Below are 58747 nucleotides of genomic sequence, written 5' to 3'. Positions count from 1 at the left end.
GATGTTTCTCTCTCACAATGATGTTTCTCTCACTCTCTTTATCCGTCTCCTCCCCTCTCTCTAAAAATAAATAAATAAAATCATTAAAAGGAAAAAACAATCTGGATTTCTAGATTCTCTTGAAAAATCTTATTTACCCACTGAAAGAACTCTCAATAGCAAAAGCAGGAATAATTTGAGCAGAAAAATAAAGTAGTATAGGATTATAATCCAAAGTGTAAATGGATTATACAAAGTGAATCCATGAGTTCTCACTGATATAAATAAATGAGATGAAGAAGAGACAATTTCCATTACAGAATAATTCCAAATAATTTATGTAGATACTGCATCATCAAGGAGGTGGAACATAGCGCCCCAATCTTTCCAAAAAGTGCAGTATATGAAGTGGGAGAGGGAGAGTCACTTTATACTGGAGAAACCTGACAAACATCATTTTAGCCAGGTGATCAAGGTTAACATCAACAGCAGTAAATCTTGTTGATGGTATATACCCTTGACATAATGTAATGAGAAAGGCATTTTATCTCTGGGACCTTCTCAAAAAGCCATGATCTTCTCAGCCTAGTCATGAGAAAAACATCAGATAAATCCCAATGGAGGGACAGTCTATACAGTCCCTGACCAGTATTCCTCAAGGTCATCAAAACAAGGGAAGTTGGAGAAATGGTCACAGCCCAGAGGAGCCTAAGGAGACATGATGATTAAATGTAATGTGGGTTCCTGGATGGGGTCTTAGAACAGGAAAAGGAGAGTAAGGAGCAGCTAAGGCAATCTGCACAGAGTGTGGCACCAGTTTCCAAGGATGTATCAATGTTGGTTCATCCATGGTGACAGAGGCATCGTGCTAATGCAGGATGATTACACAATGCCTTCAGGTGCCTTCAAAGACTGTCCTAGGTCAGGTGCTCCTCTGCCAGAAAGATCACCAGTTACATTGGGGAGCCAGAGCAGAAGGAGCCACACCCCAGGTCTCGGCCCCTCTAGACACAAGGCCCAGAGGACCGAGGTATGAAGATTGTCTCTGCCCAGATTTACTCTGTAGCTCTATCCCAATTCCCTTCCCTCCCAGTGCCAGGAACAGCAATAACCCCTGTCTCCCTGGGGCCCCAGTAAGCCCTCAAGGATTCTCTTAGGGTTCTGGAGCCTGCTCAGGCAGCCCAGCTGTTGCTTCTGGTGTGAACTGCTAGTCCTGAGGCCGCAGAGCCTGTTGTCTGCAGGACTGACTGAGTCACCCAGGATCATTTGCCTGCTGGGGATGAGGTCAGGGAATGACACAGGGGTGGTGAGAGAGGAGCATCCCTGTTTTCACAGACACCTGGTAGTGTCAGGGGAGGGCACTCAGTGCCCTGATAGGACTCCTCTGCTTGTCCCCAACTCCACACCCAAGGCCCTGGGTCCTTTGCTTTAGATTAAGCTAGTGTCTGGCCAGGGATCCTTCTTTCTGTGCTAAGGGAAGAGTTAATGATGCCCTCTCTGAAGAAGCAGCTGTAAGCACATTGGGGTTCTGCTGGAAGAAAGGACTAAGTGGTTTCAAGGTGTTGCCCACCACCCCCGGAACCTCTCCCCTGCATACCTAGAGGTGTGCAGCGGGTATTTCCCTTTCCTGGCACCTAGACATGGGGTTGATGGGAGAGGAGACAGAAAGAGTAGGCGATAAGAATTTAGCCAAAATAGGAGAGAAAGGGGGCAAGGAAGACTCAGTGAGGGAGGGCTCAGGGCGGCCTCAGAAGCCTCTGAGACAGCGGGTGCTTGTGGCCAGGAGCCGGGGCACCAGGCTGAGCTGCTGTTCGCAGCTTAGGAGCCCCCATGCCAGCTGGACACAAGCGGGTGGTCACGGGCAGGGCTGCCTGCCAGGCACACACAGAGCACCCTTTGAAGAGGTGGCAGCTGTCAGCCTAGAGCCGTCTCTGCTCCCTGTGGCCCTGTCTGCCCCCTCCAGCTACCCTTGGCCAAGCACTGGGCAGGGGAAACTGAGGTGCCACAATTGGGGGACCCCACTCAAGGAGTAAAGTGAGGGCAACCCTGACCAGTTGGAGCAGGAAAGGACCCTGGCTCATTGATCCAAGAATTGGGCCCTGGGCCTTGCGGCAGGCCTGTTTTCCCCCCTTTCTTGCACATCTAGTACCCCTCTCCTTGCTGGTGGCCACTGTCAGGACGCTCCCCAGGATTCCCAGGAGAAAGATCAAGGCAGTCCCTCCCCCCAAACCTTCTTGGAGAAGAAGGTGTCCAGAGCTCCCCATCCCAAAGGAGGGCCAGTGGGGGAAGCGCAGAGCAGGCACAAGAGCCCTGGGAGGCCCATGGAGGTTACCCGGGGTCTCTGGGCTTTCAGCTGAGGTGGTGGGAAGGGTTTCTGGGAGACCTGCTCTGCTGATGTGCAATTGCCTTCAGACACAGGGACCAGGCCACAGAACAGGCGCCCAGCACCCCGGGCTGGGCAACGTGAGGGGCGAGGGTTCTGATCCTCAGAGCCATGTGGGCGAACAGGGGATGGTGCGATTCAAAGTGGCCACTGATGGGTGAGAGAGGATTGGAGACCGAGCCTCCGAGCCTCATTGGGCCGACATAAAAATGCCGGGGTCCGGGGTCCTCGCCTTTAACGCGGCCCCGGCGGCGGCGGAGACTGGAGGGATTGCGCTGAAGGCGCATGCGCGGCAAGGGTCGTAGCTGCTGGACCGTCCAGCCCCCGGGAGCGCCCAGGAGCCCGCGGGGACCCCAGAGAGCGCCGGGAGCCGGCGCCAGGTGCTCTGAGCGGTGCGGCGGACAGCAGCTTGCAGCCTGCCGGCGCCGTTGCCCGCCTGGCCCCGGGAGCGGTGGCCAAGATGTCCGTGCCGGTGAGTACCGACCGCTGGCCAGGAGCCTGGGTTGGCCGCCGTCGGTCGCCCCTGGGCCGGGCCTGTGACCTCGCGCCGCCCGCTGTGGGCCTAATGCCTCGGGGTTCCCGGGCTGGGGGTTGTCCCCCACCCCCACCCCAGCCCGGCCTTCTTGGGTTGGGGTGTGGAGGCAGCTTGGGGGCGTCCTCCCCAGGCCGGCCTCTCTTTCCATCCTCTCCCTGGAGAGACGGGTCGGCGGAGTCCGCGCTATCCTTTGGGGAGAGCCCCCGGACGGCTGGGCTTGCAGAGGTCTTTGTTGGCCCCCTGAAATCCTGAGACAGCTGGGCCAGGTAGGAATCCCTGCTGTCTTCGAGGACCGCCCCCGCCCCCATTCTCCACCAGGACGGCGGGGCCCAGTGGGGAGAAGAGGGCTCTGCCGCGCTCCCGGAGCCCCACTCCAGGACCCCTGGGCCGGGTGACTGGGGGAAGGTCCGTGACATCTCCCAGAGATCGCCGCCCCCTGTTGTGCTCCAGGGACCTCACCGGGATGGCCAGGCCTGGCTCCGGGTCTGTACCTCTCCGGAGACACCCGGCCCCCAGGACCCCCCATTCCCCCTGCAGAACGGCTTATCTGGGTGTGAGGTTCTGTGCCCGGTCCTGGGAACGGCTGATGCACTCACTTTCCTGGGAAGTTTCCCTCTGCCGCTAAACCCCTGTGGGTGCAGGGCCAGTTCCTTTTTCTCTCCCAGCTTTGGGAGCTCCTCTTCTTTCCTGACACCCCCTCTTCCTGGCCCAGCAGGCAAGCTTGGGCAGCCTCCAGGCCATGGCCCCACACTTAGGCCAGTGGCACCTGGAGGCATCTGGGCTCCACCTCCTGCAGGTGGCAAGTGATCCTACCTACCCGCAGTCAGCAGACCTCAGGTGCAGGCCCCAGCCTGCTTTACAGATGGACAGACCGAGGTGGGGGCCAACACCCAGAGTCCTTCCTGGAAGGGGTGCTGTCTGCAGGCTGGAAATCTGTAGCCTCCAGCCATTGTTTCTCTGATGAGTTAGGGCTTTTCCCCCTGACAGGATGGGGCAGTGGGCCAGAACGCCTGTCTACCTGGCCTTGTTTCTGGGACTGCTCCTCATCTGGGGGTCTCCATCCTTAAAGGTGAAGCAGACAGTTGGGGCTCTCTGGCAGGGCAAGTGGCCTCCTAATTAACCACCATAGAGCTGACTGGAGGAGAGGTGCTGTGTAAGTGCAAAGCATTGTTATTATGGAATTAAAGATCCCAGCTCCTGTCCGCCTCCAGAGTGGTAATGCAGAGTTACAGAGGAAAAAATTAGGGCTTCCAGACAGTGCTGATGTGAACACCCCCTCCCCCAATTTATTCTGGTTCAGAGCATAATGGCCTCATCTTTAGAAAGAAAAAAAGAGAGAAGACAGAAAATGCGTGCCAAGCCCTTCTCTGTTGCTCTGCTTCCCTGCAAGGCTCGGGGTCTTTTCTGGGGCCCTGCCCTGACCCTTGGGCCACAGGCCGGAGGGCTGAGGTGAACCACTTGAGGGCCTGGGTCTCCAAGGCCGTGGTAAACAGGGAATTCGGCTCAGCCCACGTCAGAGCCTGGATGGGCCTCAGTTTGGGAGGTCTGCACTCGATTTGCTTTGGTTGTCCACAGTCAGTCACAGCAGAGGTCTGGACACAGAGTCTGGGATGGCAGCCAGACCCCTTGCCTTACAGGACTTTGGGCAGCCTTCCGGGGCTGTGTGCCTCAGTGGCCCCATCTGTAACAAGGAAGGGGTGGCAGGAGGGCCAGGGTCTGGGTGTTGGGCAGACAGGCATTGTGCACACCCGCTGTGGAGACCGGCAGCCAAGGTCTGCTTGGTCTGTCCACACCATTGCCAGCTCCAAATCACTTCCCACCCTCCTGCCTGCAGCCAGAGCCCTTGGGGGTTCTGCGTGGGTTGGCAGGGGTCTCACCATCTGTCCTCTACGTGGCTGGGCTGTCATATCACCCTGGCTCTCACCTCGGACCTTGGGCAGTGCGTTAGCCAGTGGGGCTAGGAGGACAAGTTCGATTTTAGAGCAGCCATGAAATGTTCAGAAAATTGCTTTCATGTGCTGGTAAGTGGTGAGGCCCCTTGAAGGCTTCCAGGCCAAGCTGCCTGCTCAAGTTCTGCTCTTGGAACCCAGAACAGTGACTTCCCATGTGGTCGTCATGGACACGTTTGGGTTTTAAGTACACCCGTTCATTTGGGCAGTTTTTTCCTGGATGGGGCTGACGCAGGCACTTTGGTCCCAGAAATTACAAGATGCTTCAGAATGGCATGGGAGGTAATGGTGGGGAGAGAAGAGATCGGGATGGGCCAGGAGTGACTTCCTGAGTGTTAGAGGGTGAGGCCCCTCCAGGGATCAGCTGATGTCTCTGTAGTGTATCGCCCACAGGGTCTGGGTCCCAGAAAGAGGCAGGCTCCCAGGATCCTGCTGCCTCCCGGCAGTGCTCCTTCCTATGCCCTGAATGAGGGCAGGGCTCACGCAGCACCTGGAGGCACTCTTGCCAGCTGGTCTCTGACCTCTGCCTTCCTCTCGGGCGTGGCTGTCTGGTGCTTCGGGCTTTGCCTCTGGGCTGGCAGAGAGCATTTGAAAGGCAAACAGCTGTGCCACCCACCTCAGACCCCTGGCAGGCGCTGGCATGATCTGTGTTTAGGCGTGACAAGGTGCTGGCTGCCCCTGGCACTGTCAGGTAACAATCCAGCTTCCAGCTGGAAGACAAGCTCCCTGCTGTCTGTTCAGCCTCTTGTTTCCTGCCTGTGAAATGGGCTCAGCCATTGCAGCTGCCTGGCCTGCTCCTTTACTGAGGGACGGGTCTGAAGGTGCTGATATGTGTGGAGAGTGTCCTGCATGCCAGGTGCTGGGCTCAGGCCTTCACAGGCTATGGGAGGACTTGTGTCTTGCCAGGGTTGCATGGCCACTGAGAGACAGAGCCAGGGTGGGGACAAAGTTTGGCAGGATCCAAAGCCCGAAAGGGAGCGTCATCCTGCGCAGCTTCTCTAATTGTGGGGGCTGTGGCTCGTTGCGCTGTCCACAGAGGCCAAGTCTGCTGAGAGACCGGCCCTCTTTTATGGCTTTCCAAGCCTGATGTCGTGTAACCCCTTCGGCACCCCTGGGAGACGAGGCAGCTTTCCCAGGGCTGTGCAGCAGGGCGGGTCTAGCTCTATGCAGCCCCAGCAGTGGTCTATGGAGATCAGAGGACCAGGCGTGGCACCTGGCTGAACCTCTGCCAGTGATCCTGGGGCCCCTTGTGCGTGGCTCTGTGCCAGCCAGGGCTGTGATGGGAGAGCTGGCTAGGGAGCGAGGAGGCGCCCGCCGGGGCAGCCAGACTGTGGACAGCTGGAGCCTAGTAGGATGGGCTCCGAAGGGAACAGTGCAAAGAGGCAGTGTCCAGGTCCAAAGTCCTCAGCAGTCCCCAAAGCACATGGCATGCCTCTTCTGCCACATCCCCTCCTCCCGCCTGGCCTTGGCTCTGCTTGGCCCTCCCTGTGCAGGAGGTGATCTGCCGCTGCTGCCTTGCTCCCCAGGTCACTCTTGCTCACTCTCCAGTGCTCCAGCGGAGGGCATAGTCCCTGAGAAGTCCGCTGGGGCCCCGTCTGTGATTGTGAGTTTATTGTTGGGGTTATTTGGTTTCTGTCAGGCTCACTCAAGAGACTGCAGGCTTCCTCAGGGTAGGACCCAGGACGCTTGGCTCCTCTCTCTGTGCCTCACTGCCCCCACTTGCCTTGACTGCCCGCCAAGGATGTGTCTCTGGGAGCACAGAGGGGCCCCCTCCAACAGGTGGCTGTGTCTTTGCTCAGAGAGCCTGGCGTTTTAGCTGCCATCCCAGAAGCCTTGTTGGGGAGGCTGAGTGGGGTTCTCAGAGCAGCTGCTTCTGGGTGGGGAGGATGTTTGATGGCTTGAGGGCAAGGGCTCTAGAATGAATGGTGCTGGATCATCTATACCTTGAGTGAGTTTCTGAGCTTGTTTCCTCATCAGTATTATGGGGATGTGAACAGCTCTGAGCTCTTGGGGCTTTGTGGAAACTTGGCAAGTGTTACAGAAGGCTCTTACTAAGAGACCAGTCATAGCAGCTACCGTTGTTGAGGTTATCATCTTTATCCTGCCACCGTTGGCTGGTACAGTGGCCAAGACCCACTCCTGGCTCTAGCGCAACGATTCTCCGTGGAGTCTGCAGTCTGCCTCCAGTGCTCCTTTCTTTATGGGCAGTGTGGTTCCCACCAATGCCTTAGTGATGGGATGACTCCCTCCTGTGCCCCAGCTTGCCTGCAGGACCTCTTCCTCTTGAGCATTGGATAAGCCTTGAATGGGCAGATCCTTGATCTCACCCCACCGACAGTGACCTTCTGTGGGGCTACCAGCTGGTCCACCCTGTCCTAGGCCAGGTGGCTGCCCTGCCCTGAGTTCTCCAGGAGCGGGTGCAGAGTTGCAGGCAGTGGGAAACACTAGGGCAGTGCAGGCCTGTCCTCCAGTGTGTTCTGCAGCAGCCTGGTCAGCAAGGGGTGGGCAGGGCCCTTGGCGGGAAGGAGAGCACCTCTGAGGTAGGTCCCAGTGCTTAAAGGAGGGGCTCAAGCCTGCAGGTAAGGCAGGTAGGCCACAAGGTTGTGACAGTGGCACCTACTGACCCCACTTCCTACCACCAGGCATGAGTTTGTGCTCCCTACGGTCCGCTGCACCTGCCCCTTCTCTCTCTGTGCTCATTGTCTTCTCCAGCCTTGACCTGGCTTCATCACAGCAGCTTGCTTTGACCGCATCCTCTTCACACCTATCGTTTCTTGCCTTACTCTTAGTCACTGTCTGCTGGTCAGTGTCTTCAAGAAAAGGAAAAAGAGCTGGGGACATGTTGGCGAACCCAGGAGAGGTGGTTATGGACACCCACTCTGGCGGGAGAGATGGTCACAAGCTTTGGCTCTAAGGTTAATTCCTTCCTTCTTTAAGGGAGTTTAGAGGCTAAGAGAGCTTTTCAGTCATTTTATATTATTTCAATCCCTCCAAGTTCCAAGAAGGATTTGAAGGAGCTTATAGTGAAAGACACAGTCTGAGATCATCAAGAGATCCAGAACGATGTGGTGTATGGAGAAGATAGGCATATAGACTTAATTCCAAGCTCCCTGGCAGCCAGGGTAAAAAGGGTAACATGGTGGGTGTAGGATTGTGATACCTATTTTTGGTATTCCTAATGCCATGTACTTTTCCCTCTGTGCTGTTTTATTTTTACTAGTTAAGACTCTATCAAGGCAGATTTTCCATGCGGTGAAATGGGCAGATGTTAGGTATACAGTTGGATGAGTTTTGACTAATGTAGACCCCATGTAATCATCAGTCAACTCAAGATAATGAATGTCTCCATCTCAGAAAGTTTGCAAGTACCCCTTGATAGTTAGGTGTCCCCCAACCCCTGAAAGGTGGCCAACATTCTGATTTCTCCTACCATGGCTTAGATTTACCAGCTGTGAACTTTGTATAAGTGAAAGCATCTAGTATATACTCTTTGGGGTCTGGCTTCTTTCATTCAGCATAATGCTTTTGAGATTTTCATCCACGTGGTGTGTATCAGTTCTTTTCTCATTGCTGGCTCCCTGACCCACCTATCCCAGTCCTGTTCCACTTATGCATATGAATTTATGTATTTATTCATTCTTTTGCTGATGGCTAGATCTGTCTCCAGTTTTTATATGCTGTGTATTTTTAAGTCCTGGAACACTGGTGTTGTCAGTATTTTATAAAACCTGATATCCAATTATGTGTGCCTTGAGACATGCCCAGGGCTTGGTCGGTGCCACCAAATCCCGGGTGCCCTGTTACATGCTTGTCCAGAAAGGGGTGTTACCCCGCACCTCTCTGTTCACAGCTCTCTCCAGGTACCTAGGGTTTGCACTACCTCTTCCCAGGTGACCAATGGGGAGAAGCACCTTAGGTTTCTGAGTCACCTGTGTTTCTCCAAGGCCCCTTCCCACTCCAGCGGTCCTGGTGGGGAAAGGCTTCTAGAAGAGCAGGGGGCAGGAGAGGGTGGAGGCTGTCCTGGGCACTGACCACATCCCTCCGGATTCCTGGGCTCCCTCTGCCAGAACACCCCGCTAGGTGGATACCCCTGGCTTCACCTGCTTCAACTCTGGGAGACTCCAGCCCCGTGGAGATCCCACCTCTCAAGAAGCCTAGGTTGGGGGAGGTGGGTTGCCTGGGAGCTGCTCCCTGAGTCTTCCCTGACACCTCCAGCTCTGCTCTTCACACTGAGGGAGTTGGCATGCCTGTGCTATCTTTACAGATCTCTGCTGTTACATTTTCTGCATAAGCCTTAGCAAAAGATTCACACATCTGCTCAAATGCCACCTCCTCAGAGAGCCCCCCACAGGCCCCTTGTATAAAATAGCCCTCGCTGCCATCCCTCTGCCCTGCTCACCCTCAGATCCTTGACCACTACAGGTATATTCACGTGTGTCTACCCCACCACCACACACCCTGGAGTGTCAGTTCCTAGAAACCTGGACGTGTTTCCAGGCAGCAGTATCTAGCAGTGAGCAGGCACTAGAGGAATGACCAGCACACTGTAATCATGTGATAGAGCCCACAGCTAGCCACTCCTCACCCCCCACATGCCCGCAGGGGAGGCCCTGCCCAGCGGCCCCTGCATTGGCTGGTGGGTCTGGAGGCAGCAGGGCTCCTTTACCCAGAGCCTCACTTGAGGTTTTGTTCCTCTTGTGATTCAGAGGCTGGGGAAGCTCAGGGCACCTGAGCAGCGCCCAGAGAGCAGGGAGGGCCCAGTGGAGCACACCGCTGCCCCCTGGTTCCTGGGAGGGTGGGGCTGGCGTGTGACGCTGGGGACCAGGGTGCTGCTGTGCACTGTGCAGCCTGCATGTGCCTTTAGTCTGGTGACCGGGTGACGGGCAGGGCTGCTGCTGGTGGTCACACTTAGCAGATGCACACAGCGAGGCTCTGAAAGCTGCAGGGAGGGGCTGAGGGTCCCACGCTTGCTGGAACCATGAATGATTTCTCCTGGGGCCAAAGGGAGCATTTCTCTGTAGATGGGAGCAGGCTCAGGTGGGATGCTCCACAGTGTGGCCTGAGGAGGGAGAAAAAACAGCGCCTCCCCAGTGGCTGCCTTAGCTCTCTATCCACTACTCCCTGTTTGCTCACCCCACTGCCCCCAGAGTCCCCTCCTGCAGCACCACTGGCCCACTGGCCCCCTGGCCCACCTGTCCCAGCTGAGTGGCCGGCAGCACTGTTCTGCCCCTCTGTACATGTCTGTGGGTCTCTGTGAGTCTCTGTGGGTCTCCGTGGGTATGGCACCTGTGCTCCTATGGAAGCAGGCTGGGGCGGGGAGGACACAGCAGATGGCATGGGAAGTCACCCCCTCTGACTGCCCTGATGTGCTGGGGCTGGTTGCTATGGGGAGAGGAAAGAGCAGATGGCTGGCTGGGGCCAGCTTCTTGACCACACCCTTGTCCCTGCCTGCCCCGGCTGTCAGCCTAAGCTGGGCAGCCACCAGCAGCTAAGCTTTCTCTCTGAGGACAGGGACTAGTGTCTGTGCCTCTCCTACTCCCACTGTCCTGTCCTCCAGCCAGGACTGAGCCCCTCTCTTCCCTACCCTCATTTCTTCTGCCAAGCCCAGTTCTCTCTCCAGTGTTGAGGGTGCAGGGTGGGGGTGCCAGGAATGGTGCCCAGTGCCAGAGGGGGCACTGCACCTAGGCCCCAGCTTTCTCATGGCACACTTGGGGCTCCTGCCTACTTGACAGCATGCAGGGCAGTACCCCACCTGGAGGGTGGAAGAAGGGGCTACAGAAGAGAAAGGGGGATGGAGAATACTGGGGTCAGCACCCTGATTGAGGCGAAGAACCCCTGGACAGTGCTCCAGTGCCCAGCCTGCCCACCGCACTCCAGCCTTGGGCCTGGTGTGAGCAGAGCCCCTTTCTGAAGCAGGCGCCTCCCTACCGGTGCCTCTGCTGCTCTTTAATTTTCAAATTAGGAAAGCAATTAAAAGAATTAGGAGAAAATGCTCCTCATTCCAGTTCCTTGAAAGAGCCAGAGTGGGTAGGGAGGGCGCAGGAAGGTGTGGGACACTGGACTTGCTGGGATCCAGGCCTGGATCTGGGAGGCCAGCCTGCCCTCTGCCTAAACCCAGTTCCCCTCCCCCAGCTACATCCCTGTGCCTGGTCGCTTTACCCCCACGCCTTTGGTCCTCACCCTGCCTGTGCATCCAAGTCTCTGGGGACTGGCCTGGGGGATGCTGAAGGAATAACAGGCTGAGGACTAGAGCCCCTCTGCCTCAGGAGGAGGTCACTGGGGCGGGATCTGGCTCCAGCTGTGGGGTCTGTCCACCTCCCACAGAGTCACCACTGTAATGGCAAATGAACGGCTCAGTTGGTCACTGTACCCTCTAAGAGCAGGGGACTATAGGAAAGCTCCTTATGGCTGACAGCTCTAACACCCCCCTAGAGTGCATTCTCTGCTCTGTCTGGGGTCATCTGCGTGCTTTTCCATTGGGACATATCTGGGTAGCTGGGTTATGATTGTAGCTCTGCCACTTTCTGGCAGTGTGAGTTGGGCAAGGCTCTGCCCCTTGTGGTAGTTCTGTCCTGTTCCCCAGGGTGGCAGCAAGGACTATGTCCAGCCTGTGTTAATGGGATTTTTAAAAATTTTTATATATTTATTTTTAGAGAAAGGAGAAGGTAGGGAGAAAGAGGGAGTGAAACATTGATGTGAGAGAAAAAACATCGATCAGTAGCCTCTGGTACGGCCCCAACCAGGGACCAAACTCACAACCCAATCTACAACCCGGGCATGTGCCCTGACCGGGAATTGAACCCGTAGCTTTTCACTTTGTAGAATGATGCCCGACCAATTGAACCACACAGGTCAGATCTGTGTTAGCAGTTCTTAATGCAGCTGGGTTCATCTCTTGTCCAGACCACCAACAGGGGTCCCTGCACCCTCACCCATGAAGAGCTGGCTCCAGCTCGAAGGCTGGATTTGAGTTTGCCAAAGTGAGTGGCCAGCCCAGGGGGAAGGCTTCAACACTCTGTGGCCCTTCGGATAGTACATTTCTTCCTGTTCCTGGGGCTGGCAACACTCACCTCCGGTCTCAGGAAATCCTTTCCTGCTGTTACTCCCAGAGCCGGCCATCCGCTGACCCATCCAGCCACCCTCATGTGCTACTGGGAAAACCAAGGCTTTAAGAAGGGAAAGGGCTGCCTGCAGTCACTGTGCAAGCCATTGGAGCCCGCTCTTTTCACTTCCCATGGTCACAAGCATTGTCCTGCATGATTTTGGTCTTTGAAAGTAGCCATCCTAATAGCTGCACAATATTCCTTTGAAGAGGCCAGGGTTGCCTCACCAGTCTCTTACAGTTGAACATTTAGGTAAAGCCCACCCCCTTTGTTTACAGTTAAAAAAGCTGCAACAGACATTGCAGGGCCTCAAGCAAGAATTGTTCATTGTGCAGTGGGTCTGACCTGAAGAATAAGACCTAGAAAGCCCAGAGAGTGGGAGCTGGTTCCCAAGCTTGTGTTCCCACTGAGGGCCTGGAATCAACAGCAACTCTCTCCCCAGTGGACACTTTAATGGACAGATGAGAACCAGGGTCCCCCTGTGCTGGGCCCTCCATGTTTCCTGTACAGATAGCTCTACTCCAGGCCCCAAGAGGAGGGATTGGTGACACACCCCTCCAGCCTATGAGCTCATCTTCAGCCTGGCTGCAGGTGCCAGGCTGTTCCCCGGTGCCTGACAACCGCCTGGGAGAGTGCTGGTGTCTGGGCAGTGCTCCACCCAGCAACACCTCTCCACACCCCTCCTCCTCAGACTGACAGCTCTCCTCCCTGTCCACACATTCCCCTGCACCCATGTGTGTATGTGTTGGGGGACGGGTAGTGCTGGGCCCCAGTTCTCAGTTGCCTGCCCTTTTCGGACTTCAAGCGCTGCAGAGTCCTTGGCTTTCTGAGCCTGGGTGCCTCTGCACCGTGAATCCCTTTCTGCCCTGCCCTGAAGGTGTGCAGTGCAGTCAGGGGGGCCTGCAGTCTGGCTAGCAGCCCTGTCCCCTCTGTGGCTGGGAGTTGGTGGGATGGGGCAAAGGGGCCATGAACTGGGTCTTAACCTCTTCATCTGGAAAATGGGGCTAGTTGTGAAGCCTGTTTTGCAACCCTGCTGTGGGTGTGAAATGACCAGGTGATCTTAGAGCTTTGGCCCTGACCGCACGGAGGCTGTCCTGAAGGTTGTCACAGTTGAGCTCCTTGGCAGTCTGCTCCCTCATATGCCATACACACCAGCCATAGCCTGCCCAGTGGGTCCCATCCTCCATGCCCCTCCCCCAGTAGGCCTGGGAAGGGGCATTCCTCTTTCCCCACTTCCAGCACAGTGGGGCACAGATCCTAGGGCCTGGATTCCAAAGCGGAAATGCCATTCTGGGAGGCACAGGCTGGGGGGAGGGAGTTTGAGTAGAAAAGGAGCAAATTTTTGAAATGCCTGAGCCTGAGCTGGGTTCCTTCCCTCGGCCTGCCCCCCAGCCCAGCCTCCCGCCGCCGCTCCCCCCCCCCACACCAGCAGCCCCACCCCCAGTGCTGCTTTCATCCAGCTCCAGAGACTGAAGGGTCTTTTTCTCCCATTGCCTTGTTCCCAGCTGGACACGTCCTCCCTCCCTAGGCCAGCTAGGACAGAGTTGAGGGCCAGGACGTTTATGTCCCTGCCCATCCCTGCAGAGACCTCCTGCCTGGAGCCCCTGACTGGAGAACACTGCCTGGCTTTGCAGCCTGCTCCCTACCCCTCACCTCATAGGGGTGGTGACCTGGGAAAGACCTAAGGCCTCCATGCAGCCCCCAGCACAGACAGAGAGGTGCTCACGCATGGTCCAGCTAGTTCGGATCTGCTCCTTTGGAACCTGGGTGCCAGCCAGCCTGAGGATGGGGTCAGGGTTTAGGGGGGCCCACAGCTTCCTGCCTGACTTTGGGGCACAGCTGTTGGGAACAAGCAGGAGGGGATGCCCTACACAGTGTTTCTCTGAGAGCTGGCTTCCTTTGTGGAGCAGTAGACTGTTTTGAGGGTGACAAAGGGTCCAGTCTTGGGGAGGGCATAGGGTGGCAGCTAGTTTTTCTGTTCCTTGAGGACTCTGGGTCCCATCGCGTCCTAATCCCACTGCTCCTTACCCACTCCTTGTGCTGTGACTTCTGTCTAGTGGTTCCCTGAGAAACTCTGAGGAAATGTGGATGTCCAGGTTCCCACATGGTTTTTCTGGAGGGGGATCCTAGCAAGGTGTTTTTTAACAAGCTCTCCAGGGCACCTATGACCAGCCAGACTTGGGCTGCCTTAGCCCAGCCCCTTCATACAGATAGGTGAGGGCCTGCCCAAGGTGGTACATCTGGCCTGGGTATCAGGTGTGTGTGTCAGGTGGAGGGACAGCCATGGATCCACTGGGTTTTTATGTATTTTATAGGCTAACACTGACTCTGCCCCACTGCTTCCCTGGCATTGAGAGCGGCCTGATGGTGGCTCAGCAAGTGGCCCAGGATGTTGACTGTCCAGGGATCTGGAGATAAGGCACCAAACTGACCGGTTCTGGAACAAGTTCCATCCTAGATCTTTCCACAGACCACTCTGCAAGCCTAGATTGAGCTCCAGGATGTGCACATCCTGGTTCTTCTGTGTGGGGTGACAGTCACTGACCTGCAGTCTAGGGAGTTGGGGCTCATGAGAACCAAGGCACTTTCCACTCAGTTTCCCAGTAGTGGTGGTGATGCTTCTTTTCCTTTCATTCCCTGCAGACCCACCACCCTGTTGCTGAAACAAATGAGGTGTTGGTGTTGCTAGTCCTGGACAGGGCTGGCAGAGGGATTGGGATGGGGTCAGATCTCCTAGGACAGAACCCAGACCGTGGGGGTACAATTCAGGGAGGTTAGATTCAGTTAAGTGGAGAAGGTGAGAGATGGCGAACCCCTGTCCATCGATGGACTGGAGCCTTGTCTGGCAGAACAGGATGAGCCCCAGCTCTGCGCCCCTTGGGTTCCTACTGGACCCGCCCAAGCCTGCAACCTCCCTACCTTGAGTCCTCATTTCCTTGGGCCTGACCTGAGTCCGTGTGGTGATTGTTATTATTAATTATATATTAGGGATAGAGGGTGTAGGGTTGTGTCCTTCAGGCGGCCTTCCAAGGTGTAAGTTTGTGTCTTTGGGGCCTTGACCAGGGTTGGTGGGTGAGGAAGGCATAAGAAGAGGAAAGTTGGTGCCTCAAGGGCTGCAGCGGCGCACGGAGGAGGAGGGCAACCCCGGTAGTCTGCCCAGAAGAGGGGGCGTTTGCTTAGGCCTTTGAGGAGGGGCGCATTCTTTCCGATGGTAGAGGTTGGAGAAGTGTGTTTGAAGAAAAGGAGATGTCCCGCGTACTAGGATTGAAGCCTGGTATTCGGAAGGTGCCTCGAACTTAGTGCTGGTAGGAAGTAGGGGGATGGTCCCACCAGGGTGCGCGTGCCCGCGTACTCCGCAGCCAGCCGCTGGCGTGCCCGCGCCCTACGGGCTGGCGGTTCATTTGCATGGGGAGCCACAGCGACCAATGGGAGCGCGCAGCCGGGCATGCCGGGAGCCAGGCTGGGCTGGCCAGGCCCGCTGTGGGCGGAGCGAGGTGGGACGCGCTCTGGGTGGCGGCGGCAGTGGCAGCAGCAGCGGCTGTGGTGTTGGCTGAGAAGGCGGACAGTCAGCTGCGGCGCTGCAGCGCAGCGCGTTTGGAATCTCGAGAGCCGGCAGCGCGGAGTGCGCCCCTGCGGGGAGCCAGGGCGGCAAGCCAGCCGGCAGGACACGATGAACTACCTGGTGAGTGCGGTGGGCGCGGTGGGGTACGCGGGTCTGGGAGTCTAGCCGGGTCCGCGTACCGGCTTCGAGGCTACTGCCCTGCCCGCACCAGGGGCAGGCCCAGCCGGGAAAGAGTTAAGCCAGTGGCATTTCCTGCCGGACCTGCGGGTCCTGGGAATGGCCTGCCGCTGAAGCCTCCGTGGGGGTGGGCGACACTGCCCGGCTGGGGTCCGAGGTCCTGGAGCCGCCTCCCGCCCTGGCCCGGAGCACCGGGAGGCGAGGACTGCTGAGGATCCCAGAGCCTGCGCGACCCAGAGGCGGTTGGAAGGGCCCTGGACTCAGGGTCTACTGGCCGGCAGAAAGTTCCTGGATCCGGGAAAGTTGCTGGCCAGAGGCCCGCTCTCCCCCTGCCAGCCGCCGCCTTCTCGGTGACCTTGGGCCCTCAAGCCCTAGCCTCAGTTTCCTCGGCTACTAGGAGGGGTCCTAGGTCCTTCAGACCGTGAATTTCCAGGAAGTGGGGTGGTGGTTTGTCTGTTGATCCATCTGTGTGTTTTGGAGTGGGAGCTGCGCCCCGCCCCCAGGTTAGGGGTTAAGGGCTGGGCGAGCGAGTGCCTGGCGTCCACGGAGCTGGCGTGGCGGGAGCGCCAGTCTGAGGCCGGTTAATGATTCACTCCGGCCCGCCCCACGCTAGATTCCAGGACTGGGGACACAGCCTGTACCTACCCTGGTTGCAAAAGTGGCGGTAAAAGCCAGATCCTGGCGGCGGGAGTTGGGGGCGCACCGCGATCCCGGGGTCCCAGCCTCTGCGGGTCGAGTACGGCCATGGGGCCAGGGCAGGGGCGGGCTGCTTTTCAGGTGTCGGCAGCCCAGGCTCCCATCCCTTTATTGCTGCTACGCTAGGCAGAGCCCAGGCCGTTTGAGGGAGTCGGAGAAGCTGAGATTTGCTGAAGACTTGGGGGTGGGTGGGGAGAGTGGGAGGGTTAGAGCCTGGGAGAGATGTTGGGGTCTCAGGTCCCAGACTGGAGATTGGGGCTCCCTCATTCGTCTTGAGAACATGGAGTTTCCTTTCCCACACCCCTATGTGAGAAAGGGTCTAGGCTGGGAGGTACTCTCCCAGTTTCCCTGCAGAGTTCAGCCAGGCTGGGAGATGTTCTTCATCTCCCTGGGCTTCGGGACACTCCTTCTCTGCCCATTTAGTTTTCGGAGTGGAGAACTAACGTTGCGGGCTGAGGGATGGCGGGGATGGCAGACCTAGAAGAGCAGACGTGTGCTGGGTGCACGAGGAACAGGAGTGGGGTTGGGCACAGGTGGAGCCTGCAGGGAAGGGAGGCCTGGGAGGAGCTGCCGACATGCCCTCCTGGCACCGGCAGCACCTGCCCACTTGCCCTGGGCAGGGGAAGAGCCCAGTGGGAACCGGGTGGAGGCGGGATCGTCACCCTCAGCTCCACTCCAGGGAGGAGACCTGATGCCTCTGGCCTTGGCTGTTTGTGCTGAGCAGGTGTGTGAGCACTGTGGGTTGGCACCTGCCCGCTAAGTCTGGGAGAGGGCCTGAAGTAAGGGCAGTGCCACTAGGGCTTCCTGAGCAGGAAAGCCCCTGAGACAGCTTCTCTTTCTGCCGGTCATACTGATGGTACAGCTGGGGAGACCGAGGCACAGGGCTGTATCCAGAAGTAGTCTGCTCTGCCCCACATATGCCACACCCCCTCTTGGAGGGCACTCTGGTCTTTGGGGTGCTGCCATGCTCTGCTGGGGCTGCCAACTTGGTGGGGTCCCTCTGGCCTCTGTGGCACCTTCTGGGACCCACCACCCTTTTCTCCTGGGCCTGGAGAACTCCACCCCAGCCCCTCTAGGGGCCCATAGCCAGAATCAGCCAGGCGTGTACCCAGAAGGTTTCTTGGAGAGTTGAAGGGACAGTGTTGCAGTCAGACTTGGAGGTTGGGGGGCCAGCTCCTCCTCCTCTTGGTCTTTAGGGCCCCCAAATAAGGGGCTACCAGGTGGTATTTCAAGCAAGTGATCCCTCAGCCCTGGAGAGGGCCCTGTCTCCACCTCTGTCTTGCTGCCTTAACTCCCTCCCGTCTCTAGGTGCGGAGTGGGGCGAGGAACTGGCTGGCGGGGAAGGACTGCAGAGGGTGAGGGGCAGGGCTCCTTCTCCCAACCCATCTCCACTGAGCATCCCAGAAATCAGGGGTGTTGTGCTTTTCACTTATTTATTTACTGTTTTAGCTAGAGAACCTCACCTTTTGTGCCTTCGTATCCCCCTCCATTTCGGCTGCAGAGGTGCTGCTTTAAGAGCTGCTGAGAGTTCTCATTTATGACTGGAGTGGGCAGAACTCTGGGGCTTTAGGTGTCAAGGTGGAGAAGCCACGGCCTCCTAGGGAGTGAAATTCCTACTGTCCCCTCTGGGCTGTGTCTTCTCCCTCTGCCTTCCATGACAACAAATCTGGAGCTGTGGGTGGTTACCTAACTCTGGGCCTGGTGCTGCTTCTGAAGTAAATAAAGGTGAGCCTCAGGCTGAGCCCTTTGCTAAGAGACTTGTGAGTCCTCCCATCAGGGCCCCAGGGACTGGGAAAGAGCAGCAGTGTGTCAAGCACATGGGTCTGGGTCTGCCAGCAGTTTGAATGGACTGGAGGGTGTGGGGCTGCACCCTGACTCCACCCGCACAGGCTCCTTGGTGCTGTGGCCCCAGTCCCGCCATAGTATGCTGGGGCTGCGGATGCAGGAGGGCCCTCCCCGTTTCACTTCTCCTCTGCCCAGCCTTTTACAACAGTGCCTGGGATGTCCTAGCAGGGGTGGGGGAAGGGGCCTGCTTCAGGCCCAGAGCAGGACCCTGGACACAAAGGCATCTGCTATTGCCATTGCCAAGGCCAGGCGTGGCTTGTTACAGGAGCTACTGGCAGTGGCCACCTACAGGTGGGTTTTTACTCCTTTGTTCTGGCAGCGAGTGTCAGGCATAGGGCTGAGACCCTGTCCTCTGAGCCTCGGGCTCTCAACGTAGACGGGGCAGGAGCCACACTGTCATGCTTCCCTTGGAATGGCTCTGGAATTGGGGCTTGCCCACACTTGTTCACTTCTGTCCAAACACTGAGAACTTAAACCCAGATTCTGGCCACTCAGTTGTCCCTGGGAGTATTAGAGAAATGAGGGCTGCTGGTCCCAAGGTTCCACCAAGGATCTGAGCATGAGGATGTCTGGAAAGGGAGGAGGCACTGCCCCCAGTGCTCGGTTGAAGCTGGAGATGTGGGGACAGAACCCTGGCCAGTGGGCCCATGTCACTGCCCCTCCAGGGGGTTCTGAGGAGGACTGGGCAGGGTTTGTGGGTACAGACCACAGTCGGCACATACACATTGGTCCTGTATCCATTGGCCACAGGGGCTTCTTGGGACAAGCAAACAGAATACCCCAGAAATAAACTTGGCTCACATTTGAGATGGTTCTGGACATGAAGGGAACTAGTGTTTTCCAAGTGACTGCTGTGTATGAGGCTCTGTACTTGGGGCTGGAGAGTGTGTGTGTGTGTGTGTCTGTGTGTGTGTGTGTGTTTTGGAGGTGGGGAACAGGGAGGGAGAAGAAGGCCTGTGAAATTTCCACTCCTGGCTTCCATGAACCTAAGCATTACACCAGGAACCACCCAGCTCCATGTTGTCACTCAGCCCAGATCTGCCTCTGCTGCCCCCTGACTGTGGCCCTGGTAAGTTAAGTAACTGTTCTGTGCCTCAGTTTCTTCATCTGTAAAATGGAGGTAATTATAATGTTTCATAGGGTTAAAAGAGATGATTAAAGTATGCAGAAGAGCCCTGCCTCTGACTTAGAGTCAGTACTGACAATGAATGTAGTCATTGGGAACCCATCAATCATATCTCCACCATTCACAGCCACCAGTAGCATCTTCTCCCAGAGTCGGGGTTTGGGGATACCCAGAACATACCCACAGTCCCTGAGGCAGCCAGTAGAGCCAATGAGGAGACCTGAATACCTGTCAGATGGCTGAGGTTCTCCCAGACTCCTGACCACCAGCGCCCAAGACCCAGCTGCTGCATGTCTGAGTGCCTACCCAGCCTGGCTGAGGGTTCTCCTCTGCCTCCTCCCCCTGGGGTTAGCGCACCCCAAAGTGCATTCCTGGCTTCCTCAGGCGAAGCCACATTGCTCCCAGGGAGGATGGGATGCCACCTTCTGCAAAGAGGGTTTCTGCCTGAGCCCACCCTTCCTGGGCCAGGCCTGGTCCTCATGGGGTTGAGGGAGCTCCGTGCTAAGGGAAATAGCCCCTCCTATCCTGAGTGTCCAGGTTCAGGGGCATGAAGTGGATAATAACAAGATGTTAGCACTTACAGGTGGGGGCAACAGGGAGCAGGTGCCTGCGGAGGGACACAGGATCCTTCCTAGAGGGGTTCCACCCTACTTCATGTCTTGAAGAAGGAGTAAGACATAGCAAGAAGTTTCCTGGAGGCAAGAGTGAGGTGGACAGAGATGCAGGGCAGGGCAGGCATCAGCCTTGGTGGTGTCCTGGACACAGGTGGCCGGCAGTGTCTGCCAGACTGATGGTGCCCTGGTGGTGTGCCCCTCCGAGAGGTTACAGCTGTGTCCTTTTGTGATCCTGGGGATGAGGCACCTGATTGTCCCAACAGCAAGAGAGGCTGGAAAGCCAGGCTCTGGGGAGTTGGGTCCTAGGGAACGTGTCCAGAGCTCAAGCTGGGCTTACTTACCCTGCCACGGGATGCCACCATTTGGATAACATTTACTGAATTCTGCATGCACCATCCCAACTCATCTTGCAGGTGGACTGGCCCTGGCCTGCCTGCTGCTCCAGTGATACAGCCCATCTCCCCTCTGGCCTTCCCTGCTCCAGTACCTTGGTTCATTCCCCTACTCTGCCTATATGCTCTTCCCCCGCTGTTTTCATGGTTGCTGAGTTTTCATTGTTCATGAGTCATCTGAAGTGTCACTTCCTTAGTGAAGACATCTCTGACCACCCTATATGCAGTGGCCCTGTCTCACATTATGAGGGGGGGACCCCAGAAACTCGTAATTATCTTCCGAAAGGCAGGCCTGTTGTAGTACAGGCTTTCCCCACGAGGTGAGTGTTCTAGGAACCCATCTGTATTAGTGTACCCGCTGGCGTTATTGTGAGAGGCTGCCTTCTGCTTCAGTTAATTTTTTTTGAAGGCTCAACGCATTTGCCCTTTTCATGATGGGTGTTTTTTTGTTTGTTTATTTTTTTAGAGAGAGGGGAAAGGAGAAAGGGAGAGAAAATTCACTGTGTGGTTGCCTCTCACATGCCCCCAACTGGGGACCCGATGTGCAACCTAGTAATGTACCCTGACTGGGATTTGAACCAGTGACACTTGGCTCACAGGCCGACGCTCAATCCATTGAGTCACAGCAGCCAGGGCTCATGATGGGTGTTTTATGAGCACACCCCACGCCATGTTTAGTGTTCCGCAGCTTTTGACCAAAAAGAGCATGGCCCCCATGCCCCACCCTCCCTATTCACCCAGTCTGCCCCCAAGTGACTTTTCTGTGTTTCCCAAAATGAAAAAAGTCCTTCTGATGTGGAAGAGGTGAAATGAAATGAAAAATGGCAGAAGTACTAAAAGTCATCAAAACAGACAAGTTCAAAAACTGTTTTAAGCAGTAGAAAAAATGTCTCCATCAGTGTATTGCATCAAATGGAGGGTACTTTGAAGGTGACTGAAGTTTTAACATGTAAGAATGAATGCACAATTTTTATAAATAAATTCCGTTTTTTTGGAGTCCCCCCTTGTATTTTTAGCACCACACTTTAAAAGTTTATATATTTTCTTGATTTTGCTATTACAGTTGTCCCAATGTTTCCCCCTTTGCCCCCCTCTGCCCAGTACCCCATTCTCTCCAGCAATCCCCCCCACTTAGTTCATGTCCATGGTTCATGCATGTAAGTTCTTCGGCTTCACCCTTTCCTATACTATTCTTAACATTCCCCCTGTCTGTTTTGTACCAACCAATTATTCTTCTTAATCCCTGCACCTCTTCCTCCTTTCTTCCTCTTCCCCCTCCCAGCTGATAACCCTCCAAATGATCCCCATACCTATGCTTCTGTTCCTGTTCTGCTTGTTTGCTTAGTTTGTTTTTTAGATTCAGTTGTTGATAGTTCTGCATTTGTTGCCATTTTAATGTTTATAGTTTTGATCTGCTTTTTCTTAAACAAGTTCCTTTAACATTTCATATAATGATGGCTTGGTGATGATGAACTCCTTTAGCTTTACCTTGTCTGGGAAGCACTTCATCTGCCCTTCCATTCTAAATGATAGCTTTGCTGGAAAGAGTAACCTTGATTGTAGGTCCTTGCTTTTCATCACTTTGACTACTTCTTGCCAGTCCTTTCTAGCCTGCCAAGTATCTTTTGAGAAATCATCTGACAGTCTTATGGGAACTTCTTTGTAGGTAACTCTGCTTTCTCTTGCTGCTTTTAGGACTTTCTCTCTATCTTTATCTTTTGGCATTTTAATTATGATGTGTCTTGGTGTGGTCCTCTTTGGGTCCAGCTTGTTTGGCACTCTATGCTTCCTGGACTTGTATGACTATTTCCTTCACCAAATTTGGAAAGATTTCTGTCATTTTTTCAAATAAATTTTCAATTTCTTGCTCTTCCTCTTCTACTTCTGGCAACCCTATGATTTGGATGTTGGTACATTTGGAAATATCCCAGAGGCTCCTTATTCTGTTCTTGCTTTTTTGAATTTTTTTTTCTTCTTGCTGGTCTGATTGAATGCTTTTTTCTTCCTTATGTTCCAAATCGTTGATTTGAATTTTGGCTTCATCCCCTCTGCTGTTGGTTCCCTGTGGATTTTTCTTTATTTCACTTAATGCAACCTTCATTTCTGCCTAGGTCTTTTTTATACTGTTGCAGTACCTGATGATTTCTTTGAGCATCCTTATCACTAGTGTTTTGAACTCTGCATCTGATAGGTTGCTTATCTCTATTTCGTGTAGTTCTTTTCTTGGAGTTTTGTTCCGTTCTTTCATTTGGGCCATACTTCTTTGTCTCATTTTGGCAACCTCCCTGTGTTTCTTTCTGTGTATCAGGTAGAGCTTCTTTGACTCCCTGTCTTAGCAGCCTGGCCTAGTGTAGAAAAGGTGCCCATCTAGATGAATGTGGCTTCTTTAAATCCTTGGTGGCCGGACTTCCATACAGCTCAATTTTCTGACAAATCTGCATGATGTTTGTTTTGTAGTTTAGTTGTAATTTTTGCTATGGTTGTGCACAGAGGGGAAACGTGTTTACCTGTGCCTCCATCTTGGCCAGAAGTCTCTCAATCTGCCCGTGGCCAGCCGGATGGTCCAGGCAGCTGTTGCTTGCACTCTGGCACTGCACTTTGCCCCCTGCCCTAGCAAGTTGTTTACTCTGTCTCTGCCCCTCTGGACTGTCAGCCCCTTGTGGACAGTGGCCTGGTGGAACTAGGCCTGGGTCATCATGCAGAGCCTGGCCCAGCACCTGGCAGAGAGCAGAGCCAGAAGAATCTTTTGTTTAACAAGAGAACTATCCTATGAATCCAGGACTGTCATCTTAGCACAGGGGACCGAGTGCTCAGAAAAACTAAGGGACTTGCCTGAGGTCCCCTAAGTCTGATCCTAGCTGCTGCTGAGTGAGAGAGAAGGAAGGAGGAGCTTGTCTCAGGAGCAGCTGGGGTGGCTTAGAGGCCCAAAGGGGCGGGTGCTTGGGCAGCTGGAGTGCTCCGGCGCCAGCAGTGCCCAGGACTCCAGGGCTGCTCTGTGGAGAGGCTGCCTCCAGGGATCTAGGCAGGGCCACCAGCTGACGCAGGCGAGGAGCTCCTGGTGCCAGGCGCCCCTTGCCACGTGCCCAGCCCGAGAGGTGCTTCCCAGCCTGGCTCCAGACACCACAGACCATATAGTTGCAGCCGCAGTTGGCCTTGACTGCTCAGTGAGCTCACTCCATGGGGGTGGGGGCTGGCCACTCTTGCACAGGAGGTCCCAGTAGCTTCTTGGGCACTGGTGGACTCGCTCTGCTTTCCCTTCCCCCTTCCCCACTGGACCTTGCCCTCAGTGCGCTCCAGCCTCCCTGAGTGCCCAGCCCTGTCTGTGGGGCCTGGTGGAGGCCCATCTGCCAGCCTTTCCTGGGCTGCCTGCCCTCCTCCTGTGAGGTAAGGGGCCTCCTAGGGGCAGTCCCCTCTATCTGCAGCCCGCCCCCTCTGACTGCGCCAGAGGGGAATTTTTCTGTGACTCACTCTGCTGGCACTTCCTGTGGTCACCAGGGCAGGGGCTGGGGGGACCTGGTGGGGTGGCTCTGTTCTGGGGTCACTGGGGGAAGGAGACCTGGTGTCCCGCCCTCTGACGGGATGTGATTCCCTGAGGCCTGAGGCCTGCTGCAGACCATATTTGGGAAACTTGCTTTTCCTGCAGGCAGCCTGGGGATGGGGCCCTTGAGCCCTAGTGGGCTGCAAAGCAGCCCTGCCCTCCTCCTTCTCCCTGCGCTCTGGCCTCTGGACTTGCTTCAGCCTCCTCTGTCCTGTCCTGCCTCGGAGCCTGGGAGGTAGTCCACTGTTTTCTTTTTCAGGATGTGTATTTTTTTAACCCCAAAGCTAAAAAATGCTCATTAAATACATATTGAAAAACTCTGAAAATCAGGAAGAGAAAACATCTCCCAATCATCTCAAGCATTAACACTGTTATTCTTACCATCTCTCTATTACTGAAGTTGGAGTGACGCTCTATGAAGGCAGAATCTACACTTCCATGCATTTGGAGCTGATAATGGCCCGGCAGCCCTCAGCAGTTCCAAGGGCCTCTGCCCTGCACTCACCTCAGTGCTGGGGACTCTGCTAGTTCTGCCCTCCCTGAAATCTGAGCTGCCTGCCTGGGCTGGCTCCTGCCCTGGGCTGTCTCCTCTTGGCTCCCAATTTTCCTGCCTCTGGCCCTTTCTGGGCTCCCGGGGCTCTGAGCTGCACTGAGGAAATGGGTTCCAAGCTGGTGCTCCTGGGGTCTGAGCATGTAGTCCTGTGACCTGGAGCACATGCTTCTGGACCTGACGATGCTCAGTCCTCTCCCCTGATCCTCAGTATGGCATGCAGGGTAGAGGAGATGGAGCTCAGAGGAGCTGTTGCTGGCCCCAGAGACTGGTGTGGAGAAAGGAGGCTGGGTCCTCCTGGGCTTGGATGAGGCCTTGCCCTCACTCTTCTCTGCCCCAGGGCCCAGGCTTCCACTTCCTGTTTCTGCCAGTGGAGGTGTAGCTCTCCCTTCTGCCTGGAATTCCAGCTCCTGCTGGGCTCCTTGCAGATGGAGTCCTGGGGACAAGACTGGCCTCGGGTGGGGAAGGTCACACAGCTAGTGGGTGGCCAGAACTCGGGTCCCATTCCCAAGGGAGGGTTCTAGAGCAGACCCTTTGCCTTCAGACCTCAGGAGACTCAGAGCGGGGCTACCAGAGCTGAGGCTCTGCTGATGGGGCTGGAGCGCACAGCCTGGCGCTGTCCTCTCCAGACTTGGCTTACCCCTGTGTGTGCAGCCTGGGCCTCTGCTGCCAAGCTCTGCTGCCCTGGAAGGCCAACGTAGCCCTGACCTTCTCTCCCCTAGGCACCTCCTTAGCTCCTTGGCACTGACCTTGGCCCTCCAGCCGGGTGACCTTCTGTGATGTCTCTGAGCGCAGCCTAAGCCTGGCCCCTGTGCAAGGGGAGCAGCGGCATCAGGGGCCAAGGGCTGAAAGCTCAAGGCTTCCTTGCCCCTGGATTCTCTACCTCCAGTGAGGTCCTGGGCTTGCGGTTCAGTGTCACCAGTGCTGTGGTCCTTCTGCCTCGGACCTCACAGCCTTCCCCTGGGCCTCTCCTGGGCCTAGGCCACGTGGAGCACATGTCCCTGCTCTGGGAGGGATTGCTGACTAACGGAACCCCGAATCGGTGCTCACTTCTGGGTGGCTGTGCAAATTAACAGGAGAATTGCAGCAGCAAAGAGTGGGGTTGGGTGCTGTCCTTCTTTGTTTGCTTTATTTTTCCCATTTATTCCTGATGTCTGTCTCATTGCCGTCCCTCTTCCAGAAGCACCCATGGCTGATGTAATGTGTCTGGAATCTCCCTGGGTAAATGTCTGTGAAAAATACATAGTGTTGTTTTGTAGATGTTTATAATATTTACAGTAAAGAGTTCTAGGCTGTAGATCTCCCGTTTGTTATACTAACTCGGGAGGGTGTGGCCAAGAGGCCTCACCAGAGCCCTGGGCACCTGCTGGCACGCATGGTGGCGTGTGTGTCCTTGCTAGCTGACTGGAGCCCTGAGCTTTCTTTGTGATGGTCTTGGCCGTTCTGTTTTCCCCTTTGGAAAACTCATTCTTCATGTTTTGTTGGTGTTCCTGTCTTTTTCTTACTGATTTGTAGTAGTGCCTCCACATTCTAGATTAATCACTCTTGTCACTTGGTGACTTTTCACTCTGTCTTTGTTGTCGTCACCTGATGTTTTATGCGTTTGGGGTCTTTGTTTTTTGTGATTTTCTTTTTTCTTTTTTTTTAAATTGTTCTATTATAGCTGTCCCATTTCTCCCCCGTAGCTCTCCCCTGCCCCACCCACCGCCCCTCTCTCCCACAGTCAGTCCCCACCCTGTTGTCTATGTCCATGGTTACTTATACTAGTTCCTTGTTTTATTTTATTTTTTTCCCATCTCAAGGTCACAAAGATATTCTCCCACATTTTTTTTGTATTTTATTAGTTCACACTTAGGTCTCTAATTGCCCTTTGTTTATAACATGAGGCAAGTGTCCAAACGGATTTTCCTTCCTACAGGGTGAATTTTTTCTTAATATCATCTGTGATTCGGTCCCATTCTTCACAGTTGCTGTGAGGCACCACCTGGGACATCCACCAGCTTCCCCCAGAGCAGGGCCTTGCCTGAGCCCTGTCACAGCTTCTGGTCCCCATGCTACTCACTGGTTGGAGTTGTGGCCCGTCTTTATGGCCAGGAGAGGGAGTGCCCCTTTGCTGTATTTTTCCCCCCAGAATTAATCTGATTATTTGTGGACCTCTATTTCTCCCTTTAATTTAGAGGGATTCGTTTTCTTTGATCAGGTTCCTCAACAACAAAAATGTTTGCTGTCTCTTTGATTGTAATTGCAATTTATTAACTAAGCTTGGGCTAATTGTTTTTTTATAGCACTTAGTCATCCCACCATGAACTTGGTAGTTTTCCCCCTTACTGGTGTTTCTCCTTGAGCCCTTTGACAGAATGTAAACATTTCTTTCTCTGAGGTCTCTTCAGTCTTTGCTTGATTCATTCTTTGGATAACTTGTAGCTTTTGTTGTTACCATGTGACACCTATTCTATGACTTTTCATTTTTGTTGGTTATTGGTTCTACTAGTGTGTTGGGATTTTTACATAGATGATGGCTGTTTTGTCCCTGTGTCCCCTCCCCTTTCTGTCTTTGGCTGTCCTCTTGGCTGATGGCAGCAGGACTGGTGAGTCGGAGCAGGGAGGGCGTGCATCCGTTTTCCTCACAGAGCGTGGTGGCTGTCACTGTCATTATCACCACTCTCCCAGTGCTGGCCCAGTTTGCAGTCTGATTTTGGGGATGGGTTACGAGTATCTTGAGTGCCATCCCCGGAGTGTAGGTGGGAGCTGCAGCTGAGAGGATTTTGAGGTGCTGTCCAGGCCCCTTTTCGGGAAATTCTGGGATCAGCTGGGTCTTTCTGCTGGAGGCTGGAGGGACAGAGGGGCCAGGATTGTGCCAAACCCCACTTAGTTCCTTTCCCAGTGCTAAGGGCAGACGCTTCCCCTGACCTGGAGAAGCGTGGGAGCTGGACAGGCCACTGAGACCCCTCGCACATGCTCCTGCTCTCATGCCTGTCTGTGTCCTCTCTCCCCAGAATGTGCTGGCCAAAGCCCTCTATGACAACGTGGCCGAGTCCCCGGATGAGCTCTCCTTCCGCAAGGGCGATATCATGACAGTGCTGGAGCGGGACACACAGGGCCTGGACGGCTGGTGGCTCTGTTCACTGCATGGGCGCCAAGGCATTGTGCCTGGGAACCGCCTCAAGATCCTGGTGGGCATGCACGAAAAGAAGCCTGCGGGGCCCGGCCCGGGCCCCCCTGCCCCCCTGGCCCCGCCCCAGCCTGGCCTTCACAACCCGACTGCCCAGTACACGCCTATGCTGCCTATCAATTACCCACCCCAGCCTGACAATGTCTACCTGGTGCCCACCCTGAGCAAGACCCAGCAGGGCCTCTACCAAGCCCCTGGGCCCAGCCCACAGTTCCAGTCTCCCCCAGCCAAGCAGACGTCCACGTTCTCAAAGCAGATGCCCCATCACTCATTCCCCAGTCCAGCCCCAGACCTTTACCAGGTGCCTCCAGGGCCTGGCAACTCCACCCAGGATATTTACCAGGTGCCACCTTCTGCTGGGATAGGGCATGACATCTACCAGGTTCCTCCATCCATGGATGCTCGCAGCTGGGAAGGGACCAAGCCACCGGCAAAGGTAAGGCCACCCTGGCATGGCTGGGCAGCCCTCCTGGTGGGTTTCACCCAGACCTGGGTTTCTGGGCCCAGCTAAGCACCCTTGGGTTTTCCAGGGCTCCAGCAGTGGCTCTCTGTCTGGTCTGGGGCCAAGGTGGGAGGTGAGTGTTTGGGGAATGTGTTCATTCTGCTGCTGCTGAGGGTTGTGAACAGGCTGGGCCAGCTCAGAGAAGAGACATCTGAGCTGGCCTCAGACCATGAGGTGTCTTGTCAGCAGACAAACCCTAGTGGGAAGGTGTCACTAGCAGAGGACACCTGGAGGTGTGGAAACGTGGTGGGCAGATGGGGCTTGGCTGGGGAGGCCAGAGCAGCAGGCTGGGGCCAGACTCCCAGAGCCCTGATGCCACCTAAGACTGGTTGCTTTCCTGAAGATGGAGGATTTTGAGTAGGCATGACCTGCCCAACCCTTGTCCTAATGAAGTCATTCTGCCCACAGAGTGGAGGGCACGGGGAGGCCTGAGGGGCCGGGCTGGGGCAGGGAGCCGCAAGAGGGAGGGAGGTTGCGGCGTGCTGGGCGGCACTGGAAGGGGAGGAGTCGGGCGTGGGGGCTTTCAGCAGTTAGGGGGGAGAGGCCAGCAGCCCAGAAGGATGGGCTGACGGAGAGGAGAGCTGGTCCCTTCACAGGCCTCAGTCGGGAGAGGAGTGCGGTGCCAACACGGCACCTCCGTGCGCAGCGGGGCCTCGGCTCCTTCCATCTTGTTGCTCTGACCCCCTCAATGTAGGACTTGGGTCTCGGCTGGAGCAGTTGTGTGAACTTCAGCGCCATGTCTGCATCCCAGCCAGCAGGAATGGGGGTAGGGACAAAGGGGAGAGGCTAGCTGCTGCGTGTGCCTGGGGGCTCCCTTGAGTCCCCAGGGGGTACATGTCAGCCCCTTGGGTGGAGGTGGGGCACGTCTTATGGGGTTCCTGTGGGCACTCGCAGGGCGATGGGTTTGTGACTCCTGCACCGTGGGGAGGACACTGCCTGTGGGACTGCCAACGCAGGGTCGCCCTGAGAGACCCTGGTTCCAGCACCTGGTGAGCTTTGCCAGTGGGATGCTGGGCCAGGGGACGAGGCTCTACACCCACACCCTCCCCAGTCCGTCTGCCTGTAGGAAGGAGGCAGAGCCGAAGCAGGAGGCCAGGCCCACTGGCTGCTATGGGCTGAGTCAGGAGCAGCATTTTCTCCCCTTTGGTCTGTGTCTTCCCATGCACATGTCCCTTCAGGAGTTGGGGAGTGGCGTTTCCTGAGGCCCAGAAACAGAAGTCCCATGGACTTGGAGGACTGTCTCCCTGTTCACCCTTTACAGCTCACCCAGGAGAGCCCTGAGAAACACAGCCCACACCTGTGGGGAGGCCCTCCCAGCCTTCCCAGCCCCAGCTCCCCAGCTCCTCCCTCCTCGGAGGGAAGCGCAGCGGGGTGTGCGGCTCGGAGACCCTGGTAGGAGAGGACAGGTGTCCGTGTGGTGGGCGCAGCAGCTGAGCTCTGCTGGAGGCCGCCTCCCTGGCCCATGCCCAGCCTCGTGTTTGCATCACATGTAACCCAGGGCTACCCGTGTCTGGAGAGGCAGTAACTAAGTGGACACTCACTGCATAGCACTGAGCCTCCGTCCTCAGAGCCAGCCCAGGGCTGAGGTGGGAGACTTGCCCCTGCCCATAGGGTGGAGCTGGGCAGCCAAGAGACCTGCCCAGAGGTCTTTGGCGGGCTGAAGGTGGGGCTCCATGGAGACTCGCCATCAGTGAACTCTGGGTCACTGCCTTCCACTTCTGCCCCACCTGCTCCTTCAGCTGCCTGGCCAGTGAGGGGCCGGTGGCAGAAGCCTGCCCTGCTGGCCTGGGATAGCCCAGACTAAGGCGGCTCCCAAGTAGCTGTAGTGGGAGGAGTACAGCCCTGCCTGGGGAGCAGTCCTGTGGGGAGGTGGCAGAGAGCAGGGCCTAGCTGGTGAGCCTTGGGACAGGCCATAGCTCACCCCCCAACACACACAGTCAGTCTGTGCTCTGCACACCACTCCCCCGGGAGGCACACCCTTTCCCCTCCCTTCCCTCCCTTCCTGAGTCTGCAGTCAGGCCTGTCCTGGTGCATCTGTGAGGCTAGGCAGTGGAAACCCTGTGGGCCGGGAAACAGCACTGAGGCCACCGTGCTGGGCTGTGGACTCAAGCCCCCCTTCTGGTCGTTGCTTCTGTTTCCCTGCACTCGAGGGCCTTGCTTCCAGACTGCTGCTGGCCTCCCCTGGCTGGGGCTCGGTTGCCCTCCCCCAAGAAGCCTCATTGATCCCAGCCTGGGCAGCCTTGATTTCATCTACGTTTATTTCATCATCGTGAAAGCGATGCTTGTTTGTCATAGAAAATGCTTAATATATGGAAAAGATCTTGACATAAGATGCCCCGATAAGAGGTAATCACTGGGAAAATGGGGCATATTCTGTCTAGCATACTCTGTTCATCTTGCACAGATTTACACAGATACTTTTGCATTTTGAGATTGTAAATCCAATATCAGGTATCAAAAGCACTTTTGGGTCCCTGTACATGATTGTGACTGCTGCCTTGGATTTTGCCCTGTGGCCCCTCCCGTGGGGTGGGCTCTGGGTGGTTTCTGACGGTGTGCGTCTCTGACAGACAGTGAGGGGGTAGAGCTCCTGGTGTGCGTGCATCTGTGCCCACATTTCAAGGCTTTGCTTTCATAAGCCTCGTCCTTCCCCTCAGGAGTCTGGGATACAGGCTCCTGATTCTGGGGCAGAGGTCGGCTGGGCTATGGAGGAGCCCTGCCGGGACCTTAGTGGGGTGGGGGGACCCTGGCACCCAGGACTCTGCAGGGTGAGTGAGGTCAGCAGTCAGGTGGGGTCAGTTACCTGGAACCAGCACCCTTTGGCCTGGGGTATGGCTTTAGGAAGCTGAGGGAAGAAGTAGATAGGGCCATGGGGGTGGTGTTTTTGTGAGGTCACTCCTGGGGGAGCGCCTCTGAGCCAGGGACCACAGCTGAGCCTAAGGGAACAGCTGCGGTGCTGCGGCAAGCTCTTGGGGGACACAGCTGAGCTCGGTCCTGTTGCTTCTGAGAGCTTTGTCTCAGACTCCTGGTACTGGGCCGTGGTGGGGGCAGAGGCCAGGGGGCTCATGTCAGGTGTGTCCCTCTTGATGAGAGGTCAGATGGTCACCTGCTGTGTCCCACAGCGTCCAGTGTTGTTCTGTGCCTCATAGGAGGGTGAGGGTGGAGCGAGTATGTACCAGGGCCAGTCAGCCTGGGTCACATGTGGGTCAGTGACCCTTTGCAGAATGGCGAGACTGTCAGTAGAGCTGCCTGGAGGTGGTTGGGCACCCAGACAAAACCGGGCAGAGGCTTGTCCCATCTCATTGGGTCTTGGTAGCCATTAGCTTCATGTCTCCCTCTTGCTCTGCAGACTCCCGGATGGGGCCCTGCCTCTGTGCGTCTGCCTTCTGCACTGTGAGATGTATGTGTGGGAGAGCGTGGGGGTCCTGGGTTGGGGTCTGTGTCTCCTCCCAGACTTGCTGTGTCCTTCATTCCCAGGAGCCTCCAAGTCCTGCTAGTGGGGCCCCAGGTGGGAAGCAGGGCAGCCTGTTATTAATAGGCTTAGCAGCTCTCTGGAGAGATAGTTTTCCTATTGAGCTTTCCCCACTGGCGGCTGCCATACTGCTTTTTTTCTACCAGAAAAACTTTTGCTGGCCAATCTGGCTGCTTACTGTCACCAACTCAGCCACAGGAGTGGCAAGCTGCCCAGCGCCCAGGGCCTGGGGTGCAGCCCCCAGAGCCCTTACGCCTGCACTGTCTGTCGTCTTTCATCTGTAGGAGGCTGGGAGGGGCTTGGGTGCACAATCCATTCCCCTATTCAGGAGGCCAGTCCCCCACCTGCCTTTGGGAGGCTGCGGGGCCTGGAGACACCTCAGGCCTTGCCTCAGGGCCCTGCCAACCTGCCGCATCCCGCCAGCTCCCGCCCGCCCGCCTGCCCTGCTGTTGGCAGGTTCCAGTATCTAAAAATAGCTCTGGAGGAGACTCAAGTCTGGGGCTCAAGGAGGGAGATGAGTCTGGGGAGGGCCGCCAACTTCTCTCCCAGACACACTGGGGTGGGGGGCAGTGGGCGGGGGATCCCCACAGAGGCACGCCCCAGCAGCTCATGGGAGCCTGCCCAAGAGCCCAGGGTTGTTTTGCTACGCTGGCTGCCGGGGAGGCGGCAGGGAACGCAGGAGCAGGAGGCTCTGCCAAGCTCTGGGCTGATGGGAAAAGTGCTGCTGCCTGCGCTTCTGGGGAGATACCGCTGCTCCTGGCGGCTGTCAGTGTCTTGGGGGCTGGGCACAAGCAGGGACACAGGATTCTGGGGGCCTTGAGCCTGAGGGCGGGCCCTGCCTCAGCCCTGCTGCCCCCAGGGATATGTGTGGGGAGGGCCTGAGTCAACCCTGTCCCAGACATCCCCTTTGATTCAGAAACAAAAGGCCTTTCTGTGGGAGAAGAACAGGCAGAGAGTCTTGTGGGGGAGGCGTGCCCTGAGCTGGCTTAGGAGATCCCTCCAGTCTCTCCCTAGGGCTGACCCCCACACAGGCTGGCCCTCCCATGGGCTGGGTGCCTACAGGGCAGAAGGCTGCCTGCCCAGCACTGCCGGTGGGAGAGGGTGCCGCCAGGAAGGGCTGTGGGCAGCTTGCAGCCCGGGCCAGGGGAAGGGCACCGAGGAGGGGAAGGGACTGGCCTCCTCTCTCGGCCAATGTTGCCTGTTCGGGTGAGTGGTGGTCTCAGGGCCCTGTGGGAGTGGGGGGTGGGGTCCACACCCTGTCCTTCCATCTGCCTGAGCACTGGCCCTGAGGTCTGAGTATCCCCACCGGTCCCCATCCTCAGGAGTCTCCCCAAGAAATGCTGGGGAGGGGCAGCAGGGGACCTGCTTGCTGCTTTGCCAGGCCACTCCTTGGAGGCCCCAGGCCTTGGTTCCTGGGATCTCCTGTAGGCCACCTCGTCCAGACGCAGCCTGGCACCACCACCTCCATTTGTCCTGGATTCTCAGGGTAGCTCCTGGATCCTGCAGTCAGGGCAGGTCCTTGCTGGCAGACCTTTCTGAAGAGGGTGCAGCTAGGAGGTGTCCTGAGGCAGGGGCACCCCACTAAAGGGTGGCCCACCCTCCATCAGCCCATACGCATCCTCTTCTGAAACCTTCTGGGTCATCAAGCTGTAGAGACCCCATTCTGAATGGGCTAGAGCCACCATTCTGAATAAACCCTCGGGGTCCTAGTGTTCCGCTGGCATTGCATTTCATTGAAGAGAGGTCAGGGAATGCAAGAGGATGAGAATGCCCTTGCCTTAGAGTGGCCTCTGGGCCCACCCTTGGGGGACGCCCCAGCTTCTGCCTTTGTATCTCAGGGGAGTGGAATCTCCTAGAGAACCTGAGGGTGGACCCTGGAGCCTGGCCTCCAGAGCTGGTGGTGACAGTCAACCCTCTGCCCCTAGGTGGTGGTGCCCACCCGAGTGGGGCAGGGCTATGTGTTTGAGGCCTCCCAGCCTGAGCAGGACGAGTACGACATCCCACGCCACCTGCTGGGCCCAGGGCCCCAGGACATCTACGATGTGCCACCTGTCCGAGGACTGCCTCCCAGCCAGTACAGCCAGGAGGTAGGTGTGGGGGCTGGAGCGGGGGTGATTCAGGTGACCCTGCTCACAGAGCTGGGCTTCCTCAGCCATGGCCAGGGTAGGGGGGTCCTGGGGTGGGTGCTGTGGAGTTCCGCTCTTTCCATTTCCTCAGAAGGCCCTGGCACCTGTGTCACTGCACCGTCTCTGCCCCCAGGTATATGACACACCTCCCATGGCTGTCAAGGGTCCCAATGGCTGGGACCCATCACTGGACGTGTATGACGTGCCCCCCAGCGTGGAAAAGAGCCTGCCACCATCCAGCCACCACGCGGTGAGCAGTGGAGGATGCTGGGGCCTCGTGGGCTGAGTCCTGACAGAGCTTGGGGCTCTAGGTGTGATTGTGAGTGTGTGCTGCAATGGCGTCCATGTCTGCAGGGCAGGGCGCATCGGGAGACCTGACTCCAGGCCCCAGTGTTGTCTCTCTCTCGCTGTGTGATAGCTGCTTCTCTGAGCCTCAGCTTTCTAGGCTGTAAAAGGGCTCCTTGGAGGGCCTTCTTCAGGGGTGCTTGAGAGGGACACACAGGGTATCAGCAAGGTGACCACAGGATTTATTATCGAAACGAGGACACTTCTAAGAGCAAAAGAGGAGTGATCCATAATTATGAGAGGGAATTAGGCACAAACCAGGACTGTCCTAGGCAAACCAGGATGTTGTCACCCTGACTGATAACACACAAAAAGTTCAACCACATACCTGCTGCAGAGGAGTGAATACACAAGCAGCAGTGGCGGCGGCGGTGGCGGTGGTGGTGGTGGTGGTGGTGGTGATGGTGTGATTGATGATAGTGATGGTGGTAGTGGACTGGTGATGGCGGAGGTGATGGTGATGGTATTGGTATTGTAGTTGATCTAAGTAAGTGAACTAACTTACGTGATCCTCAAAACAAACCTGTGAGGAAGTTCACCCGTCTTATAGTTGAGCAGACAGGCACAGAGAGGTTGAGTCACCTGCCTTAGGTCACACAGCTAGTAAGCAATGGAGCCAGGATTTTGAGCTCAGGTCTGGCTCCAGAGTTGGGCTCTAACTATAACCTGTGTGGATAAGAATGATGGTGGATGTGTGCACCCAGGCTGTGTCTGTGTACGTGACTGGGTCCTGTCCCTGGGCTCCTGGTGGGCAGGTGGGTGGGCGGCCTTGACCACCTTTTGGCCCTTCAGGTGTATGATGTTCCTCCGTCGGTGAGCAAGGATGTCCCTGACAGCTCACTACTGCATGAAGAAACCTATGACGTCCCCCCTGCCTTTGCCAAGGCCAAGCCCTTTGACCCAACCCGCCACCCGCTGGTCCTCGCTGCACCACCCCCAGACTCGCCGCCGGCTGAGGATGTGTACGACGTGCCCCCCCCGGCTCCCGACCTCTACGATGTGCCCCCTGGCTTGCGGCGGCCTGGCCCCGACACCCTCTACGACGTGCCTCGTGAGCGGGTTCTTCCTCCTGAGGTGGCCGACACCAGCGTGGCTGACGACGGGGTGTACGTGGTGCCCCCACCCGCCGAGCGAGAAGCCCCGGCTGAAGCCAAGCGCCTGTCTGCCTCCAGCACGGGCAGCACTCGCAGCAGCCAGTCGGCCTCCTCGCTGGAGGCGCCGGTGCCGGGCCGCGAGCCCCTGGAGCTGGAGGTGGCCGTGGAGGCCCTGACCCGGCTGCAGCAGGCTGTGAGTGCCACTGTAGCCCACCTCTTGGATGTGGCAGGCAGTGCTGGTGGGTGTGGGGGCTGGCGCAGCAGCGCCGAGCCTCAAGAGCCCCCGGTGCAGGACCTGCGGGCTGCCATGGCCGCCGTTCAGGGGGCCGTCCACGAGCTGCTGGAATTTGCCCGCAGTGCCGTGGGCAACGCTGCCCACACTTCTGACCGCACACTGCATGCCAAGCTTAGCCGACAGCTGCAGAAGATGGAGGATGTGTACCAGGCATTGGTGGCCCACGGCCAGGCCTTTGACAGTAGCCGAGGAGGCCCTGGGGTCACTCCTGAAGACCTGGACCGCCTGGTAGCCTGCTCACGGGCTGTGCCCGAGGACACCAAGCAGCTGGCCTCCTTCCTGCATGGCAATGCCTCGCTGCTTTTCAGACGGACCAAGGCCCCTGTCCCAGGGCCTGAGGGGGGTGGCCCCCTGCATCCCAACCCCACCGACAAGGCCAGCAGCATCCAGTCCCGGCCCCTGCCCTCACCCCCCAAGTTTACCTCTCAGGACTCACCAGATGGGCAGTACGAGAACAGCGAGGGGGGCTGGATGGAGGATTATGACTATGTCCATCTACAGGTGGGTGTCTGCCCTGCCTAGTTCCCTGGGACCCTAGGGAAGCCCCCTGGCCCTCTTTGAGCTCTGATTTTTCCACCCCTGTCGTGGGACCCTCATCACCCTACACAGAGGGCTTTGGTGGCCACAGGGAGAGTTGGCCCCAGAAGGGCCTCAGTGAGCCCTGTGCCTTCCTCTCCCTTTGACCTTCCAGGCCAGGTGGCCCTCTGGAAGCCAATTCCTTTCCCCACCTCAGGCCTTTGGGCCAACGCGTTCCTGTCATCAGTGTCCTGCAGTGCCAGCCAGGACTGGCTCTCGAGCACCTGCAGGGGTTGGGCTTCTCTGGTGGCCACGACAGAGGTAGCTGTTATTTTGGGGGAGGTGGATTCTGAAGTATAAGCGAAAACAAAGTTGCTTCCAGCCGGTGGAAGCCACGAGGTGATGGGAAGGTGGGGTAGGGGTGGGCCTCTGAGCAGAGACGTGGGTGTCAGCCAGTCTCAGCATTCCAGGCTGAGGGCCAGCAGGTGCCAAGGCCCAGGGGTCAGGGACAGGTGGGCAGGCCCTGTGCGCCCAGGGCGTGGGCATGGATGTGATTCCTGACACTGGAACCAGGGCAGGGAGAGTGGCCATGGTCACACAGAGCGTGCCCAGCCCTTCCTGTGCTGGCTGAGATGGAAGAGGCCTGGGAGAGCTGCTTCCTCAGGAAGCTGCCCCCACCCGGACATGGTGGCCACTCATCTCACTGCGCCCCAGCTGGCCTGTGGGGCTTCTGGTTCACTCAGCCCAGTCCTTGTGTGCCCTCCAGGGGAAGGAAGAGTTTGAGAAGACTCAGAAGGAGCTGTTGGAAAAGGGCAACATCATGCGGCAGGGGAAGGGTCAGCTGGAGCTGCAGCAGGTGAGGATGCGCTCGGGGCCACTGCTTCTCCCAGCACAGGCTTCTCACCCGTCAGAGGAGCCCGCTGTCCCCGGGAGCCTGTCTCCTGTGGGAGCTGAGCCTCCTGGCCCTGCCAGCCAGTCCCTACTCGCCTGCGTCAGTCTCCCTGTGCGTGTTGGTTTGATGTTGCCATCAGAGTAGTCATGGTAGCCGTTTTAGGGCGCACACAGAGAAAAGTATAAAAAAGAGGAGGAGAAGCTACCCAGAGGTGTGTTTAACATGATACTTTGTGAACAGTTATGTCTGCTTATATCTTGAGCATTTTTCCATGGCATTCTTCATAAATTATTTTTAAAGGCCACACAACATCTCTTGTTGAATATTTACATTGTACCCAATTTTACAGATAAATTATAGGCAAGTGTAGAATTTCCTTCAGATTTTGGATCATTTGAAAAAAATAGTTAAAAATAATTAAGGGAATTTTATTCTGATTAGGAGATAACAAAAATTAAAATATAGATGAGGACAAGATAAACACAAATATCACCCATAAGATTTCCCTCACTCCCCTTCCCCAGGGCAGAGAGAGCCTGCCAGCTCCATCCTGTGACCGGGATGCACGCGTACAAAGCCAATCACCCCAGCTGCAAAGTGGGGATCGCAGTGGCATCCATCTCAGGGCTGGTGTGTGAATTATAAGTAAAAAAAAGCAGTGCTTAGAAGGTCTCTGGCACATAGGTGATGCTCAGTAAAAAAGAATAAATGTTAATGATTATATATAAAATATATGGAATCTCTACAGATTTAAGAATTTATTTCTTCTGGACTCTGCCAACATTTATTTAACCAATCCCCTGTTGCTGGACATTTAGGTTGTTTCCAGCTTTACTTTTGTAAACACTGCTGTGCTGAATGTAATTCTCTTCACATATCTAATTGATCACTTAGAGAAGTTACCGGAAGCTAGAATAAAAGAAATGTATAGGAAAAACTCAGGATCTATAGTTCCTAGTCCGGAGGCATCAAGTACAAGTAAAATACATGTACATGAAGTGCATTGACAAGGAGGTTTATCGCTCCATTTCCATATCAGTGAAAAGCCTGGAACCTCCTCCCCACAACTCTTAAAAGAGTATTGGTTGCATGAAGTATGAACATTTGTATATAGATTATTATATAGCTATTGTATTAAGAATTGTCAGAGAATGAAAAAGAACCACCAGAGTTCAAAAGAAGACAAAAATTAGGGTATTCTCTTACTAGACAAGAGAACTGAGTGGTGAGCCTTACCATAGCTGCCTAAGGGGGGAGGTGGGTGGTATTAAGTGTTAGGTTTCCTGTTGATTTTGCCAGTTAAATTAAGGCTTGAATAGAACTTATCTTTTCCTGAGTCTGTGCACAGCCGGGCACAGCCACTCAGTCCCTGGGTCAGAACCAGCTCTGGTGAGGACATGTCACTCACACCAATGACTCCCAGGCAAGGCTCCTGCGAATGGAAATGTCTCTCTTACCACGTGCATATTTATACAAACATGAAATGAATGACCCATTCTCGGTGCAAAAAGTAGGCGATAAAATATTAAGTATAGTTTCTAGGTTTGAAGTGTTTGTAATATTTTTTTAAAGATTTTCTTTCTTCATTTTTAAAGAGTGAAGGGAGGGAGACAGAGAAGGAGAGAAACATCAATTGGTTGCCTCCCGTGCACCCCCAACTGGGAACCTGGCCTACAATCCAGGCATGTGCCCTGACTGGGAATCGAACCAGCGACCTTTAGGTTCGATCCACTCAGCCACACCAGTCAGGGCTCCAGTTTTCTAATTAAAAAGAAATTTCATGCTTAAAGGAAAAATTTTGAAGAATATTTACCAATTTTTTGTATAACTTTTTGTTTTCTGAACTTTTATAAATACCAAGGCATTTTTTTTATTTAGATTTTTTATTATGAAAAATGTAATATGTTTATAAAATTGAAGAAACTAGTTCCTGGGTCCCATTTACAGTACTCAGCTTCAGCCTTTCTTGACACAGCAGCTAATCCTGTTTTATCTGGCCCCTCTTATCCCAAATCATTTTTGAACATGTTATTTTATGTGCAAATAACTTTAATGTGTAGTTCTAAAAGATAACTTACTGGATTTTTTAACAGTATTTTGGGTGCCTGGGATTCTAGGTGATGGTTACCTTTTTTTTCTTTTTCCACTTGGTGTATATGAATCTTTTTATGTTGTATATGTTAGGAAGAACATGGTGGGTTTTTTTTAACTTTTCATTTTGAAAATTTATAGATTCACAGGAAGTTGCAAAGAGAATACAGAGCAGCCCTGTGTACCTGTCACCCAGTTTCCTCCCCACAATTCCATACTGACTGGAGAGCGGCACCCAGACCAAGAGACTGATGTCCCTCACCTTGTAGCCGCTCCTTTGTTCTCCATTTCTATCATTTTGTCATTTGTACATAAAGGGAGCCATAAATGAGATTGGTGAAAGTTATTTGGAGACAAAAAAAAAGCTATTTGCTAAGGACGCACACTCCGCCAGCGGGACAGAGGCGGCCTGTTCCGCACGACGCTGGCTCCCGAGTGCCGTCCCGTTTTACTCCCCCTTGCTGTGTCTGCAGCTTCACCTTATTTCCCTCTCCGCAGCTGAAGCAGTTTGAGCGGCTGGAGCAGGAGGTGTCCCGGCCCATAGACCACGACCTGACCAGCTGGGCGCCGGCGCAGCCCCCGGCCCCGGGGCGGGCTGGCGGCCTGGGGCCCTCGGACCGGCAGCTGCTGCTCTTCTACCTGGAGCAGTGCGAGGCGAACCTGAGCACGCTCACCAACGCCGTGGACGCCTTCTACACCGCCGTGGCCACCAACCAGCCGCCCAGGATCTTCGTGGCGCACAGCAAGTTCGTCATCCTCAGCGCCCACAAGCTGGTGTTCATCGGGGACACGCTGTCGCGGCAGGCGCAGGCAGCCGATGTGCGCAGCCAGGTGACGCACTACAGCAACCTGCTGTGCGACCTCCTGCGCGGCATCGTGGCCACCACCAAGGCCGCCGCCCTGCAGTACCCGTCCCCCACTGCCGCCCAGGACATGGTGGACAGGGTCAAGGAGCTGGGCCACAGCACCCAGCAGTTCCGCCGGGTCCTGGGCCAGCTGGCGGCCGCCTGAGAACAGGTGGCCGGAGGGACAGAGGGCAGGGGAGGGGGCGCTGATGGTCCAAACGGCCCCGGGCACCCTCCCCGAGAGTCGGTGCTGCAGGCATAGGAGCAGGCAGCCCCAGCTCCACCCAGGCCTGGTGCCCCAGACTGTCCAGGGATTTGTACATATTTATGACAGGGCAGGATGTGGCTCAGGCAAACCCACGCAGAGCTAGGCCTCTGGAGCTGAGGCCAAGGAGCAGGCCGGTGGTCCTCCCTGAGTGCACTGCACGCCTGGGGAGGGTCCCCACACTGGTGGCCCAGCCAGAAGCATACAGGGCCCTTGACCCACACAGTCTTGGGTGACAGCCCCCATGAGGCTGCCATGCCCCCCACCAGGGGTCAGTGCAGCTGTGATGTGTTCCTTCTCAGCACTAGGAGAAAACCCTAAAAAACTATTTTTCATTATTGATTTTCCAATCATTTGGCTAATAGTCTACATTTAAATAAAATTTTAAAAATGAAAAGCAGCCTCCTGAGGTGTGAGAGACAAGAGGACCCTTGGGTGGGAAGGCAGATTGGTCCCCACGGTGGATGCCCAGGGTAGGAGTAGTGGGTGGAAGGGACCCTTGGCGAGGCTCTGGGTGGCCTCTTGGGGGCGTGAGGGTCCCAGCAGAAGATAATCAAGACCATGGAAAACAGGACCAGGCCAGGGAGCTGAGGCCAGGTATCTCCTGCAGGTGGGGGTGAGGTCTGTGAATGGCTGCAAGACCTCGGGAGCCCAGGGTGTGTCCCGCCTGCTGTGTAGTCCAGGCTGGGAGTCAGGTGTCAGGGTCTGGTTTGGGGCTCTGAGAGTCTGGCCTTCCCTCCCCTCCCCTGGCTGCTGGCCCTGCTTTTCTTTCCTCGAGCACCCTAAGTTCTGCCCAGAGCACAGCTTCCTTGGGTGGTCCTTTTAACAGGTCAGAATCAGCTGGCAAAGGGCAGCAGCTCCCTTGTCAACGACTGAGAGTGGTGGGTCCCTTCCAGGGTCTCCAGTGTGGACCTGGGAGAGGCAGCCCGGGGGCTGCTCCTGGGAGGGTTCCTGGAACCAGAGGTGTGTGGAGCCAATAGCAGGCTCACCCCCTGGATGATACTCCGTAGCGCCAGGCCCCAAGCAGGATGAGCAGGGAGCAGGTGGTAAGGACCCCAGGTCCTAGGTGGGAGCATCGGGGCCAAGGTCCCATTTATCTGCCTGGGTCCTTCCCAGCCACTCTGGAGACATGGACTAAGGAGAGGCCTTCCCAGGGACCCCCTGCTGCCTGGCTCAGAGAAGGCCCGAGTTCAGAAGCAGGGAAGCCTTGGAGGCCCCAACACAGGACACGGACACCATCAATATGTTTTTCACAGGTTTATTGAGGCTTTGTGGGAGCAGGGTTGGCAGGGAGACCAGGGCAGGGCGAGGGGCTCAGTTGTTGGCCAGGATCTGCCGCACCCAGGGCATGAGCTCCGTGACACGGGCGTACACACCAGGGGTGGAGGTGGAGCAGGTGCCGCTGCCCCAGGACACGATGCCCGCCAGGGTCCAGGCTCCATCCTTCTGGCAGACCAGGGGGCCGCCAGAGTCGCCCTGCAGGAGAAGGAGAGGGAGGCTTAGACCTGGCAGCCCAGAGGCCCCTGAGTATAGTTTCAGAGCCCTGTCCAGGGCCTGACGTCCAGCAGTCCCAGCACCAAGGTACTGGAGAGATTGTGCAAGAAACCTGGGCCTCTGCTTCCGTTGTGGTTTGTGCCCTGGAAGTCTGGGCCACCCCCAGGGGCGAGGTTTTGTCAGGATCAGTGAAGGTGGTTGATTGATAGGAGGAAAGCATGGGGTGTGCTGGCCACGGGGCCACCGTGAGGAAGGGAGGGCTGCTTCAGGAGCCCTCCTGTGCTTCCGCCTTCCACTGCCCAGGCTGCGTCCTGCACAGCCGCAGGGTGCACCATTTGCTCGGGCGCCAACACCAATGGGATTTTGCGTTGTGGTGACTCCAAGACCAGATCCCCCTGTTCTGGCACTTGGCCGGCGTCATTGATGATCCACCAGGAGCCCTGCCTTCCCAAATGCTCAGATGGGAATGCCCAGGAAGAAAGTGGCAGGTCCTAGAAAAGCACCTGCCTGCTACTTCCATTTCCTCTCTGCCGGAGCCCCTGGCCTAGGCTTTTGCCTGAACCCACCGAAGGCTGGGAGGGAAGGGGTGCAGAGTGAGCCCGGGAGGCCATACCATGCAGGAGGAGACACCGCTGGCGCCTGCGCACACCATGAGGTCGGAGATCTTGCTGCCCCAGAACTTCTTGCATTCAGCGTTGGACAGGAGGGGCAGGGCCGCCTGCTGCAGCTTTTCGGGGGTATTGGCATCTGCAAGGGCAGGGTGGGTGCTCAGCAACTGCAGCCCACCCTGCCCGCAGCCTCCACCGCCCGCCTGCCCGCCCAGGGGTCACTCACTGCTGTGTTTGGTCAGGCCCCAGCCTGTGGTGGCGCACAGTGTCCCCGCAGCGAAGTCGTCGGCCTCACTAGGCAGGCACACGGCAGACACGGTCTGGGAGAAGCGGGCGGGCGTGGCCAGCTTCAGCAGGGTGATGTCATTGTTGATGGTGAACATGTTGAACTTGGGGTTCTTGAAAACCTGTGGGGTTGGGCCAACAGCCACAGTTGGGGTCTGGGAAGAAACTGACACACGGCTGGGCTACCCCTCCTCTCCTCGGCCCCTTCTCTGAGCAACGGCCTGTTCCATTTGGCAGCTCCTTTTGTGGGTCCAGGAGCCCAGGCCTAGGGCGGAGGTGCAGACCATCCCTGCACGGAGCCTCGCACACCCTGCTTTCTCCTTTGCACATCGTGATGGGGTATCGTGGTGACTGGGAGGAGCTGGGGCTCCCCTTCTCACTCGCCCCAGCCCTGTGGGTACAGCCCAGTTAGCCTGGGCTGCAACTCCCAAGGGCCCGCCATGCCTGGGGCCAAATGGGTTCTGGGGTCACCGTACCTTGGCAATCTTCAACACCTGGATGTCCTCGGCATCTGAGCCCTGGTCAAACTCGCCGGCCACGACCACATGGGAGGTTCTGGAGAGGGCCAAAGAAAGGAGAGGTTCCTGCTATGAGGTGGTGGGGTCCTGCCGGGAGTGCAGGGTGCGTGTGTGCATGTGCAGATACATGGGTGTGTCGTCGTCAGCAGCCGTCCGTCTCGAGAGACGATGGTGTAGCTTCTCAAGAGTCTATCTGCACCGCCGAGAATGGCTGTGCAGTCCGACTCGGGAGTGACACGGTATCTGTCTCCTCCCGTGTTGAATCGACATCTTGCGATGACGCTGAAGCTACAGAGCCTGGGCAGGGTGATATGGAGGGTCTGCTGTTGCCCATGCAGCAGACCCCCCCTCTCTTCGCAGCTGAAGGGTCCAAGGGAAAGACGGAGTCAATACAGCTTGGCTTCAGGTGCGCCGCAGGAGTTGCCGGTGTTGACTACAACGTCAAACCGCCTTAGGGACTCCGGCTCCGGATTTTCTGTCAGGGTTTACTCCCTTAGCCTTTCCCCTGAAGAGGTATGCCGCAAGGCAGTGGAGGTTTTTTGGAGTCAGAGTTTTCCTTCTCTGATGTACCCTGACTGGAAGATCGAACCAGCGACACTTAGCTCGCAGGCCGACGCTCAATCCACTGAGCTAAACCAGCCAGGGCCCATGGGTGTGTATGTGGTGCTGATCAAAGAGATGGGAGCTCAGAATTTCAGAACCCACTCCTAGGACAACTGCCTAGAGCCTGCCCTGCGTTTCCTTCCCAGGGACCCACTGGGAGACCAGCAAGACCTGACTTTCCTATACATTTCAATATTGGGAAACTGAGGAATGGAGTTAGAGGACTAACCCTCCATCCTGAGGGGCCTCCACCCACCCCAAATGGTTTTATGGGGACCCCAGGACCTCACCTGACCCCGCAGTGGGCAGCGGTGACCACCCAGTCCTCGCTGATGAGGGAGCCGCCGCAGAAGTGGAAGCCGGTTTTGTCCTGGAGGAGGATGGGGAGGTCAGCGCTGACTGGACACCAGCAGCCCCCAGCAGGCCCGCCACCCCATGTGTCCCCAACTCAGGCAGAATCCACCTCCTTACCTGCAGGGACACCTGCCAGGGCCAGGAGCCAGGGACAGCGTCCTCCCCATTGACGATCCTGGACAGACCGCTCAGCACGGGGTGGATGGCGGGGACACCGCAGCCTGAGAATGGGAGGATGGGGTGAGGGGTGGAGACCAAGGTCAACTCTGGCCCGACTCAGGTCCCTCTGCCCCAGGAAGTCCCTGTGTCTTCAGTCTGCCGTGTGCTTCAGACAAGCCCAGCAGGTGGAGTGGGAGGGGGTGCAGGGCCAGAGCCTGGCAGGGAGGCCGAGCACTGGTTTGAAGCTGGCCCTGTCCCTGCCTAACTTCACTGCTGAGTCTCAGTTTTCCCATCAGCAAAATGAGGACCCCACAGTTGCTAACCTCGCAGAGGTGGTAAAAGGATACAAGATAGGTTAGCAGGCCCAGCAGGAAGTTGTTCTGCTCCTGGCAGGTATTAAGTACTCAGCAAACCAGTTTAAAGCGCTGGGTTCAAGGGTCCAAAAGGGCTGATGGGGGCTGCCTACCTGCTCACAATCTGAGTCTGGGAACTACTAACTGTTCAGAGAACTTTCTGTCCCTCTGGACTTGTCTTCTCTGTCCCCTGTGCAGGATGTGAGGCCTCAGGGCAGCCCTGGGAACAGCCACCTCCTGTCCAGAGGCCTCATACTGTCTCGTCGGATCCAAACTTCCCAGTGTCCCAATTAAAGAGATGGGGCTGGTAAGGCTCAGAGTCGGGAAGACTCGCTCAGGCTCACACCACTGTGCACAGCTGAACTGAGAGTAGGGACCTGGGACCCCTTGCTGGCCTCAGGGCTGGGGAGACAGCCTGGCCTCCGCCTGTCCCAGCACTCACCAAGGGCTGTGCCCAGGAGGGCGAAGCAGGAGAGGAGCCAGAGGAATGCCATGATGTCACAGGGAGGTGTAGGGCACCTGCCCGGGAGGCTCCCCATTTTATCCCTGTGCACCAGGCTGTTATCTGGGAACCTTGAAGTGACGGTTCCTTTCCTGGGCATGTGCCAGAGGGGGCAGGGTGTGCTGGAGCAGGCCTGCCTGGGACAGCAGCAGCTGTGGCCATGGCTGACCTCAGGGCCAAGAGCAAAGGCGGGACCTGTCAAGGTGGCCCTTGGCCCACAGCCAAGGGGAAAATGACATGTTATGGCTGTTTTTCATTCCCGTTGCATGCGGCTCCCTCCTCCAGGCCCTGCCTTGGGAGGGACCCTGTGACAGCCCCCAGACCTGGGCAAGATTTGAGCCCCAGCCTAGTCTCTCATGGTCTGGAGGACCTTGGACAAGTCATTTAGTTGATCTGTTAGTTGTTCAGAAACCCCTGGGCATTGTGGTCAAGTAGGGGGCAGGTGCCGCAATAGCGTTGCAGGTGAGGGCACAGACGGCCAGGGGCTAAGGGTGCTCCCCAGGTTTTGAGGGTGGATGGCCATGAAGACTCAAGTGAAGGCTTGCCTCAGCATCGGCGGTGGTCCCTAGGGCTGTTTGCCGTGTGGCTTGGAGGGGCGGGCAGTGCACTGCCGGTCCACACAGACCTGGGTCTCCATGGGTCCCTGGAGCTGCACATAGGCCATCTGGGGCGAGACGGGGCCCAAGGGCCAGCCTCGGGGGCCCTGCTAGTGCCCCAGCGAGAGCTGACGCAGGCTGTGCCAGGTGGGATAACGGGAGCAGGGAGGCCTGTTTCTGGCTTGGGCTATGAGGTAGGCCCTTACCAGCAACTGGGAAGAGAGAAATTTGAGGGTGAGGCTGCCAGGTGCAGGACAAGCCCCCAAAAACACACAGGGAAGATAATGCCTCATTGCTGGTCCTGATTTCTATTGCATTGATTATTGTAGGGTGATTCCCAGTGCAGGTATCGGCCTTGGCAAGTTACCCTCTCTGATCCTTTTTCTATGTGTGGAAAATGGGGCTGCGCAGAGTATGTGTCCCACGTTATGAAAGGGTGTGGCCCACATCGAGCGGGCGAGGACCAGACCTAACGCACAGTCCACGGTGGTTGCTCCTTGTACTTGAGTTGCCTGTTGGTGCCCTTTGCACATTCTAGAAGACTGACTAATGACAGGGAGGGATGGTCACCATGCGTCAGTAAATAGGAGGGACAGTAGGGCACAAAACAGGATGCAGACTGTGGACCCATCTGTACGAAACCGTTCTTCTATCAAGGCTTCCAGGCCGCTGCTGGAACAGAACCATCCAGAAAAGAAACACGGATTCCCGCTTCATCAAGCTTACACGAGGGAAGGGGTGGGAGAGTTTGGGGGAAAGGGTAAAAATAAAATAAAATATCCATCACCACTGACTAAGTAGTTATATTGTCATTATTGTTGTTACTACTACCGAGGCAGGAGGGCCTCACTCAGACGGGTGCGGTCCAATGAGAGCTAAGAGTTTGCTGGGGAGCACCCAGCGCAGCTCGGAGGAGACAGTGTTCACGCCCGGGAACAGCCAGGGCAAAGGCCTGGCGCAGCATTCCTGGGTGTCGCCGGCGTGGCGTGGCCGAGGGGCCGACCGAGGAAGCCCTGGTGAAGACACCGTAGGGAGCAGGGGCCAAGAGCCTCTGGCAGCGGCAGGATGCCGAGGCCTGAGTGGGGGAGGGGCAGGGCAGGTGGGGACGCGGTGGCCCTGGGCGACTTGCGGCCGGGGCGGGTTGGGAGCAAACAGCTGGCCGGGACCTTCCAGCCCTGCACCCCTGCCTGGTACACAGGTGGCGGAGGGCTGGGAACCGGCTCAGCTGCCCGTAGGGGAGGGGAGGGGAGGGTGGGCCGCGGGTGTCCCACCGCAGCGGCGGCAGGAGCCAGAAGCTGGTGGAGGCGCGGTCCGCGGCCCTGCCCCTGCGTTTCTCTTCCCCGTCCCAAGGCCTCTCCTGGGCTACGAACATGGGTGAACAAATGTCCTTTTGAAACTCTACTTTTAATTCTTTTGGATTGCAGGATCAATCTATTTTCAATTTTTGAGGAACTACCATACTGTTTTTCCACAGTGGCTGCGCGATTTCCCATTCTCACCAACAGTGCACAAGGGTTCAGATTTCTCCACACCTTTCCCAATTCTTTCTTATTGTTTTTGGTTTTGTTTATCTTAGTCATCCTAATGGGTATGAAGTGATATCTTACTGTGGTTTTGATCCCCTTATTGGCCATTTGTATGACTCCCTGATATTTATGATCAGGTGCTGGAGGAACTCATTGCCACTGTCTGCTGCCTGACCTCCAGTTCCCGTTCCCACCTGCGCCTCAGCCTCTGCCACCTCCAGTGTTATTGCAGTAAATGTGGTGCCACTGCCTGCCATGGCCCTGAGGTCTCATCTTTCCTGGCTCTTGGTTGCCCTTGACTCCACTGGGTGAGCCAACGAATTCCAGAGTCCCGTGCTTGGTGGTCCTGGGGCACAATTACTACAACAGTCGTGGTCCCGCCTGAAAACAGATGGCACACTCACACTGGGTTACTTGAGGTTTTGTTTGTTTGTTTTGTTTTTCTTCCATTGCTTTTAGAGAGAGAGGAAAGGGAGCAGAGAGAGGGAGAGAGAAACGTTGATTGGTTGCTTCCATAGCAGCCCGACCAGGGATCAAACCTGCAACCTAGGTAGGTAAGTGCCCTGCCTGGGAATTGAACCCGTGACATTTCAGTTTACAGGATGATGCTCCAACCAACTGAGCCACACCAGCCAGGGCTACTTGAGGAGGGTTTTTTGTTTGTTTGTTTGTTTGTTTGTTTGTTTTTAAAGATTTTATTTCTTTTTTTTTTAGAGAGAAGGGAAAAGAAGGAGAAAGAGAGGGAGAGAAACATCGATGTGTGAGAGAAACTCCAATCAGTGGCCTTTAGCAGGCCCCCAACCAGGGGCCTGGCCTGCAAGCCAAGTGTGTGCCCTGACCGGGAATCAAACTGGGACCCTTTGGTTTTCAGGACAACACCCAACCCACTGAGCTACACTAGTCAGGGCTTGAGGAGTTTTAATAAAGGGAAATTTTACAAATGTGTGTGTAGGACATAGGGAAACCAACAAAGGATAGTGAGGTGCACAGGGTTTAGCAACAACGGAGACACACCCAGCACTGAAGGGACAAGGCGAGTGGTTGTGGAACCCAGAAGGGTCGCTGTGCAGAGAGGGCTGCCTGAGGGAGCTGTGGCCTCTGTAGAGGGGGGCAGCCAGCCCACAGCCGCCTTCAGGAAGGGAACCCGAGAATTACTCCCCCCACTTCTCTCTCCTACCCCTGGTGGGACCCTGCTCCTGCTGGGCCTCCCCCAGGCTGACCCCAAGAGGAGGCCAGAGGGCCTGAGAAGCTGTCCTGCGGTCTCATCCCTGAGAGTCCATCTGCTGGAGGCCAACAAGGTGCAGAAAGGTAGAGAGCGGATCCGAAGGCGAAAATGGAAGACATCTAGCACCCTTCTTAGGATTATTTTGTATCAATTAAGATGCTTTTTGTAATAAAAATACATGGCTGACAGTGGCTAAACAATAAGGTTTAGCTTTTCCCAGATGAGCACATACACTCGGAGCATGCAGGTGCCAGCCTCTGCTCAGCAGCTCAGTGATGGCGTAGGTAGCTCTGGGTCAGGATCTCTGTCTTTCTTCCTTGGGTCTCAAGGTGGCGGCCAAAGTGCCAAGTACCACATCCACACAAGACTGCCAAGGACGGCTGGGGCTGGGCTCCTGGGGCCCTGTTTGCTTTCACTGGCTTCTGTTAATCAGAGTTCTAATCCCTGAGAGCCGCGTGGAGTGACGCTCCATGGGGACCCTCTGTGCGGACAAAAAGGAGGAGATGGCTTTAGGCAAGAGCAGTGGCTGTCACTCTGAGCAAGTTGAACATCCTGCTCCCAGGCAGTGTGCACCTCGTGGTCTGGTTGGAATGGGGGCGTGGGTTGGGGGCCAAAGTTGTTGCTCAAAGTAAAAAACACATCACCGAATACACAGACATTTCTCTGCAGACCGGGTGTGGCCCTCCACGGCCGAGTTCCTCCTACACTCCCGCCGCCGGCTGAGCAGCGACTGGTACAGCAGACCTGCTTCTGTTTTCTGCTCTGGGAAAATCCCCGAGTCAAGAAAAATACAAATGGCTTGGCTACCTGCTTGGAATGAGTGAAGGGGGTGGGGGGAGCTGGCAGATGTTAATATTTCAATAAATTACCCTGGCTTGACGTTTAAATATGGATTCCTCATGCTCCAAGCCAGGGCTGCCGCTCAGCCAGGACATCCCTGGATGACTGCACATACCAGTTAGAACTTCAAAAAGCTTCAGATCCAGTTAGTAAATGGCAGCTGGCCCCATCCTCCACGTTCCCCGAAATGTGGCTGCCTCAGCCCTTACACACCGAGAGGGTTCAGGGCCTCAGAACCTGTCCTAGCTATGGCCCCTGTTCCTCCCGGTCAGAGCTCTGCTCAGCTGGTGCCCCTCATCCTGCAGAGAGCACACAACTCCAAAAAAACCAAAAAAACTGAATTTACAACCAAAGACAAATCTTCAAAGCCAATAAAGTTCAAGCCTGGACAAGTGACACTGTCCTGCTCACTCTGACCACCTTCTCCAGGTAACTGTTAACTACAGGGCCCCCAGAGGTGTTGGAAGAAGGCTCAGTCTGCCCGCCAAACTGGTCTTTGCAAACCTGCTCATCGGTGAGGCCCGCACGAACTGTCCTGAGCAATAGCGGTCCGCATTCCCTCTCCCCAGTTATTGGACTTAAAACATTATATTCTTCTCTTTACTTTCAATTTTATTTTGTATTGGTTTCAGGTGTATAGCCTAGTGGTTAGACAATTACATAATTTACAAAGTGTTCCCCTCAATATTTCTAGTACCCACCTGGCATTGTACATACTTATTTCAGTATGATTGACTATAGTCCCCATGCTGTACTTACATCCCCATGGCTGTTCTGTAACTACTAATTTGTACATCCTAATCCCTTCACCCAGGCCCCCCAGCCCCTTTCCTCTGGCAGCCATCAGTCTGTTCTCTGTATCTATAAGTCTGTTTCTATTTTGTTTATTTATTTTGTTCTTTATACTCTACATTATTAGTGAAGTCATATGGTAGTTGTCTTTCTCTGACTGGCTTATTTCACTTAGCATAATACCCTCCAGGTCTATCCGTCTGTCGCAAGGGGTAAGATTCCGTTCTTTTTTATGGCTGAGTCATGTTCCTTTATATACATGTACAGCCACTTCTTTTTTATCCACTCATCTATTGATGCGCACTTGGGTTGCTTTGACATCTTGGCTATTGTAAAAAATGCTGCAAAAAGCATTATATTCTTATTTGTTTAGCATCTGTCTCTCTCACTGGGGTGTCGGCCCATGAGGGCCGGGGCGTGGTGTGTCAGTCCCTGTGAGTACCCCGGCATCCAGACCTCGGCCTGGCCCAGGGGAGAGGAGGATCCTGCGTACAGATGCTGAGAAGTTGTTCTGCCTCCGCTTAGGGCAAATGCACACACACACCTGTCCTCTTCTCATTGTCCTTGTGACAATTAAATCATTCCTTTTCTGTTTCCTCAGTGCATCCTTTAATGGTGTGGAATCAGAGCCCCATTTTATGACATGAAAGTTTTATGCAAGGACTAGTTTCTTAAATTGTGAGTTATCACAGAAAAGGAGAATTCAGCTGAGCCCAGTGGTAGACATGGGACAGCCAGCAACCTGTAACCTGCTGGTGGCCATGCGGCCACTGCGGGGCGACTCCTTCAGGCCCACACAAACCCTCACATCTGCCCAGAAGCTACGTGCTGGGCTGGTTTCGAGGTGCCCCTCTGGATAGCCCAGAATATGTGTATAATACTTCGCTTTCTGAGGAGTGATACATGGAACATGCTCTCTGCTGAGAATCTGCAGCCTGTGTTCATGGGCCTGGAGGCCTCCCATGGATGATAAGTTGGGCTTCTTTGAACTACTTCTTTGATCCCATGGTGGGAACATCTGTTACTAGGAGCTAAGGATCCCCCGTGTTGCACTGGGATCAGCAGAGGCCCCTATAGTTGCGTCCTGGCACAGATGCACAGAGCTGGGCTCTGCAGGACCTGGGCTCCCAGCCTGGGTGCTGGCCTTGCCCATGCACCCCGGGAATGTCTGGTGTTGCCAAGTCTTATGGGTGTCATTGGACCAGGGCAGCTGCCCCTTTCTCAGGGCTGAGAGCCAGGTCTGGCTGCAAGAGGGGCTTGGCCCCCACTTATCGCCCAAGGTCAATGGATAACAGGGAGGGCAGCTCTCAGGCTTCTCTGACTGGGCAGGACCAAGGGGCTTGGTGATGTTTCAGAGGCTCAGGGGAATATAAAAGGAGCCCTCTCTGCAGGTACCACACATCTTCCCAACTGCAGCAACATGGCCTTTCTCTGGTTCCTCTCCTGCTTTGCCCTCGTGGGGGCCGCCTTTGGTGAGTGTGTGGATGGGGGCAGGCAGCCAGGCCTGGATGTGGCGGGGAGGAGGTCCCTAAGTCCTCACTGACTCTGGTGACAGAGCGGCTCTGTCCAGAGTGAACCCCAGGGCCCGGCCAAGAGGAAGCTCTGAGTCCCATTCCCTGCACCCGGGGAACCCACGCAGAAACAGGCAAGCAGAGGGCTCCTGGACTTTCTGAGGCTCATGCCCTGCACCCAACGGGAGGAAAAGACTAGTCTGGGCTCCACTGAGGTCTGAGGCCCCCGAAGTGGCCCAGGTGGGGACCGTGGGCAGAATGAGGAGGTGGTCACAGACACCGCCCAAGGTGGAGGCCCAGGTTTTCATTTCTGTGCCAGGCACTTGCTAACATTTTATTTTCTATTAAAAAACAAAGAAGAAATTGTAAAAGAAAAAAAATTTTTTCAGAAAATTATATGACTTCCATGTATCCTCAGAGTTTTTAGCAAATGTTACCTTTGAGCAGATTTGTTTGAGGTATTTCTTTTAAAACATAAAATAGACTCAGCGAAAACTTCCCTCTCCCTCCTTCCTCCTTCCCTTGGAAGGTGAAGCCTCATCTGACCTTGCCGCATATCATTTCTGTGCAGGTTTTTACACATTTACTCATATTTATAAATCCATAGGCAATGTATAACATTTGTGAAACTTACATAAATAGCATGATACTCTACATCAGTTTTACCGCATGGGTTTTTCCACCCACGTAATGTTATAGATTTACCCCCATTGATGGCCCAGCTCGTTTACTTTAATCACTATAAAGTACTCAGCTGTGTAAATACGTTGCTGTTTATGTCTAATCTTTTTGCTACTACAAGAAAATAGATTATTATGATGACATATGTTCTGGTGCATTTCCCTATTCCCATGGCCAGGAGGGGCAGGTAGCAAGGTCTGTGTGACCCTCGAGATGGCCTGGCTGGTTGTAGGCGTCACAACTGGTAACACCTGTGCACAGGGGCAGAGCCTTTACCTGGGCCTGACCCAGCAATTGCATCATGGACGCATTAAGCACACCTGTCTTTTCTCGTCCAATGACAATTCAAGTCCTTTGTTTTCTTTTTCCGCAACGTGTCCTTTTATGGTGTGGACTCAAAGTCCCGTTTTATTAAATAATTAAGACGCAAAAATTTTGTGCAAAGAGTAGTTCCTGAAATCTTGGGAATAGAAAATCCCGCGTGGGCCCACCTGTGTCAAATGGAGCATCTCCCGCTCCCCGGGCAGGGTCTGAGTCCCCACTCCCCATGCCCTTGGGTATCAGATTTCAATGCCATGTCCCCTCACCCCCTAATCGAACAGGGGAGCTTCGCCCCATGAGCTTAGAGTTACTTACTCCCCAGCTTCCTGAGGAAAGGGAACATCAGAGAGTCAGTGACTGGTCTCAGGTCTCAGAAAGAAGGGGCGCAGAGTCAGGCCAGAGAGGCTGCTTTCTCAGCCCCTGTCCTGCTCCTGCAGGTAGCACGGCCCGAATGGGGGCAGGCCTGTCCCTCTGCCTCCTCCGGAGGAGGGCTGGTGTCGGCGGGCTGTGTAGGGGGATCCTTGAACCTACAGGCCGGGAGGTGCTGGGAGAAGCTTCCTGGAGGAGGGAGTGTGGCGGTGGGGTCCTGTGTGATCTGGGTGCGCTGAGGTAGAAACCAGGATTTCTGCAGACTGGTTCCAGGCCTCAGACATTCTTCACCCCTCCCTGCCCTCCCACTTACCCCCCACCCCAGGCTGCGGCGTCCCAGCTATCCACCCCGTGCTGAGCGGTCTGTCCAGGATCGTCAATGGGGAGGACGCTGTCCCTGGCTCCTGGCCCTGGCAGGTGTCCCTGCAGGTAAGGAGGTGGATTCTGCCTGAGTTGGGGACACACGGGGTGGCGGGCCTGCTGGGGGCTGCTGGTGTCCAGTCAGCGCTGACCTCCCCATCTTCCTCCAGGACAAAACCGGCTTCCACTTCTGCGGCGGCTCCCTCATCAGCGAGGACTGGGTGGTCACCGCTGCCCACTGTGGGGTCAAGTGAGTGCCTGGGCTGGCTCTGGTAGGGGGGAGGGGAGGGGAGGAGGCACGTTCTGTGCCTTTAACTCCCAGATGCTTCTGCTAGGACCTCCCACCTGGTCGTGGCTGGAGAGTTTGACCAGGGCTCCGATGAGGAGGACATCCAGGTCCTGAAGATTGCCAAGGTACGCCCAGGCCCTGCTGGACTGGCTGGGAGGCTCAGCTGAGGGGCTGGGCTGGGGGCAAGAGGGAGAAGAGCCTTCAGCTTCATGAGCGACAGGAGCCAGCTGGTGGGGCCTCAGAATTCCCCTGCCGAGCTGTGTGGGTCTGTTTGCCCTGAGTGGGCCACCAGGGGAGGAGTTCATCTCCTTGGAAGCTGCAGATTGCTGATTGATCCCAGGGCTTCACTTTGACATTCTGGCCTCACCCCACAGGTTTTCAAGAACCCCAAGTTCAACATGTTAACCGTCCGCAATGACATCACTCTGCTGAAGCTGGCCACACCTGCCCGCTTCTCCCAGACCGTGTCCTCTGTGTGCCTGCCCAGCTCTGATGATGACTTCCCTGCTGGGACTCTGTGCGCCACCACTGGCTGGGGCAAGACCAAGTACAATGGTGAGCGTGGTGTGGCCTTTCACCCGCAAGCTCTGTGGGGTCAGGGATGCCTGAGAAGCAGGAGTCTCCCAATGGGACCCATAGGGCTCTTTTCTGGGGTCTAAATTCCAATATTAGTTGTAAATCTTTGCACTTCTTTATTTAAACCCTCTTAATTAGCAACCTACCAAACATGGAATAAAAACATGGTTCGGGTGTCTGAGAGTCGGGCCTGGCCTCCCCTTCCCCAGCTGCTGGCTCTGCCTGGTTTTCTTCCTCCAGCGCCCTAAGTTCTGCCTAGAAGCAGCTGGGAAAGGCAGCAGGGGGAGGGTGCTTTCTCACTGCTGCCAAGAGTGGTGGGTCCCCTCCAGGGTCTCCAGTCACAAGGATGTCAGCTTCCCTCCCTGGAAAGGAGGACACAGCCCTCCACACAGTGGCTGGCAGGGCCCAGAGCCAACCAGGGCTTGGCAGAGCGGGTTTTGTTTGAACAGCTGTGCTTGAAGCCAAGTCACCACTGTCTGGTGGGGAATCAGAAAGGGTCTGTATCCGCAAACGCTAGTGGGGTCTAAGGGAAGGTGAGGAACTCCGCATCCATGATCGTTGTGATGATGAAGGTTGAGGACCATGCAGTGGGAGGGCAGGACCTCCAGCAAGCCCCTAGTCCCCCCCCCTCGCCCCCCGCCCAGGTAGGCTGGTGGAATGAAGAGCGCTGACCCCACCCCCTCTGTCCCTCCAGCCAACAAGACTCCTGACAAGCTGCAGCAGGCGGCCCTGCCCCTCCTGTCCAACGCTGACTGCAAGAAGTTCTGGGGCAACAAGATCACTGATGTGATGGTCTGCGCTGGTGCCAGCGGTGTCTCCTCCTGCATGGTATGGCCTCACTTGTGCCACCTGCCCATCCTCACTGACCTCGCTCCACCCCGGTCAGCCCAGGAGGGCCACTCCTTTCTGCCACAATTTACCCAACCTCACTCCTTGCCCCATGCACCAGTGAAAGCCAGGACCAGCACTAATAAGTGCCCTGATAAGGGCTTGCTCTGGCCGGATGTGGTCCCGGACATCCCAACTCACACCAACCCCACGAGCTGGGTGTTTTCAACCCATTTTACAGATGATGGCAGAGCTGAGAGGTTCAGCCACCTCCAGGAGTAGGTCGCAGAGCCAGGGCTGCCATTTGACCAGATCGGTATCTTGTGCACGTCCACTGTGTCCACACTTGTTATTTCTCTGCATGCTCCCCGCCTTCCCCCAGACTCAGCCAGGTCAGGGCACACAAGGGCCCCAGAACCCCCTTTCAGGCTCGGAAATAAGGCCTTTTTCCTCCTGCAGGGCGACTCTGGCGGCCCCCTGGTCTGCCAGAAGGATGGAGCCTGGACCCTGGTGGGCATCGTGTCCTGGGGCAGCGGCGTCTGCTCCACCTCCACGCCTGCAGTGTACGCCCGTGTCACGGAGCTCATGCCCTGGGTTGAGGAGATCCTGGCCAACAACTGAACCTGTGGCTCTTACCACCCCAGCCCTGATTGTCCCCAATAAAAGCCTCTGTACAGAAACACTGACTGCACGTGTCCGTGTGACTTTGGGGATGTGGGACTGCAGTTTCCCTGTTACCCACCAGGGGGCGACATTACCGCTCCATTTCAAGGGTGCAGGTATCCACCCACTCTCCCGTCCCCCGTGCCACTCGCCTTCTCAGGAAGCGGCCTTTGCATCTCGTCCTCCCTGGGGTAGAATTCAGGTCCTACCTGCTGTAGCCAGCTTCAGCACATAGAGCTTTCTAGAAGGCAGGAGTCCCTAGCCAGGCTAGGCAGTCCATAGCCCTGAGGGGTGGGCATTGGGACCAAGATCCCCCCCTACCCATGAAGGCTTCTCCCTCCACCACGTGATGGGCCCCAGGCATCTTTCTCAGCCTTTAGCCCCCTCCACACCCAGAGTCCCAGAAAAAGCATCCAGTTTTCACCCTTCCCTCTTCAGACCCCAGGTCCCCACACAGTAAACTGCGTAGCTCGGGAAATAGCAGTCCAGTGCCAGAGGTTGGCACCACCGTTCCCTCCTTGTCCCTGTGCTTGCCGAGATTTCAGGCTGTAGGTGGGGCTGGCGTCCTTCATCAGGGGTGTCAGGACTGGCCGTTTCTCTTTTTCGTGAGGTCAGCCGACTTGGATGTTCACTGCCTGGTCTATCAGTTCTTTGGGGGCTTGAATTGCTTTCTCATTTATCATCTCGAGTCCTTCCAGGGAGATGGCTCTTCATCTAGCCTTCAATTACCCAGTGGTCCTGTTCATGTAGACCACAAGCTTACTTCTTTTTCGTTTACAGATTTGAAAAAAATAAATTTTTTCCTTCATTGGTTTTTGAAAATAATGAATGTGTTCTCTGTCATCCACAAAGGTGACCCAATTCATTTTGTTTTGTTTTTTAAAATCATTAAGTACTTGCAAATTTAAACATATTTGAGGGTTTCAATCCATTATGATTATCTTTTTTATTGAAGCGCCAATTTGTGGATTTTCGTTGAAGTAACTGAGATTCTCAGCATTATTGTTTTGGCCTCTGAGTGCATATTTCCACAGGGGCACTGAGTACTGGGCCCCGCAACACACATGGAGAGAGGTCAAAGTCCCTAGTGGGTGTCAGAGGCCCTTGAGCTCAAGAATTGGAGGCAGTGGACGAGCTCTGGGTGCCAGGAAACCGCGGCTGCTCACTGCTATCCCACCACAAAAGTGCTCTCGGCCCCATTTTCTGCGCAGCTGCACCCAGGGGTGGGCAGGGGCAGGATGCGGCTGTGGGGGGAGGAGTCTTCCTGTCCTTGGCTTCTCACCTGCACAGAGCTTCTGCACCACCCATTTATTCGGAGGACACCTGTACTAGCTGTCATAGATGGGTCTGGGGCAGGCACCCATTGTCCCAAAGCACTGGAGTTGGGGGAGACACAGACGGAATTCTGACAACTCGTTTCCCATTTTATCTTCCCACAGTGGAGCCCACAGCGATGACCAAGTACCATCCCTGGGTCAAATCATTCTCTCCTCTCCCAGGTCTTACTCGCAGTTTTCTCCCCATCTTGACGTTTCTTTCTAAAGTTCCTTCAAGATTGATCTGGGCGGGGTGGAGAGGTGCAGCGGGCTGCGGGGGAGATTGATCTTGAGGGAGGCGACCTCCTGGTGTCTGAAAACCCTCAGTCCTGGGATAAGGTTGCCACCTGGTGGCCAATATGAAAACCGTACGGCTGTGCCTGACCTCTGATTTCCTTCTAACCCAGCGCTGTTCAAAGGAGATAATGTGAGCCAAATAAGTAATTTTAAATCATCAGGTAGCCTTAATAAAGAAAGTCAAAAGAAAAAGGTGATTTATTTTATTGATATACTTTACTTATCTCAATATATCCACATATTATTTCAACACATAATCATCGTCTTAAAATTATTAATGGTATATTTTACATTCTTTTTCTCATACTAAGTCTTTGAAATCCAGTGTGTAATTTTCCCTATAACACATCCCAACTGAGATGCTAAATTTTCATAAGGAATGCTTTATCTGCACTTAAATTTCATAAAAATTACAGTTGAAAAAGTAGACTTACATACCCAAGTTGTTCCAAATACACAGTTTTTGAATTTGGTGTTATACTGAAAAGTACAGGTTAGCCAAAAGCTCCATGTGTGATCGAGAGTCTGTCGCCCCCCGTTCTGGTTCTGAGTTAGACCTTGTTTGACACAACGCATACTCCCAGCTTTCTCTCTGTCTTCACATGAACTTGCTTCCTAATTAACTGAAACATCTGAATTGACTAGAAGAGATGTTCACCATTCACATCTGGAGAACGTCGCACCGTTCACCAGTCATTCATCAGCCAGCATCTGGAACCACAGTCTAGTGGACACTGTGACAAGCTGGGATGAGCCCTTCTAGGAACAGCTTACAGCCCTCAGCTGTGTGTCTTCTCTGCAAATTTCCTCAGCTGAAGAGGATCACCTTGGCCAGGGCCACACCTCCTTTCTGGGCAGCCCACGTCCCTGATTGGCAGTGGGGCTTTTAAGGGCCCAGTCTCCTAGCCCAGGCTTGGGCTGGTGTTGAAACCCAATTTGTCCCTTTGCCAGACCCTGCGTCCCATCATCCCTTCCAAGGTGTTGATTCTGGAGAGTGCCCCCTGGTAAACTTTCTGCATGCTGATCTTCATCTAGAATCTGCACCTGGGGAGCTCGAGCTGTGGCCATTGGGGTCAGGTCTGGATCCTGGGAAGCGGGTGCTGGGATGGGAGGCTGGAGTTGGAGCACTGGCTGCAGGCTGGCCAGGAGGACCCGTTCACCATTGGCACAAGGTAACAGTGATATTGTTAAAACTTCTACCACTGATGAACCGGTGTGGTATTCTGGTGGAAGAGAATTCTCTCATGGGTTCCAGACATCAGGAGTTTAAGAAACATGGAGGGAGAAACTATAGGGACTGTGAAATGGCATGGCTGTTGGTAAGCACTAAGAAGTCTTTGGGAAAATAAAAAGGCTGAGAGTGATTTACAGGCAATTAAAAGGTAGCAATGGAAGCCAGAGAGTGTCCTGGGGAGCACAGAAAGGCTCTCACCTCCTGCGGTCGCCCATACTCTGGAGAAAGCCGAGGACTGGGTTCAGAATCTACTCACAGCAGCCAAGTTCCAGAGGTTAAACCTCTACCTAGACAGTCTGCTATGCCAAGGTCATGGCCCTGCAGAACCACGGGCGCCCCGGCCGGCATCAGCCCCCATCTCTGCTCCCTGAGTGATGGAGTGC

The 58747-nt window shown here is 55.5% G+C and overlaps 3 protein-coding genes across 4 annotated transcripts; 2 read left to right on the top strand and 1 right to left on the bottom strand.

The window, feature by feature from the left end:
• The first annotated feature begins 2681 nt into the window (after nucleotides 1–2681).
• Nucleotides 2682–40461, top strand: BCAR1 (BCAR1 scaffold protein, Cas family member). 2 transcript variants are annotated; one of them, XM_090259748.1, is made up of 7 exons: nucleotides 2682–2834; nucleotides 27446–28057; nucleotides 33521–33682; nucleotides 33855–33971; nucleotides 34859–35956; nucleotides 36738–36827; nucleotides 39453–40461. In XM_090259748.1, exons 1-7 carry the CDS (start codon nucleotides 2823–2825, stop codon nucleotides 39963–39965), a joined length of 2604 nt encoding a protein of 867 aa, XP_090115874.1. In that variant the 5' UTR covers nucleotides 2682–2822; the 3' UTR covers nucleotides 39966–40461. The 2 variants fall into 2 exon arrangements, with proteins under 2 accessions (XP_090115874.1, XP_090115873.1); XM_090259747.1 differs by lacking the exon at nucleotides 2682–2834 and adding an exon at nucleotides 15446–15631.
• An 847-nt stretch (nucleotides 40462–41308) lies between these two features.
• Nucleotides 41309–44955, bottom strand: LOC149994232 (chymotrypsinogen 2). The gene is made up of 7 exons (XM_090260172.1): nucleotides 44881–44955; nucleotides 44044–44147; nucleotides 43863–43942; nucleotides 42928–43006; nucleotides 42393–42573; nucleotides 42172–42305; nucleotides 41309–41540 (listed from the first exon to the last, which is right to left on the bottom strand). Exons 1-7 carry the CDS (start codon nucleotides 44930–44932, stop codon nucleotides 41379–41381), a joined length of 792 nt encoding a protein of 263 aa, XP_090116298.1. The 5' UTR covers nucleotides 44933–44955; the 3' UTR covers nucleotides 41309–41378.
• A 6354-nt stretch (nucleotides 44956–51309) lies between these two features.
• LOC149994231 (chymotrypsinogen B) lies at nucleotides 51310–55540 on the top strand. Its single transcript, XM_090260051.1, has 7 exons — nucleotides 51310–51391; nucleotides 53127–53230; nucleotides 53332–53411; nucleotides 53497–53575; nucleotides 53825–54005; nucleotides 54721–54854; nucleotides 55314–55540. Exons 1-7 carry the CDS (start codon nucleotides 51340–51342, stop codon nucleotides 55473–55475), a joined length of 792 nt encoding a protein of 263 aa, XP_090116177.1. The 5' UTR covers nucleotides 51310–51339; the 3' UTR covers nucleotides 55476–55540.
• Nucleotides 55541–58747: the final 3207 nt, after the last annotated feature.

This window comes from Furipterus horrens, unplaced genomic scaffold (assembly GCF_987537825.1).
Source record: "Furipterus horrens unplaced genomic scaffold, mFurHor1.1.pri manual_scaffold_13, whole genome shotgun sequence".
NCBI classification, from domain to species: Eukaryota; Metazoa; Chordata; class Mammalia; order Chiroptera; family Furipteridae; genus Furipterus; species Furipterus horrens.
Note: the sequence above shows the minus strand (reverse complement) of the source record. Positions and strands in the feature narration are given on the sequence as shown.

Bases quoted from the DNA above. Each gene is read 5' to 3' on its own strand.
- LOC149994231 (XM_090260051.1), top strand. From the start codon at position 51,340: ATGGCCTTTCTCTGGTTCCTCTCCTGCTTTGCCCTCGTGGGGGCCGCC. The intron at 51,392-53,126 runs GTGAGTGTGTGG...CCCCCACCCCAG, and splicing joins CCTCGTGGGGGCCGCCTTTG to GCTGCGGCGTCCCAGCTATC. The intron at 54,006-54,720 runs GTGAGCGTGGTG...CTGTCCCTCCAG, and splicing joins GGGCAAGACCAAGTACAATG to CCAACAAGACTCCTGACAAG.
- BCAR1 (XM_090259748.1), top strand. The intron at 33,972-34,858 runs GTGAGCAGTGGA...TTGGCCCTTCAG, and splicing joins CACCATCCAGCCACCACGCG to GTGTATGATGTTCCTCCGTC. The intron at 36,828-39,452 runs GTGAGGATGCGC...CCCTCTCCGCAG, and splicing joins GTCAGCTGGAGCTGCAGCAG to CTGAAGCAGTTTGAGCGGCT.
- LOC149994232 (XM_090260172.1), bottom strand. From the start codon at position 44,932: ATGGCATTCCTCTGGCTCCTCTCCTGCTTCGCCCTCCTGGGCACAGCC. The intron at 44,148-44,880 runs GTGAGTGCTGGG...TCCCATTCTCAG, and splicing joins CCTCCTGGGCACAGCCCTTG to GCTGCGGTGTCCCCGCCATC. The intron at 42,574-42,927 runs GTACGGTGACCC...CCAACCCCACAG, and splicing joins AGGTGTTGAAGATTGCCAAG to GTTTTCAAGAACCCCAAGTT.